The sequence below is a fragment of the Micrasema longulum genome, unplaced genomic scaffold (genome assembly GCF_059751315.1).
Source record: "Micrasema longulum isolate JH-2025_06_02 unplaced genomic scaffold, ASM5975131v1 h1tg002775l, whole genome shotgun sequence".
NCBI classification, from domain to species: Eukaryota; Metazoa; Arthropoda; class Insecta; order Trichoptera; family Brachycentridae; genus Micrasema; species Micrasema longulum.
The window spans coordinates 19,301-91,389 of record NW_028279901.1 but is presented as its reverse complement, the minus strand read 5'-3'; the positions used below and the strand labels follow the sequence as shown (position 1 = coordinate 91,389).

The 72,089-nt window shown below is 34.6% G+C and overlaps 6 protein-coding genes across 6 annotated transcripts; 3 read left to right on the top strand and 3 right to left on the bottom strand.

The window, feature by feature from the left end:
- The first annotated feature begins 1,497 nt into the window (after nt 1–1,497).
- LOC148271599 (uncharacterized) lies at nt 1,498–16,021 on the top strand. Its single transcript, XM_088241188.1, has one exon. The coding sequence runs from the start codon at nt 1,498–1,500 to the stop codon at nt 2,737–2,739; it is 1,242 nt and encodes a 413-aa protein (XP_088097314.1). The 3' UTR covers nt 2,740–16,021.
- Nucleotides 14,143–21,196, bottom strand: LOC148271598 (uncharacterized). The gene is made up of 2 exons (XM_088241184.1): nt 18,779–21,196; nt 14,143–15,895 (listed from the first exon to the last, which is right to left on the bottom strand). Exons 1-2 carry the CDS (start codon nt 20,192–20,194, stop codon nt 14,477–14,479), a joined length of 2,835 nt encoding a protein of 944 aa, XP_088097310.1. The 5' UTR covers nt 20,195–21,196; the 3' UTR covers nt 14,143–14,476.
- A 2,507-nt stretch (nt 21,197–23,703) lies between these two features.
- Nucleotides 23,704–37,182, top strand: LOC148271597 (motile sperm domain-containing protein 1-like). The gene is made up of 4 exons (XM_088241190.1): nt 23,704–23,986; nt 26,617–26,780; nt 27,781–27,929; nt 31,763–37,182. The coding sequence occupies exons 1-4, from the start codon at nt 23,866–23,868 to the stop codon at nt 31,926–31,928; spliced, it is 600 nt and encodes a 199-aa protein (XP_088097316.1). The 5' UTR covers nt 23,704–23,865; the 3' UTR covers nt 31,929–37,182.
- Nucleotides 37,183–40,995: 3,813 nt separating this feature from the next.
- Nucleotides 40,996–45,419, bottom strand: beta4GalNAcTB (beta1,4-N-acetylgalactosaminyltransferase B). Its single transcript, XM_088241187.1, has one exon. It carries the CDS (start codon nt 45,324–45,326, stop codon nt 44,373–44,375), a length of 954 nt encoding a protein of 317 aa, XP_088097313.1. The 5' UTR covers nt 45,327–45,419; the 3' UTR covers nt 40,996–44,372.
- Nucleotides 45,420–52,047: 6,628 nt separating this feature from the next.
- LOC148271595 (ADP-dependent glucokinase) lies at nt 52,048–60,359 on the bottom strand. Its single transcript, XM_088241182.1, has 3 exons — nt 59,848–60,359; nt 55,740–56,164; nt 52,048–55,183 (listed from the first exon to the last, which is right to left on the bottom strand). The coding sequence occupies exons 1-3, from the start codon at nt 60,180–60,182 to the stop codon at nt 54,501–54,503; spliced, it is 1,443 nt and encodes a 480-aa protein (XP_088097308.1). The 5' UTR covers nt 60,183–60,359; the 3' UTR covers nt 52,048–54,500.
- A 3,987-nt stretch (nt 60,360–64,346) lies between these two features.
- Nucleotides 64,347–66,028, top strand: LOC148271594 (uncharacterized). The gene has a single exon (XM_088241183.1). It carries the CDS (start codon nt 64,358–64,360, stop codon nt 64,907–64,909), a length of 552 nt encoding a protein of 183 aa, XP_088097309.1. The 5' UTR covers nt 64,347–64,357; the 3' UTR covers nt 64,910–66,028.
- Nucleotides 66,029–72,089: the final 6,061 nt, after the last annotated feature.

Sequence of the window (72,089 nt, the reverse complement as noted above, 5' to 3'; positions counted from 1 at the left end):
GATAGATTTAAGTTTTCGTTATTTTCTTTTGGGCTTTAAATTAATTTAGTTTTGATTAGAATTACAATATCATGACGGGTAATTAAAATAGGAAAAACACATGGCGAAGTAACTTCTATACCATATATCCGGATATGGCAAGTTTCCGTTCGGCGGATGTTTCCGCAAGTTAGCGGAGAGACAGACAGCTTCCGTCTATTTGTAGTCGAATGAATTTAACGCACGCCTATTGGTCTATTTGTAGTCCAGTGAATTCATTAGTTTGGAAATTACTAATTCATTCGATAGTCGGCGTGAGACTTGCCCATTGGTCTATTTGTAGTCGAATGAATTTAACGCACGCCCATTGGTCTATTTGTAGTCGAGTGAATTCATTCTTCTTCCTCGTATTTTCATGGCCTTTTCACATCTCAACATGGGTGTTCTGGCCAGTGTCGAGTATTTTTGTTTTTTTATATATATACCCATGTGTTAGTAATATAATATGTACAAGTTAGTATGTTAGTATTTAATATAATATATACATATAATAATAAAACATATTTACAGCTTTACACCATTTACAACTTGATATTTACATAGGATTTTAAATACACGTTTATTGGGTGGGGACAGGAGAGTTAGAATAGGGAATGGGATATTAATATCAGAGAGGTCGGATAGGAAATCAGGATAACAATCATTTATGGGGCATCCAAAAAAAATTTGATTTAAATCTTCCTCATCTAGCTGACATTCGCAAATGGCAGAGTCCCGGACATGGATTCTGAACAGGTGAGAACCATTGCAGCAGTGCCCAATGCGCATTCGGCATATGGAGGATGTCTCAAACTTGTTCAGAATCACTTTAGAAAACCAAGGCTTTTCTGTTACATTTAGTTTCAGTTGGAAAAAATGTTATCCCTTGGCTTGGGAGGAGGCTGCCCAATATTCTGAGTGAATTTATTCGACTATATTACTGCATTCGGGATTTCAGTCGACTACATTTACCCATCGAATGTAGTCGACTACTTTCATCCGACTACTTTCATCGGTACTCTGCACGGTTCTATATTTTTATGTTATGTTTGTTCATATGTTCATTCTATGCACAGACGGCACAGACTACAAAATCTGTGGTTCAAATTGGCTGTCAAGTTCCTTCAGAGATAATGTACTTGTACTATATAATCTGTGAGATAATGTAGAACTACAACCGCAATATAACAAGTTATAATAGTTCCTTGTTCCTTGTCAGATCAGCACATCAACACTCAACACCCCTTGCCCTTGGCCGCTTGGCCCCAGATCTCCGATGACGCCCCTGTAACGGTGGTGTCAGTGGTGTTGCGGTGTTTGTAAAGTGTGTGAAAATAAGTTAGAATATACACGGGAGTATAATTTGTGATACACGGACTTTCCCCCTTTCATCTGGATGCATTTTGGATTTAATGCTCAAACGCCCCAAACTGTCATCAGTATTATCTTTTGTATTGAATCGTTTCGTACATTTTGAAAATGCAATTGAAAAAAGAAAACCTCGGAAATGTCTGTCGAGTGTGTTTGATAGATAAAGATAATTTGATTTCAATCCTTAAAATCCCTTCTATCATAAGTATTGATGAGCAAATCGAGCGGTTTTCTGGATTAAAAATATTAAGAATAGATGGACTGCCTTCTTCTATTTGCGACTGCTGTGCTCAAGAATTAGCTACGTGTTACAGATTTCTTGAAAAATGTCACACATCAGAGATTAAACTACAGAAAATACTGAATAATGATTCTCTTGATGTTGTCACTGAGGAAGATGATATTGATAAAACCATTTTTAAAAACATTGAAAATGAACCACCCATAGATATATCCGCTGGCGATACTTCAGCGGATGAGCAAACACTCGTTGTACTAAATAAGTGCACAAAGACTTCTCAAGTTTGTGGAAATCAAAAGTCTGCGCTGCAACAAGTAGCGGGAAGCGTGAAACAACACACATGCGAAGTGTGCGGGAAAAGTTTTTCCACTTCTTCTAACCTCCGCGTCCACCAGCGCGCACACACTGGGCAGCTGCCATATGCGTGCTCGCAGTGCGACCGTCGCTTCGCCCAACAGGGATCTTTGGCTGCACACGCACGCCGCCACTCGGGAGAACGCCCATTCCGCTGTGCCCTTTGTCCATCTAGCTTCACAGAACGCACACACTTGCGACGCCACGCTAGCGTTCACAGTCAAGAAAGACCTTTTGTGTGCGCCGCTTGCGGGAAAGCCGTAAAATCATCCTTCGCTCTAAAACAACATGCCAAACTACACGCTGAAAGTAAAGATCACGTGTGTGAGACATGTGGAACTGCATTTGCTGTGAAGGGAAACCTCGTGGCGCACATTCGAGCTCGCCACTCGGAGCGTGCAGGACGGTGCGGCGTGTGCGCTCGGCTCGTGGCAGACCTGAGCGAGCACATGCCGCAACACACGGGCGAGAAGCCGCACGCGTGCGCAGACTGCGGGCGTCGCTTCTCGCGTCGGCGTGGTCTCCTGGTCCACGCCAGACGCCACACAGGGAGCGATAAGTTCCCCTGTCCCGTAGGAGGGTGCCGACGCGCCTTCCATGCCAAATGGGTGTTGGATTGTCACATTTTAAAACACACTGGAATTACTCCTTTTCTGTGCAAATACTGCTCCAAAGGATTTTTTCGTGTTTGTCATATGACAAAGCACATTAAACTCAACCATCCTTATGAAAATGGTAAAAATTATAGTACCTAACTACTTACATTTACTTAAATAGAAAATATGCAGTCAATAAATTTTATGTGATATTAAATAATTCTGAATGAGTTGGCACCCCTTAAAACACTTATAAAAAGGTTATATTTTGGTGACACAGCCCATAATATTATTAAAAAAATGGATATGGAAAGGATTTGTATTTTAAAGTGCAATGTTTTAAAAAATAAAATATTATAAATAAATTGTGTTTATAGTCGTGTTTTTGAGATATAATACTCTACAACTAGACCAATAAGATATTTGAATCAAGATTTTGAGTTAACTTATTTTGTAAATTATTATTGCATTGACAAAAGTAGGAAATGAGATAATTTTTCTTTAAGATATGGTGCAAAATAATAATCTAGCATTAATTTTGAACAATTTAATTTTTTATTTTTGGCCAAAATAACCTATGAAAACAAAGAAAATAACATAGAAACCATCTCAACAAATTTTAATAGTTTATCAATGTAACAGAAAAAAAATAATAAGGACTTTCAAAGTCTCTTGCCAAATTACAAAGGTTTATAGGTGCAAATTCATCAATTGGAATAATTTCAATCATCGTTTTCTTCATAAGTCGATGGATTTTCTCTTTGAGCGTTATTAACGACTTTTAGATTATTATTATTAGGAATCAAATTTTTCTTGCATAGACTTAAAAGATATTTCTTTTTTTTGTTCAGTTATTCCTGCTCGATGTAAGCATTCTGAAAAATTATTGAATTTAAATTAACCGGTTGGTCCCTCGTGCGATGTCACTATGAATTTCTTTGTAGGAAGGATCATCAAAATTGGTTGTGATAAAAAAACTATGTTCAGATTCTTTTTTGAAATGCATAATTTTGATTGCTTCCCATTTCACTTTGTTTCCATCGGTTGGAGTAATATATTTTTTTCCTAGTGAAACAGAGAGCTGTTTTATATCTAACATGTCATTTGTTGCCATTTCTTTAACTTTATACGGGTTTCCATTTTTTTTGGCCGTGGCTATAATGGGTACCCATTGAGCTGGTATAAAAACTGGCACCCTTTTGGACATTCTCTTTTTTTCTTTTTAATGAGTGAGTGCGTTGCATCTCCTTTATTTTGAGTGTGACCCGTGATCAAATATTGTTGTGTTATGGAGTTAATATTTTATGTTGCTAATATGTACAAATACAAAGTAACTACGTATTTATTTTTATTTTGGCCAGCACAGTTATCTGACCAAAAAACCACAACATTCGTGTGGTGACATTCATTTTTCAGGTAATGATGTATCAGTTGTATGTATCAGTGTATGAGTTGTCTGTAGACAACTACCAATTTCATTTGATCCTCTTTTAGCAGTCATCTCGTTTCAGACATAACAAAATACTTTTTTATGTACAATGTAAAAAATTGTAAAATTAAAGGGTGCGAGTTTTCGGGTGTAAAAGAAGTCTAAAACTTCACAAAGCGATGAAAAAACTGCCTGTAAATTGAAGCATGCGACTATTATATCTGAATTGGGGGTAACAGTATTTGCTCCGTAATTTTTTTTCTCGTCTCGTGCTCTTTCTCTGTTTCATTAAATTGATCATTAAATGAAACTAATTGTTTCGATTTTTGCGTCTCATTAAAATATGAATATGATGTGCACGTTGCACATTGGTCTTTTTTAGGTTGGAAACGTCCAATGTTGAATTCAGTATAAAAGATTGTAGAATACTGCAACAACTAAACAAATGATAGATTATTTTGTTGACACTTTTCTTTGTATGGTCTATATAGTGTTGTCAAATTCAAAGACCCATTAATGAACTCTCTGGTAGTTTGGGCTCTCAGAAAGTGGGATTCCACCCTTGGGATGCTATTGATGTGATCCCTAACATATTGTTTTAATTCAGCATTAATTTTTTTTATGATTGTCATGTCTTCTAGCCAATTCAACAATATATTTACTTTTAAATTAACTCATCTTGAAAAATAAACGAATACTTAAAGTGTATAAAAGTGCTTAAAACGAAATCTCTGTAAACAATATAGCGAGCGCTTCGAAATAAACAATGACTCAAAATTTAATGTGGTAACTAAACTCAAAATTAAGTCATTAATTTGTCTATTCGTAAACTATGATAATTCAAAATGTAATATTCTAAAATTTAAAAAAATCTTGTTTTCTGATTCAAGACTATAGCAACTCAAAATATCATAGTATTGAATTGTCACACAATATGATTTAAGGAAATTCAAGACTATATTTTGTGTTATTAAATTGAGAACAGTTCATTTAGACTTGTGATAGTTTTTGACCAGATAGTTTATCATATTATCAATACTTCTACATTATTAACTTAAAATCTCACTTTTTTGACTCGTCATAGTCTAAAACTAGGGGTGCAATATATGTGTTTTCATCGATCTTCCAGGGTTGCATTTGAATGAAATGCATATTCCAAAAAAATTTGAGTTTTTTTGTAAATTAAAAAAGTTTACAAATATCGATTATTTTCAATGGATACTGAATTAATAAATTTCCTAACAATTTCTTAATTTCTACATTTTTTATTTTATTTTATTTATTGGGGATATCAACAGTAATACATGTAACAAAAATACAACAAATAAAATACACAGAGAATAAAACCAATGACAGATATCCACAGAAATACATTAAATACACGGATAATACATACTAGTGTGTTTGTGTGAGTGTAAGTGAGTGAGAGGGTGGGTGTTATATTGGAATGAGGGTGGACGTGTGTAAATATTGCACAAGTGTCAAGTGTCGAAAATACAAATATATTTAAAATATTAAGAATTAGAGATAAAATATAATAAAATAAGATAAGATAAAATAAGACTTTATTATTGAAACTTAAATATAAGACAAAAAAGTATGTTTTAAGACGCGCATTTTAAATGTTATTTTTTTACAATCAAATGGATCAATAAGGGGAAAGTTCAAATTATATTCACTAAAAAAACGTATAAGTGGAGAGTTCTGGGCATAGTTCGTACGAACTGCTGGCAGATGAAATAGAGAGCTCGACGTGTGACGGGTGCGGTAGCCGGGGACATTTAATGATAACTCCGACAAAAGAGCCGGACTATCAAGGCGTCCACTAAGTATGTCATGAAGCACCCCCATGTCCAACAGTAGACGGCGATCTTCTAAAGTAAGCAAGTGGTGTTGTTTGCAGGAAGACATATAATTAAGATCAGTATACCTGCATCTCCAGTTAAGATGTCTAAGAAATGTCCATTGAATTTTCTCGAACTTTTCTTTATGTGTGACGTATTGTGGAGACCAAACAGAAGAGGCATACTCGAGCAAACTGCGAACATGAGCAAAGTAGACCATTTTAATACACGCGATATCTTTAAATACCTGACATGTACGAAGTACAAAACCAAGGTTTCTATGTGCACAGGTCAGTATGTCATCGAAGTGATTCTCAAATGTAAGTTTGCTATCAAGAATAACACCCAGATCGCGTACGGTATCAACTCTCTGAACAGGTTGGTTTTCTAATATATAATGATATGGGATGGGATGTCGACCTCGCAAAAAAGAAATAAGCAAACACTTGGATACATTGACGTTAATACGATTTTTCAAATAGTATTCTGTCAAACGGTTTAGATCATCTTGAAGTTTAAGACAGTCAAGGGGATTCTTAACTTTGAAGTATATTTTTTTATCATCTGCGTACATCAAAAACCTTGCGTTCATAAATACAACATAAATATCATAGAGATACGCGTTGTAAAACAATGGTCCCAAATGAGATCCCTGGGGTACTCCGGAGGAAATATCAGCAAACTCAGATCGAAAACCACCAAGAACAACAGCTTGGCTTCTATTGCTGAGATAAGATAAGATCCATCTGTGAACGTCTCCTTTTACACCTAAGTTTAAAAGTTTTCTCATAAGAATGATGTGATCCACTCGGTCGAAAGCTTTTTCGAAGTCTGTATAGATTACATCAACCTGCTCGAGTTTGTCCATGCAATGAAAAACATAATCTATAAATTCTATCAAATTGGAGATAGTAGATTTACCTTTCAGAAACCCATGTTGTTGGGGAGGTATTCCTTTTACTATGATTGGATAAATCCGAGAATAGACTATTTTTTCGCACACTTTGCTAAAAGTATTAAGTATGGAAATACCTCTATAAATAGAAATTTTATTTTTCGAACTTTTTTGTGTATTGGTAAGATATGAGCTTCTTTCCATTTCAGGGGAAAATATCCTTGCTTAAGAGATAAATTAATTATTATATTGAGAGGGATACATAATGATTTTGCACATTTTACAATAAAGTATGGAGGTACTCCGTCACTTCCAGCACCTCCATTTACGTCGAGTGTAGACAAGAGCTTGTCTACCTCCCTTTCAGTAGTTTCAATTTTATGTATTAAACTACCGTCATCACACATGTTAACATATTTTTAATGGATTTTTAGTAATGTTTAAAAAAAATTAACCGACATTCGACACATTTTTTGCAAAAATAATTCTTTATTTGAAAAATTATTATTTCATGTTTTGGAATTCAACCACAAACAAGTACCAACCTATATAATTAAATCCAATATTTGAATATTAAAAATGTTTAGTTTTGGAATTCAATCATAAACAAGTACTTAAGTAAATAGGTGCGAAGGTTTTCACGATCACTGTTATCAATATGTTTCTTTTTTGGGTGGTTTCACTCGGTTTACCCTGAAGATGGCTCCTGCAATGGTAGACGAAACTTCGGAACAAATCCAACACACACGGTATCACCCAAAAAAGAAACATATTGAAGTACTTAGGTATATGAATGAAAAGCATTTTTCCTTTTTTTTTTTTTAATAAAAAAGAGAAATACTAGAGTTCTTATTATTTACTCAAATATTTAAATTGTCAGACCATTTCCTAAAAGTCGTAAATAACTTGTGCTGGAAAAATGTGAATCAAGTTGTGGTGAGTTATAACATAATTTTAGAAGGCTCAAGGTAAAACGCAGTCTGACTTTTTTTCATTTTCACGTAATATATCGTAAAATCTGGCTGGCGGTAAAAGAATTAGCGTTGAGCATGAGTTGAGTGTCATAATTTTAGAGGCTCAGATATATCGTGGTCACACTGTTTTTCATTAGCACGTGTTCCCGTATTTTCTCCCTGGATTATGGCACTTGAGCAGTGATTTTTGCACAATTTTGATTTGAGCACAACGAGGCCTCTTAGCCAATCACATAAGGAGATAGAACGAAAAACTTACTTATTTTACGAATACATGAATTGCTCAAAAAAAAGGAATAATAAATAACGTGTGTCCTTATTTACGAAATAACGTTTGCTGAACCAGCTTATAGCAGGCAAGCCAACGTTCGGGAATATAAATAACTTTTAGTTTTGGAATCCAATCATAAGCAAGTACCAAGGTACCTTATTATCAATGAAAAGTCTTTTTCCTTTTATCTGAATAGTTTTTGCGCGTTATCACGACACAATCCGGCATTATTCTTTTCATTTACTTTGGTTTCAAATTTAATGATAAGCTTGAGTCAAAACACGGCTGGCTGTTTAAGAATGACTACATTTGCGTTGGGCATGAGTTGAGTGTCATAATTTTAGAAGGCTCAGGGTAAAACGTGGTCTGAGTTTTCTTCATTAACACGTATTCCCGTATTATCTCCATGGATTATGGCACTAGAGTAGTGATTTTTGCACGTTGATTTGAGCACGAGGCCTCTTAGCCAATCACATGAGGAGATAGAACGAAAAACTAACCCTTATTACGAATATATAAATAGCTCAAAAAAAATAATAATAAATAACGCGTGTCCTTATTTACGAAATAACGTTTGCTGAACCAGCTTATAACAGGGAAGCCAAAGTTCAGGAATAAAAATAATTTTTAGTTTTGAAATTCAACCATAAACAAGTGCCTAATTAAACTCAATATTTGAATATTAATAGCTTTTAGTTTTGGAATTCAATCATAAACAAGTGCCTGAGTACCTTATTTTCAATGAAAAGTCTTTTTCCTTTAGTTCGAATAGTTTTTGCACACTTTCACGACACAATCAAGCATTTTTCTTTTCATTTTAAGACAAATATAAAATTTAATTTTAACTTCAATATACAAACAAGAAACACAAGAGCGTCAAATAATTTAACTTGCGAACAACCTAGAACTAACAGAAAAAAACAGTTTTGTATATACAGCAATAAAGTTCTATAATTCACTTTCTAATGACCTAAAAAATATACAAAACATAATACGTACTTAAAAAACACCCGAACAAAACGGTTCTTACAGCCCGTGTTAGTGATATGTATATATGGCGGCCTCCGTGGTGTAGTGGTCAAGACGCTTGATTCACGCACGGAAGGTTCCGGGTTCGATTCCCGGTGAGAACACAAAAATTAAAATGTGATCTTTCTCAAGCCTGGGTGCTCTGTGATGTAATTAGGCCTCCTGGCCTGTTGTGGTGCAAAAAAAAAAATGTTAATGTAATGTTAAATTATCGGCTTTTTACTAAAACTATTCCTAGTTGTGGTGCTAAAAAAAATCGGCCTGGTAGAAAAGTCCTGGGATTAAAAATAACAGTTTAAATAAAAAAAAATAAAAAAAGGAATTCTCTCTATATTTTTATGTATATGGCAATGTGTTGATCATCAATATATGACTTTCGGATTCTAAAATACCATTCTTGACATAACAAGATTCCAGCAAGTTTTGTCAAAACTTATCTCTTCAAATTTGACATAACAATATTCCAGCAACTTTTGATAAAAACTTATTGCGTCAAACTTTCCTTTTCAACCTTCCATCAATCTTAAATCAAGTTTGTACCAAGTTTCACTGCTGTCTGGGATGTAAAATGAATTTTCTTTATCATCAACTATGCCGCTTTAAAGATAAAAAAATTCACGGGCTTCTTCAGTATAAAATCGACAAGACATATCAAAATTAACTTAAGAATCAACATTTAAAATACATTTGCTAGATCAACCGTTCTGTTTTTAAGGGAAAAAAAATTAAAAGGTTTTTAACTTCTGAACTAGGTTTGGTAAATTACAATATATTTCGGTGCAACCGTGCCAATAATGCCAGAGGAGGAGGAGTCATGATTTGTGTAAAAAATAAAGTTCAACTATTTTATTCTAAAAAACATTCAACATTTCATCCGAACAACTATATTTATGCGTGCGGATGGGTACAAAAAAATATATATTTGGAGTTGTATACTTTCCACCATTGTCTTCCGTTGAAACATTTAAATCCCATAGTGCGCTGCTCGAAGAGATTTTGACTGAAAATTTTGACACCGTAATTATTTGTGGAGATTATAATTTACCCAAAACTGTTTTTGCTAATGATGACATGGAGTTATGTCTATACGCCTTTTATCAGTGCAAGCGGCTACAATTGTCGACCTTTATGCATACATGAATATGTTTCAACACAATCATGTTACAAGTTATAATAACGCTTGTTTAGATTTAGTTTTCATTGGTTTGCATGATGTAGCTGTGTCTAGATCTACTGAACCTTTAGTCCCAGTTGACAACTATCACCCACCGTTACTCCTGGATATTTCCTTACCATCTGCACCTAACATCTTTGTTACTAATGAAACTAAATACTTCAAATTCACTGAAGGTGATTATGCTGGTATGAGTAATTCTCTCGCCCTTATTGACTGGGTATCTATACTTAATAACAAAACTCTCGATGCAGCAATAAATACCTTCAACAAACCACTTAGTCAAAGCTTTAAATCATTTTATTTCAACAGGTATATTCTTTCCCCCAAAATACCCTAAATGGTTTAGTCCTAAATTAAAATCTTTAATCTTTGAGAAAAAAAAGCTCACAAATTGTTTAAGCAAACTGGTGCTGAACAATACCTTCTCTCCTTTTCCCATTTTCACTATCTGGCTAAAATCGAATCACAGACATGTTATGAATCTTACATTAACACTGCAGACGGCCTCCGTGGTGTACTGGTCAAGATGCGTGACTTACACACGGAAGGTTCCGGGTTCGATTCCCGGTGAGAACACAAAATAAATAATTGTGATTTTTCTCAAGCTTGGGTGTTCTGCGATGTAATCCACTACTGTAATTGGGCCTCCTGGCCTGTTGTGGTGCAAAAAAAAATATTAATGCTCTAATTTTTCTCTTTTTCTCAGAAACTAACACTAACCTTAGTAAAAATCCCTAGAAATTCTGGCAATTTGTTTCTCAGAAACGGAAAGAAAATGGACTTCCTTCCAGCATGGTCTTTGGAAATCAGTCTGTTAACAATGAACAAGACATACTAAATCTTCTTGCCTCCCACTTTTCATCCGTATACTCTTCTAATTGTCCACTGAATTATGTCAAAACATTTGACTACCATAATACAGTTGACCTTAGTTGCTGCCATATATCGACCAACGATGTATTTATTGCTCTCCAATCTCTCAAAGGTAAAACCAATACTGGTCCTGATTGTATTCTCGAAATATTAATTAAGAATTGCAGACTTGTTATCTCACTACCCCTATCTATCATTTTCAATCTATCACTTCAATCTGTAGAGTTTCCAGTAGCTTGGAAATCATCGTTTATTACACGTATCTACAAATCTGGAAACAAATCGGACGTCACTGTAGACCAATCTCAATCCTATCTCACATACCTAAACTATTCAAAGCTATTATTAACGCATAAAATTACTCCTACTTTCAAAAAATACCTCGGTTGATCAGCAACATGGTTTTCGGTCTGGTAAATCAACCACGACCAATCTCTTGTCTTTTACCGACACTATTTTTAGGGGTCTGGAGAAAAATAAACAATTTGATGTTATTCATACCGATTTTTCTAAAGCTTTTGACAAGGTCGATCACCAAATACTGTTGACCAAACTGTCTTCGTTTGGAATTCATAATCCATTGTTATCTTTCTTTAAGTCTACTATAAACCATCGAGTCTTTCTACTTTTTTAATAATAATTTTCTATGTATAAATGTGTCCATAAAAATGTCAATTGGGCGTATATATAAATAAATAAATAAAGGTTTTTAAAAAATTACAAATTTAAAGAATGATTCAGTTTTTCTTGCCCAAGAAATTTTTCATCATCATCATTCCCTTTTCGCACCTAATGGTGCATAGGGCACTGCATTGGTACACCAATCACTGCGTATCTTGATCATTTTTGTTACATGAAGGTAAGATGATCAGTCTTACGCTTCAGGTACCAGTCCAGGGACTAAGAAATATTCAAGTGTAAAAACAACTTTTTAAATAAATATTTCATGCCTTGTTTTTTTTTTGCACTACACAACAGGCCTGGTGGCCCAATTGCAGTGGTGAATTACATCACAGAACACCCAGGCTTGAGAAAAATCATATTTTCATTTTTGTGTTCTCACCGGGAATCGAACCCGGAACCTTCCGTGCGTGAGTCAAGCGTCCTGACCACTACACCACGGAGGCCGCCTACTTACTTTAAAGGTACTTATAAAATCGACATGTCTAAGGTTAGTCTTAGCGACGTAAAATTGAGGATCGAAATTTTAAATGCAATTTCAGGATAAACCGGTCTATTTTTAAGCCATATTTTTTCTCAAGCTTCTTCGGTATGAAATCGAATTTTAAACGATAAGTCGTAGCAGCGAGATATTTAAAATCAACATGTAAATTGCAATATGTAGATAACCCATTATATTTTGGATTCTTCGGTATAAAATCGAAATCTTCAACGGTACTTGCCGTAACAAATTGAAATTTAGAATCAACATTCAAAATGGCTTTTTTTTCACAAATATTTACGCAATAGTCTTAAAGTTTAAGTCCTCGGGCTTTTTGGTGAAAAAGAACTTTTCAATAGTAAGTTTTTTGCATTTGTGGAATTTACAATTTTTCAAGATCAAACATGCTACTATCTAACTGAATTTTTCTCAGCCTTCTTTGGTATAAAATAAAACACACTAACGGTAAATTGTTGTGTCAACGAGTTTAATTTCTAAATTGACCACTATTTTATGATTTTTTTTATAAAAAAGACTGTATTAAAAAATGGAAATCAAGTTGTGGTAGAGGGGGGTGTGAACCTCGGACTTTTGATCTGTGAGTCCACGACACGAGACCACAACCTAAATCAATATGATATTATATAGCATACAAAATTTAAATAACACGACAATATTTTTTTTAGAACTGATAAAAATTTATTTTAACTCAATTCCGAGCAAAGCCAGGCAAAAATTATAGTAGTATATTATAATATATATATATAATATTTATTGAACAAGGAAAATGACACAGGATAAAACAGGAATCAATCTCTTATCAACTTAACTATTGGAATATCATCAGACGATGATGAATCTTTATTAGCATATGTGAGGAATGCCTCCTAAACCCAATTCAAATCAGTATGTCTGACAGTCCGGTTTCCGGGTGATGGTTAAAGTATGTAAAGAAGAATACCAGTTTTAAGAACTTTTCTTTATTTACCCAGCCCATTTATATTGTTGGGACTCGACTGAACCGAAGGATGAAAATTATCTCTCTAGAGCTGCTGTTGCTGCATATTATTTCCCCGCTCCGGGTGAATTCTCATTCTGAACCACGACACGCAACAAACAGATCTTTATGATCCCCGGGGAATCTCAGTAAAGTTAAACACAGAAGAATGCGAAATGTCTTGTAAAAACAAAGACACCTACTAAATTATTCATACCACTAATAGCGCTTTCACACTTATAGATTACGCAGACAGGGTATAGTCTAAGCTTATAACCGAGTTGCACAGTTTAAACCCGCGCTATGGCAGCCCTGCAAGACATCGGACCCTCCCCTATATTACGATGTATTATATCCTTCCAACCCTGAGGCAATTTAATTTAAAGACAATTTGAGTCTCTCACGAGTATAAAAATTTCACATTCTGTCATGTTATATTCTTAATTATTATATAATTATGTTCCACATTGTAACATGTATAATTATGTATTGATCCAGCACTCATATAGAATTATGTAAAATCTCTAGTGGAATGTGGATACCAAGTATGGAATCCCTTCTGTAGCAAAGTAGGTAGAAGATACTTGAATAAACAAACATATGAGATCCTGAATGTAAACACTAATGCTGTTTTTTTTATACATATGCGGTATCAAACAAATTCCACGATATTTCATTTACCTTTGCTCTAGAGGAGTATCTTCAGACTGACAAGTGTACAGATATAGGATCTGAACTTATCCAAAACTGAAAAAAATGGGTACAATAGGTGTAAACAATTTATAAGTACATACATAATTTTTCATGCAGTCAAATTAAGAATATAAAAACCATTTGGGAAGTAATGCGTATTACATTGTATCAAAAACATATTATAATATACATATATAGAATTGATAATATGCGTAATATTAGTTTGTAAAATTTATTACTAATTTTACAGGTGAATAACGATACAATTATAATGGTAAAACCCAGATGAGCAGATCATGATAAAACTGCATTACTCAATCAACAACCACACTTTATTAAGTGCGAGAGAAACGTACACATAAAATTACATTAATTTACCTGATAAAGATTGTTTTCAACTTAAACTGTCATGTAGCTACATAGTTTGTAATAAACAAAAAAAATCAAAAGAAATCGCAATATCATTCTAAATGGGACAAAATTTATCGTTTTTCTAAGTGGAATTGGCACAACACAATTAAAAGAACAATATCACCGAGTTTCTTACGTTAACTATCTTTTATTGGCTAAACTTTCATCAGGATGAAGAGTGTTAATGTGTCGAGAAAGATCACTAGTTCGAAAGAAACCCTTAGAACAATAACGACATATGTGCGGAGTTTCCGCAGAATGCACTTTTAGGATGTGGAAGTCTAGCATGTTTTGTTTAGGGAAAGCTTTTCCGCAGTCTTGGACCGAACACTTATACTTCTGAGCGTTGGTGTGCATGGCCAAGTGAAAAGTCAGGCTGTTCTTCTGGCGGAAGGAGCGCGCGCAGACGGGACAGCAGTAAGGGGCCAAAGCCGAGTGCTGGCGCATGTGCTCCTCCAGGTCGGACGTTTCCTTGCGGCACACGGCGCAGCGGCCCGCACGCTCTGAGTGCATTTTCCTCGTGTGGCTCGCCAGGTTGCTCTTCATGGAGAACTTCTTGCCGCAGCACTCGCACACGAACGCCTTGTCGGCGTGCGTCAGCATATGCTGGCGCAGCGCGTAAGGCGATTTGGCGCGGCGACCGCACTGGCCGCAGCGGTGGGGGCGCTCCCCCGAGTGCACCAGAGCGTGGTGCTTGAGGGACGAGGCGTGAGCGAAGGTGGCGCCGCAGCGCTCGCACGCGAAGGGCCGCTCGCGCGTGTGCACCACGCGGTGGCGCCATAGCGACGAACGCGACGAGAAGCGGCGCGCGCACGCCCCGCACGCGAAGGGTTTCTCGCCCGTGTGGCAGCGGCGGTGCTCGATGAGCGTGCCCGACTGCGCGAACCGCCGTGGGCACTGCGGGCATGCGAAGGGCCGCTCCCCCGAGTGTGTGCGATGGTGCACCACCAGATCACACTTCCTCTTGAAGACCTTGGCGCAAGCGCGACACGGATACTCCGCGCAGTTCTCTCTCTCTACCGAGGGATGGTTTCTAGCGATGTGTTTCTTTAGACGAGCTGACGTTTGAGATATGTGTTGACACGTTCCGCATGCGAACTGTGAACGATCGCTGGCGGTTTTTTTTCTTTTACCATTCTTTCCACTTCTAGAAATAAAATTAGTTTTCTTTTTTGATTTGATATACAAACTGATGTCGGGATCTGGGTCTTCCCCCGCATCGCTCGATCTATCTGATTTTCCGGACTGTAAATTAACCTCTTCTTTTATTTCCACTTTAAAATCGTCGATTATGCTAGTCGTTGATGTGTCCAGAGCATTTATTGCCTTGCGTAAAGACTCGTCGGACGTTCGACACATTTTTACAAACCTCCAAACCTTAGGAAGTTCGACAGAGCAAGATTGACAAATGATTTTAGGAAAATCGTCAAATTCAGACACTAAAACTCCTGTAGAATAGGTCAACATCTCGCAGAATTTAATACTCTGCTGATCTTCAAAAATCGAAGTCCTATCTTCAGTATTACCCAGGCATGCCCTACAAACAGAGTTCATGCTAATATTTTTCAATAGTCACTATTTTCGCATTTAGATGTTTAAACAAATCCTTCGTCTGATCTCTGATCGTCCGCTTTGTTTATGTTACGACTTTCGACTTACAACTTGGATTTGACGTTATTTTTATTTGACAGTTCATATTACATATTTATATACTTAGTCTATGACATTGATAGTAATACTTTGTGGTAGTACTGAAGATAAAAAAATTCCCATTATTTTACGGTAATTTTCATAAATGACGGTAATCTACTGAGGAATACGGGGACCATTTATTTATATTTTTTCCTTAGTTTATTTATCTGAACGCACGGTTTTAGCTTTATTCGAACAAATGCCTATGTAAGTTGTAGTGTAAACTGGAAGGTGGAAAAAAAAAATAACTGCTGTTTTAAAACGATTACCCTTCCGAAACATTTAAAACACTTTCACAAAAATAAATTAAATCGTTTAAAAAAAAACTGAATCTGAAGTAAATACAAAAGTACATTTCGCTTAGCGCGAACAATTCAACGCCACGCCGCACTCCGTACCGCGCTTCGCCCTAACTTCAAATCTTTATCCATAATACCTACCTATTCGTATTGTTATCTCCCAAGGAAGAAGTACATACACATATACGCATGAAATCTCCCCGGCTCATCTTCACTCCGCCCCTCACCTGCGTAGTCTCATGACTTTGTGTATCCATTTTCTGTTTATTGAAATATTAAAAATTTTAAACAGCAGGAAGAAGTCGATACCATAATACAAATAACACCAAAAACAAACACGGAAAAGCATATTAAACTGAAACAGTGTCGTAACCAGTTGTAATATTTAAGACATTTTAAAAGAAAGGGAAAACTTTACCATTTTAAATAAACTGTGAGTTTTTTCACCATTTAAAAACAACTGCATTTCAAAGAAACTGTTTAAAAATATTACTAGAGTTATATTTTTTACGTTTTTTTTACATTGTTTCAATAAAATTTGTGTATTGTGCTCTTGTCCGATCACAACTGTGTCCGATCACTATGTATCGCCCTGTGTACAACTGCAACTCTTTTAACTTGGAAAGAGTTCAGCGGTACGCTACATACAGTTCAAAAAGGGTAAACCTGTAGATGAAATTTGCTACCAAACTTTGATGTCTCGAGTTGAGGTTAACATTGCTCTCCACCAGAAGGACAATTGATGACCTCACTCTAATGCACAAAGTGATGTGCACCCTAATAGATTGCCCAAAATTACTGCCCCTGATAAACTTTCGTGTACCCACAAGGACCACCAGACTCTGACACATGTTCCAGTGTGAGTACAATATGTCAAACTTTACCCACCATTCTCCCCTCTCCTAGTGAGCATCCACAGAACAGCTAGGTAATAATTATCCTGAGCGTTGGACTTGCTCCACACCACTCCTGCTGCTATCAAATTACCTATCCTATCCATCGAATGACCATCTCCTCAATTCTCCCCTATTTAATGTGTTTCTCCATTCATCTTCACTTTATTTCCTTTTAAGAATGTGGGATCGTCTTTGACTAATGGTTGAAAAAATGCGCTAGAAATTTGGAATCAGAGGCAGAGCGGGTTTGAACCTCGGACCTCTGATCTGAGAGTCTGCAACACTACAATCCTACTCTAACTATAATTGTGAAAAAATACAAATGATTGTTAATCCCACACTACTAGACTGTCTGATCTTTTCTATAATCCTAACATTAAAACTAATCATTGTAAACCTTCTACCATCCCCCCATACATGAGAAACATTTAACAAGAATTTTAATAGTCTAGATATATTTACCTCTCCATATAAGAAGTAAAGAAGAGAACTGACAAACCTGATTCAGAATAACAGAGAATAGACGTTTTTTTTTGCTCATTCATCCTCCGACACTTCTCATCACTTTCCTTCACACTATCTCCTTTTTTGTTCCAATTTATTTTATTTTAATTTGTATCAAGAACTTTGTTTCAATTACTTATTATTTTATTTTCTATATTGTTAACCATCGCTTTATATCATTAAAATTAGGTGAAATTACATTGTAATTGGATGGCAAGTTCTATTTATTTGATTTTTAAAAATAATCCCTAAGTATAAACATTTAACTTGTACATCTGTTTGTATTTGAAATAAATAAAATTAGCGAAGAATTATTAAACTTGAGTTTTATTCGCAGCTTTGAATGACAATACAATCAATGAATAAATTATTGCATACCTCATTTTATTTGTTAAAATTTAGCAGTACAATGTACAAAATACATCTTTATTGTGCATATTATTTTGTACTAAACATAGTATTATTAAATCCCATTGGGCCAATTCTGAAGTCGCATTTCTTTATTTGATTTAGTTTTGAGTGAAATATAGAGGAAGGCCAGCTATAATTAATGATCCACATTTGTCTGTACACTCGATCCATCATCTGGAGTCCTCTTTCTGCGCCTAAAAATGCATCGATATATCGATAGTAGCGCCTCTTGGTCAATTTTTTTTTGCATGAAGGTAAAATGATCAGTCTTACGCTTCGGAAACATACATATTGAACACCAAAATAGTAAAAGCAAATTGTGTAATGAGTACGTCATCATAAAATTATTATTTATCAACTGGTTTATTTATACGGGTAGTTAAATATCTACACAATACATATTTACACAGAAACCATAAATATAATGCCGACATATATTTGATTTTATGAAATAATATTTGCAGATTTGCGATTTTAGGCTTAAACCGAAGATATATTTACAAGTACAGCGAAAGCAAAATTTCGGATGACATTCTCTGTCGAGAGCCAACAATCAACAAGGTGCCACACGCATCAGCCGATAAAATTATTCACGGCAATAGACTTCACTCCAAAACATGATGTTCTGATTTTTAAGGAACAAAGGAAAAGTTGGGATGATGAATTTTGGAGTGTCTTTTTAAATCTCCGATTCTCAGAAATCCCTTTGCGCAAATTTTGCATATAAAGGGGGTCTCGCTGGTATGATATTTTAATCGGTGAAAATCCAGAAGATACTTTAGGGAGAAGGATTTAAGGCAATTTTCATGCTCACAGCGGAACTTATCGGCATTGGTGTGCTTGTGCATGTGCACAGAGAGACTGCGGCGCAGCGTGAAGCGCTTAGCGCACAAAGGGCACGCGTACAGCGCCTCCCCGGTGTGACGGCGCCGGTGCTCCTCGAGGTCGGCGCAATGGCGGCCGCAGTCCTCGCACGTGCCAGACGCGCGGCCGTGCTGGCGCCGCGCGTGCGAGGCGAGGTTGCCCACGGTGGAGAAGGCCGCACCGCACTGCTCGCACATCACGGGCTTGGCCACGCGGTGCAGACTCAGGTGCTTGTTGAGCGTGTTGCGCGACTTCACGGCCTTGCCGCACTCCTCGCAGCGATAGCGCTTCTCCTCGCTGTGCACGAGGCGGTGCTGGCGCAGCATGGAGCGGTCCTTGAAGGCCTTGCTGCAGCGCGCGTCGGGGCAGCGGAAGGGCCGCTCGCCTGTGTGCGTGCGGCGGTGGCGGATCAGCGAGCCCAGCTGTGTGAATCGGCGCCCGCAGAACGAGCACGCGTGCGGCGCCTCGCCCGTGTGTGTGCGCACGTGCATGGTGAGGTCCCGCTGCGTGAAGAAGCGGCTCTTGCAGTGCTCGCACGGGAAGGGGCGCGGCCGCTGCTCGTCGGGGGCGCGCGCGGAGTGGCGCCGCCCCGTGTGCACCTTGAGGGTTCCCATCTGGGAGAAGCGCGCCCCGCAGTGCACGCACTGGTAGGGCCGCTCCCCGGTGTGCGAGCGCAGGTGGATGACCATGGCGGATCGACTGGCTACGATGAGTCCGCACGTGGCGCACTGCAGCTCCGTGTTTTCCTTTTTAATTTTTACCTTTTTATGTTTCTTTACTTTCATTTTTTTCTTTAGTGATTTTAATTTTGGTAATTTTAGCTTGGGTAATTTCATGACTGATTTTTCTAATTCTTCTATCGCATCCTGCTCGATACCGTAGTCTCTGTCCCCGCAACTTCGATCCGAAAGGTTCCCAGAAAGATCTGGCTCGATCTTAACCTCCACATCCGACTTGGATTCGCGCAAAAGCCTGTCGGAGTTTTGACATTTGAGGACGAAACAGTAAGCGGTGGACAGTTCTGTTCGACAATCGTTACATATATCCGAAGGATACCCATCTAGCTCGGTAATGTCAATATTGGCACAGTACTTTATTTGATCGGCATATTTGCTGGAAGCATCGTCATACTCGTAGAGCGAGATCATAATTTCTCCCGGTTTCAAACACACGCGGCAAATATTCTCTTTCATTTTCCTGTTTAATGCATAACGCTGAAGATAACAATTCAATTACAACTATCGAAAATACTGGTTGATTAAAGTACTGACTCGACTGACACTTCAGTGTGTTCCTACAATATATTTTATATTTTTATATTTTTATATTTTATATTTTAAATAAATATTTTGTCTCGAATTCCGACTTGACCACATTCTGACATTTGACATGCGGGAGCACTGCTGCAGGAGATCCTAGATCAGTTTACTTTAGGTGTATATTCGATAATATCAATATTAATGTTCAATATTATATACTTAATATAATATTGCAATTGATTTATTCATGCTCTCCTCGATTCTTTCCTTTGACATTTGGCACAAAGTTCTTGATTTTGATGAGCTTATTCTTATTTTGACATTTTGAATTGCATAGATTACCGGAGACCAGGGTTGCCAGACTGGATCAAGCGAGAAGAGGTAGATTCAGAAAAATAAATCGGTAGATTTCGGTAGTTTTGAGGGATGAGGAGGGGGAGGGGGAAAAATAAATATGACAGATGTTCAAAATTAAAGCGCCGTTTCGCCTAAGGCCGTTGCTTTAAAAATTTGAAAACGCTTAATAAATGAACAATTGAAAACCCTAAGAATTAATTATGTAAATTACCAAAATATATCGACTCCAAATTTTCTTTTATTACTTTGAGGTTATGTTGATATTTCCATTTCAACAATACTGTATTTTGTGTAACCATACAAACTTTTCAAGGGTTAAAGGCATACATATTCATGAAATCACACTAAGTCACCTATGAAGGTAATTTTCTATGCACAATGATACATTAGTTGAATGATTTTCCATAAAATATATTTAATGATATATGATAATACCCGTTCTGTGGAAATTCAAGTATTGTGTATTGTAAGCCTGGTCGGTATAAATAGTTTTTTTTTGCAGGTAGAATAAGCGTCTTGCAGCATAGAGGCCCTGACATTGATGAGTATTCTTTATTTATATATGTCCTGGTCATTTTTACAATCATCAGTCAAACTTTGTTGTCATACAAAATTGCCAAACAAATAAATGATTAATGTTTTAAAGTTCTTAAAATGAAAAAACTTTTAACTGCTGAAAACATTGCTTAAAACAATGATTCAAATATTTTTTTCCCAAATAAATAAATAAATTTAAATAAATAATTAACTGAATAAAAACCATTTTTTACATGAAAGGTGATCCCCTTTTATTTCTCCTCATAAGATAAACAAAGAGATATTTGAATTTTTCAATAATGTCATGAAATTCTATGATCATTATTTATCATACCACAATATTATACATTTGAAAATAACCGGGAATCACCATTCACCAATACTAACCAATTTATTTAATTAATATATTATTCATTATATACCTTTGTACAACAGATAAGGAGTTTCTTTAACAATCCAGATATATGGCAACCTAAGTGAGAAAACAAACAATAAATTATTATCAAATGTATTCGTTTTATTTATATTGAAATTTTGTTCTATGAAAAAAATTTCAATACAAATAAAACGAAAACATGTTAAAATAATTTATTGTTTGATTGCTCACTTAGGTTGCCATCTGTTGATTGTTAAAAAAACTCCTTTTCTATTGTACATAAGTATATGTCGAATTATATACATGTATGAAATGAATTGGTTAGTATTAGTGAATGGTGATTCTCGGCTATTTTAAAAAATATAATATTGTGGTATGATAAATTATGACCGTAGAATTTCATGACATTGTCGAAAAATTCATATATATCTTTGTTTATCTTATGAAGAGAAATGAAAGGGGATCACCTTTCATATAAAATGATAGAAATGGTTTTTATTCAGTTAATTATGTATTTACATTTTTTTTATTTTTTTTTTTTTATTCTTTTTTTTGTTGTTGTTTTTTTAGAATAAACATAATAATAAAACAGGGTATTAAAAAAATAAAGCATAAGTACATATCAATGAAATACATATTAGTAGAAAAATAGTAAACAAAAAATCCCACAAAGGCATGGCCTGTTCGTGGGTATACAAAAAAATGTTAATGAATTTTTGCTCCTATGGTAAATAATGGACAGTTATAATATTTTTGTTTAACATAAGAAAGAAAAAATAAAATATTCTGTAAAAGATAATATGGTATTTTTTATATTTTTATAGTAATTAAAAAAAGAAATAAAAAATATTTAAAAAACACAAAAATTGTCCTTATTATTGAAGGGCAACAAAATAAATCATAGAAAAAAAGAGTTCATATCTTTAGTTTGAATCCAGGATAGTACATGTTTTTTAAAAGAAGGAAAATTTTGAAAGTTTGGAGTCAATGAAATATTATCAGTAAAAAAAGAATTAAAAATTTTTGGGCCTATAAAATATGTGTTTATATAAACTCTGTGCGAGCCTCGTTTTACAACGTGGTATTTCTAACACACGATTCCGTCTTTGAATTGATCTATTTGAATTACTTGTAAATAATTTTTGGTTCTTAAATATATATTTTAAACATTAAGAACAATATATTTGTCTTAAATCAAAAAGTTAAGCTCCTTGGAACAATTGGAAAGAGGGAAAAGTGCGATTTTTGTGAAGCATTATTTTTAATATAAATTTTTGAATAGTTTCTAATGGTTAAATATGATTGTTGTAAGTTCCCCCCCATCCAATTATTCCATAGGAAAGCGGTGACTGTACAAGTGCATCATATACCCTTTTAATCGTATTTAGCTGGGCGTAAATACTTAGTCGTTTGAACACATATTTTAAATATCTTAGTTTATTAACAATTACTTCAAGATGATTAGTCCATTTAAGTTGACAGTCAATCCATTGACATATATTCAAAGACCTTTAAAAAATATTAATTATTTCTTTGTTTGGCAATTTTGTTTGACAAAAAAGTTTGACTGATGATTGCAAAAATGACCAGGACATAGATATATATAGAATACCCATCAATGTCAGGGTCTCTATGCTGCAAGACGCTTCTATCTGCAAAAAAAACTATTTGTACCGACCAGGCTTACAATACACAATACTTGAATTTCCACAGAACGGGTATTATCATACATCATTGAATATATTTAATGGAAATACATTCAACCGATGTATCTTTGTGCATAAAAAAAATTGCATTCATATGTGACTTAGTGTGATTTCATTAATGTGTATGCCTTTAACCCTTGAAGAGTTTGTATGGTTACACAAAATACAGTATTGTTGAAATAGAAATATCAACATAACCTCAAAGTAATAAAAGAAAATCCGGCGTCGATATATTTTAGTAATTTACATAATTAATTCTTAGGGTTTTCAATTGTTCATTTATCAAGCCTTTTCGACTTTTTAAAGCAACGGGCTTAGGCGAAACGGCGGTTTAATTTTAAACAACTGTCAAATTTATTTTCCCTCCACCTCGCCTCTGTGCCCCCCGAATCTACCGAAATCTACCGATTTATTTTTCTAAATGTACCTCTTTTCGCTTGATCCAGTCTGGCAACCCTGTGTGACACAGACAATAAATTTGTGTGACAGGTGACAGCCACAGATTACAGCCACAGACTATTATAAAATCGAGTGGTTCAAAACAATATGCCTTCATAATATTTATTTGATTTTCATATTATTTGTATGATTCTGAATTTTCACTCTCTTTGATATCGACGGTGTTCGAAATGAAGAAGCTTCCTGTTTTTGTGTTTCCAATTTCTTTGGAGTTTTATTTGGCGGCAAGGCATACGTACAAGCAACTACTTACTCTTTATAATCCTTGTGATTTTGCTGTAAAGTTTCAAGGTATCATTTCGTAAATCATTATTCATCATTATTAGTTCTTTTTATTGTTACGGGTACTTTTGTTCTCAAAATGTAGTTTTTTCCTTTGTTCAGTTTTGACAATAAATAAATAGTACCTAACCTAGGGGTTCAGATCTTCCAAGAAATATGAAGGAATAATCTAACCTAATCGCTTTTCGCAGTGGTTTTGGTACAAGGAAGGCCCCCTTTTCCATTCAAATGCTGACGCAAAAATGTCTCGACTAACAAAGAAATATCTATATGTGTTTTATCGACTATGAGAAGGCATCCGATAATAACAAATTATCGTATGCCTTCTCATAGTCGATAAGTTGTTATTCCTTCTTAACAAAATTGGGTTAGATGGGAAAGATATTATTTATTTTACTGTGTAAACAAACAGTGTGTACACAAATATTGTATTTTTTTGTATATTAGTGAAGGACACTCATGCACACACCAAAATAATTGTTTGCACTTAATATCATAATTTAAATTATGCTAAATATAACGAATGTAAAAGATAAGAAATGAAAATTACGTTTTTAATAATAAAGTTAAATATCTGCTTCTCTAAATATTTCTATCATTTTTACGTAAATTTACATACATTGTCATAAAAATTATCAGCCTCAGTAAATCTATTGTTATATTGGTCGAATATTCTAGGTATTGTAGATTGTTTCAAATAGTTTGCTTGGAAGATTAGCTATAGCCTCTATTGGAATCAAACTGCTCACGTCCATATAAATTACATTAACACTGATCGCACATGTATGCTGAAAGGTGTAAGACAGGGTTGCATACTTTCGCCAATGTTTATAATTTATACTCCAAATTCGTATTTAGAGAAGCCTCGCAAGATGTTATAATTATTATTATAGTAGGATAATTTTTATAGTGCCATTTTTGTGAAAATCACCTCAAGGGCGTTGACATAGGAATTAAAATAAACGGCAAAGTAAATAATAATATAAGATACGCTGATAATACTGCCATTATAGCTGATACTGCTAATCATCTACAGCAAGTTGTTGACAAAGTAAATAATGCAGGATAAATTCAGAATCAAAATTAAAGCCTTTAAAACTAAAGCTATGGTGGCCAGCGAACCAAGAGGCATTAACGTTCGTCTCACTATAGACAGGAGTGGAATAGAACAGGTTACCTGTTTTAAATATTGAGGATGCTGGCTAAATAACGAGTGGAATCCAAATTCAGAAATAAAGACTAGAATTGAGATTTCCGGATCAACCTTTTATAAAATGCAGAAACACTTGCGCAACTGGAACGGAGACCGAGCTCAAGATAGAGAGCAATAAAATTTTATATTTTGCCAGTGTCGCTGTATGGATTGGAGAATTGGACTCTTAAAGTCTCAACTGAAAAATGCTTTAAATCTCATGGACTGGTTTTGTCTTTAATGAAACAGTTTTAAGCATCGTGATGCTTAAAATGTTCGTGAACAAAGAAGAGAGGGAGTTACTGCCCACTTCAAAAAAAGAAAAGCCTCATACTTTAGTTACATATTCCGCAATGAGAAGTGTGCCCTTCTCCAACTTATTATGAGAGGAAAGATGGAGGGCAGGCGGGGTATGGGACGGAAAAAAGCACCATGGCTCGGAAATCTTAGACCGCGGTTCGGTGTGCCGGATGCTGCAGCCCTAATTAGTTTAATTGATGATGGTCACCAACCTCTGGTAGACGCGGCAAAAAAGAAGAAGAAGAATCGAACCTACTGTAGTAATCATCAATAATGGGATTCCCTTCACAAAAACACTTAAAGATCTCAATATATGGACCAACATTTAACATGGCAAAAACAGATCATCGAGTCAGGATAAAGTTTTACCATACCCTCCATTTACTGAAAAGGTTTCAGAATTTTCTTCCAACCACAGCAGAAAATATCATTTTATTTTCTCTATGCTAATATTTTTTATCTTGATGCCAATTCTGAACTCGGTGATCGTCTGAAGCGTTTGCAGAACCAAAGCATTAGCTTTATTTTAACCTCAAAAAATATTACTATGTGTCAATATTGCGCAGCAAAATATCTTGCTGAGAATTCCATAAACCTTTCTGATCATGGTCCATCACTTTGTTCTCCTCGAGAGAGGCAACCTTCCGTTCCTCGACATAGCACATAATTATTCAGCAATTCCTTTTTTGTTTAAGACTTCGGAACGATCTACCTCTTCATATAAAAAATGCACCTTCTTTGGCCACTTTTAAGAAACGCCTGAAACATTACTATATATCCCTAGAATCCTAATAACCCTTCTCTTTTTTTTATTCATTTATTCCTTTTCTTTCCTGTATCCTCTTCCTGTCTCCATCCAAACTCATTACCGGATCCCGCATTCTCCATCATGTAACGTGTTTAACATAAGTATTTTGATTAATGAGTGTATATGTGCAAGCTCTATCTACTCACTAAAAAATTGCTGTAATTTGAAAATAAAAATATTTGATAAAATTAAATTAGTCATTTTGACCATATTTGCTTTTGACCAGTCTGCTTTTCGACCGGCTGGAAGATTTTGCTTTAAACAACGAGCCCACCAAAGTGCGTAATTGTTTTGTACTTGACATTTTAAATAAAAGAAAACACTGTCATGTTTGTGTAGTGATGTGCACCTCGCCGCACAAGTTCACAGTGACAGATCCCGAGGGGGTTATTGCCCCCCTGAGTTGCGTAGACGTAGTCCTGCGATACTCCCAGCCCTCCTCTATCCACTGCAACTCTTCTGACAAGTTCCGCATCACTATGCACGACAGGATTACCAATCAGGTGACTATCTATTCATTGATGAGTCATTTCAACTATCAAAAATGTCTTTGAATATGTCCAAATGTTTGTAGACAGGCTGAATTTCCTCCCTAGGGGGTTATTAAGATCGAAATTTTTTGCAATGGTGAATGAAAACATTTCACAAAAGTCAACAGATGGCAGAGTTGAAGAAATGTGGAGGTTTAAACATAGGCAGAATGTTGAATGTTGTAAAGTATTTGAAGTAGCCACTTGAACCATCCGATGACAGGTCATAAGCGCTGTAAATGCCTAGACTTCCGCATTCTCTCTTTTGCAATAAATTTACATTTCAACTTTAATATTTTTATTATTTAATCTTTCATCTAAATTACAACTACACTCGTTACATATATTCTTTTTCATTTGTTTTTGCACAAATTGTTTTAATCATTAAATTCCTAAATTTTATGAAATCTTGATAATTTTATTTAAATAGGAGTGAAAAGTTTGTCCAAATATTTGTAGACAAGGACTGGATTTCACCAGCCAATGCCGGGTATAAGCTCTGTAAATGCCTAAACTTCCGTATTCCTTTCTCTAAAATGTTCTTCTTCTCTGTTGTAATAATACTTGTTCGATAAATCGGTGTTGTGCCAGCAATATTGGTTGTCTTAATTTTACACGAGTTCAAAAATTCAGATAAACAAATATTATTTATTTATTTACGGACTTATTCATTCAATTCAACAATTGCAAACACATTTCCTTTTATGAAAATTAACAAAATCTACATTTTTCTTCAAAATATTTTTGCATTTTTATATTTCAAAGAAGGCATTGCCATGTCATTTTTGTGAATAAATTCAATGGAATATTTTTGACAAGTGACGCTATACTCCTTTGTGTACATCCATACTCCTTAACGCATACATTATTTGAGACATACTCGCTTAGAGATTGAAAATAATATCGGCATCAGCACGACTTGTGATTTTCTCATTTTTAATACTCTCCATAATAAAATATAATAATACAACAGCTGCTGGGAAAGCGCATTGTGGTAGCCAAGTTCCTTGCCGGGGAGCCCGAGGGAGGTGAAGGGCAAGATGAGCGCAGCGAGGCCTTCCAGCCCCTCGCCGGGCGTTCCTCGGCTCTCACCACCTGCCCCCCCGGTTGTACACAACACAGGTTGGTACTAGCGCTTACAAACGAGGAACTAGAATCCCAACCGTCAATGTGTTCTGTAGCTGCAAGACCTATTGGGATATTTATTTATTGTACAGTGCCACATTTTTCCAAGGTATTTGACAAAGTAGATCATAAAATTCTCATATATAAATTACATGCCTTAGGAATAAGAAATCCATTACTCTCATTTATTAAATCATATCTTACTGGTAGGAAACAAAATGTTCAGATTAATAACTATTTATCAACCAGTGTTGATGTTACATCGGGTGCACCTCAGGGTGCTCATTTAGCACCCATGCTTTTCAATTAGTTTATTATTGATGTTGCTAAATCATTCTTGCTTTTGGCTCTTTACGGACGACAACAAGATTCTCAAAATAATTCAAACTTTACAAGACTGTTTTCTTCTTCAATCAGACATTAACTCTTTTAACCAATGGTGTAAAGTCAATAAATTGGAACTAAATATTAAAAAATGCAAAATAATGTCATTTCATAGAACAAAACAACTGATTTTCTTCGAGTACCTAATAGAAAACTGCAAAATTGATGTAGTTAAGTCCATCAGAGATTTACGACTTAATTTGGACTATAAACTGACGTACAACGACACATAAATTGACGAGTGACATAAATCTCTGAAATTACTTGGTTTCATTAACAGAATATCCTCTGATTTTACTAATGTCCGTACAATCAAAACTTTTTATTGCTCAACTGTTCACCCTCTTCTAGTATATGCCTCCATGGTCTGGTCTCCATTCTATGTCAGTCGCATAAATCACATTGATTCACTCCAACATCGCTTGCTTCGAAAAGTAGCGTGGATGCTTGGACTAGAGAGAAGTAATTATTCTTATGCTGATATAGAGTCAATGTTAAATATTTCTAGTCTACAAAAATGTAGAACTAATATTGATTCCATATGGAATATAATAATATATATATGTTCGGCATACTAAATGGTATAATCGATGTTCCATCATAACTGGGACAGGTAAAATTCAATACTCCGACTCGTAGGATGAGAAAAAATGAAGTACTGTTCATTGATCAGCATAGAAAATACTATGGCCTTAATTCTCCAATGACCCGTCTTTGTCGTATTGTTAACTCAAGACAAGATCTGGAGTTTTTTGGTTTAAGTTTACAACGATTTAAACGAGCACTAAATAAATAGTCCAGATCTTGTCTTGATGTTCCTTATGTTTGTCAATGCTTCTTTTCTTTTTAAAAAAAATGTTTTAAACTATTCTTTTATTGTAATATTTAAACCCTATAAATTTTATACATGGACAATGTCCGTTAATAAATAAAATAAATTAAAAAAATAAAAATAAATCAAATAAATGAAATAAAATTAATAAAATAAATAAAACAAATAAAATAAATAAAATAAATAAAGTAAATAAAATAAATAAAATAAATAAAATAAATAAACTAAATAAAATAAATAAAATAAATAAAATAAATAAAATAAATAAAATAAATAAAATAAATAAAATAAATAAAATAAATAAAATAAATAAAATAAATAAAATAAATAAATAAAATAAAATAAAATAAATATGATAAATAAGATTAATAAGATAAATAAAATAAATAAATCAAATAAATAGCTATTGTTCTGATATTCTTGTATTATGTCCATGTTTATTGCCTTTTTTTTTCATGTTTAAGTTCTTTGTCTACAATGATATCAGTGACTAACTTATGAATAAATTTTAAAGATTCTAGTTGAAAAAGTTCATTAACATATAATTGTTTAGTTTTTTTAAAGAGCTCTATAGTCGGTGTTAGATAAAGGAGGTCATATATTAGCTTTATTTAATTCACATAAACACCCGGAGCGCTTTTACAAGTATGGTGCATAGATAAAATATATAAAGTAAGAAAAAAATATAACATTTGGTACATTCAAATACATATTCCTACATATAACTAGTTAGAAAATAAAAATGACATGATATACATAAATATTGTAAAAAACTTTAAACAAATCAATATATCCAGTAAGAAAAAACTTTCTTTTTACGATACGCTAACAAAAAATAAAAATTCTAGATGTTGCTATAAATACCAGTGTTACTAAAAAATAAAAATACTACTTTCGTTTAATTCCACTTTTGTTTATAATTTTCACCTATTAATTTTAATTTTTATTTATTTATTTTTTAATAATTAAAACACAGTTCCACCAAGAAATGTCACTAGAAAAACTCAATCCATTTAAAGAGTCAATATAATTTTTATTTAGATTTCTAAAAAAAGATATGCAGCGATTTGTGTACCAATGCAGTGCCCTTTGCCTCATTAGGTTTGGGATTAGGCAGGGGAGTGACAAATTTAAGAGTTTATATAAAAAATAACTTCTTTAAAAGTAGAAGCTTTAAAATGTAGGCATTTACACAGCTTCCACCTCTAAAATCCTAGCAAACATATTAACAGTAAAATGAAAGCCGGGATATGAAATAATGTTTTTGCTTAGTTATCTGTTAAAGTAACACATAATTATTTTTAAAAAATCACTAAATTTCCTCATCATCAAACCCTTATCCGCATCTGACAGTGCATAGAGTACTGCGTTGGAAAAGTAAACGGAACATGTATCGATCATCTGTAACGGGAAGGCAGGGCGTCAGTTGCCAGTCCAGGGACAATTGAATATTTTAGTTTTTCAAAACCTCCTCACTGCGCAAAAAAAAGGGTGTTCTGGCCAGTGTCGAGTTTTTTGTTTTTTTGTTTATTTGCATATTTATACATGTGTTGGTAGTATAACCCCCACAATACATCACATACAAATAATATAATCACTAGATCCTCAACACATAAACAACTTAAACAAATACAAACTAATACCACTTTCAGACAAAGGGATTTTGAGTATTATTCAATTAAAATCTATAACCTACTTCCACTATCTATTAAAGGAATTAGTAATGAGAAAATGTTTAAAAGGCTATAAAAAAATGGATAGTGGAGCTAGGTAGAAGTAAAATGGATTGTCTCATTCGCCCATACCAATGCTGAATCAACTGCTCCACAACTGTATGGCTTATGTTAGGTTTTTGTTGTTTTCATTGTGTGTTTTGTAATATAAATAATATAGATGTATATAAATACCTTGTTTTTAAAACTGTCAGAATATTTGTTAATTATGTTTGTTTTTTAAATGAGTCTTCTTTGTTTATTCTCAAATGTAATAAAAAAAAAACTAAATTGTTAAGTGTCCTCGGCACGGGAAACCCCAGTGAGGTCACATTATTTTTATTATTAATTTATAGTTTGTAAGCGAAAAATATGAATAAATAAAAAAATAAAATAAATATACAGGTTAGTAAGTTAGTAAGTTAGTATTGAATATTTTGAGAACTTTACATTTAATACAACATATTTACATCTTAACACCATTTCTAACTAGATAAATATCGTATAAATACGTAAATCATAATAGCAATCATTTATGGGCCATCCAAAAAAACATGTCTTGAATCTTCCTCATGTCGGCCTCATTGTGTAACGGTAGCGCATTTGCCTACCATGCAAGAGGTCTCGGGTTCGACTCCCGACATGGTTGATATGAAATATTTATTTAAAGGGTGTTTTCACACTAGAATATTTCATAGTCCCTGAACTGGTACTTAAAGCGTAAGACTGATCATCTTACCTTCATGTAATAAAAATTATCAAGGTACGCTGCGATTTGTGTACGAACATAGTGCCCTATGCACCATAAAGTGCGGAATAGGAATGATGATATCTTCTTCATCAAGCTGACATTCGCAAATGGCAGTCCAGAGATTTTTGTTTCAAGTATTATATGTCTATAGGTCTGAACCGAGCGGAGTGGTAATAGCGGTGTGTGCGGTGTGCGTGTGCGCCCTACTGCTCCCGCCGCATGTCCAAGAGCGCCTCCAGCTGTCTCCCAATGTCCAGCTCGTCTGCTCCTTCATCCTCGGTCTCTTTACGATGCTCCTTATCCGCCCCGCCCCGTGACTGTGGCCCTTCACGGCGCTCTCCGTAGAATAAAAGTCCGTGTCCTCGTGTGTGTGGACAGTACCCCTGCATACGCAATATCTTCCAAGTTAAAATATTCCTACGCATGTATTCCTCTTTATTTTTATGGCTATTTCTCCTTTACTTTTTGAGTTGTTGCCATTATAATTGCATCTGTTATGCAGAAAGCAGCCAGCCATAGAAAAGTGAAGCTGAGATAATAGCACTTTTGCGAAAAGAGTGAATAATCAAATCTACACAATAGAATTTAATTATGTATATGACAAGATTTAATGATTTTCTAAGTCTGGCTGACCGCACAACGTAAGATGTGCATTTTGCAGAAAATAACCAGCCCTAGTAAAACTCTGATATGTATTATGTCATTATATATTGATCATATTATTTTATGTTTATATTAGGGTACTTAATTCTAAAGAATCCCCAATTTAATTTTTTTGATAACTTTAATCATGTGTTAAGGAAATTTGGTGATTTTTTAAAGTGCCGACTAAACAACTTAATCTATGCATTTTGCAGAAAACAGCCAGATCTAATATTTGATGAAACCTCATTTAAACTCCGTATGAGGTGACATTCATTTTCACGGCATTTTGACACCATGAAATTTTCAGAAAGTGATTATTACAGTTTTTTGTATGAAAGTGGCCTTGCTGTTTTAGCAGAACATAGAATGTACCTTCTGAGCTCGAAAACACTAATATCTCATTTTTTCAAAATTGTAGACTGACTGCTTTCTGCATAACAACATTCAATTAAGGTGCTGAGAGCCATAGGAGCTTAAGCGACATTTGACATCAATTTTACCTGAGTATGTAGTTGGATATAAAAAAATCCCATGGTTTAAGCCACGTTAATTCAAGCGCCAATATTAAAGCTGGAAACTAAATTAACAAAAAAAGTCTGTACGGCTAATTTAAATATTCGCAAAAAAATGCCATAGAAACGTATTCAATATATGTTAAGAAAAAATCGTAACATCAACATCAAAGTCATAAATGTTTGGAAGCCATTTTGCCAAGAATTATTTAAATGTCGATTAAGTACCTCAAGCTCCTCTCAACTCTTCAATTATAACTAAGTAATCTCTAATCGGTCTTAAGTTATCTAAATTATCAATTTCTACAATAAACAAATAAAATATCTAATTTGTTTTCTGACTTGTGTAATACGGGCTTAAAGCGAATCTGTCTGGAAACAAACCATCCTCGAAGAATCCGTGTCGATCTGTCAGGACTAAGAAACGAAGAAATGGTTTAGGGGAGGGAAAAGGGAGGGGGTATAAGGAAGAAAAGGTTAAATCTTGACATTTCGGTACAAGAACCGGATTGCGGCAACCAGTTTTGGAAACCATTATTTGTTTAGTACGAGTCATTATTTAGATAATATTGCAACTACTGTTCTTTTTTGCACCACTAGATTCAAATACCCATTCTTCTGTTTTATCTATAAATAAAAAAAACACATACTATCAAATGTATAAAAATTTGCAAAATGTAAAGTAGGCTAAGCGAATGTTCCTGTTATGACATTGAGTATTTGTGTTACAAATAAAAATACAATATATTATCAATGTGTACATAATTATTTTATATAAAAAAAAATGCATTTTTGGGTTTGCTATTAAATTTTAAAAAGTAATATTTTTATATGTTAGACCATAATACAACATTATACTTTTATATTTTTTTTTTCATTTAAAAAAAGGGAAATACTTTATTTATTATTATTTACTCAAACATTTAAATTTTAAGACCATTTCCCATAAGTCGTAAATAACTTGTTCTGGAAAAATGAAAATCGAGTTGTGTATAGTGGGATTTGAACCTCAGACCTTTGGTCCGTGAGTCCACAATACTCCCACGGGACCACAGCCCGGTTTCTTAATACTAAAAGTAAGACAATTTGTAGATATATTTTTGCCTTATTAGCGTAACATGCTTAGTTTTTTAATGAGAGCTAGTAAAATGCATATTTATTTATATATTTATGCTGTAACATAGGTATAAATTCCATACCAGATTTTTTTCAAGGCCCAGTTAAATGCAGACAAGTTTGGGCATAATTTATTTTAATTGAATAATGTTATTGGATCTAGTTATACCTCAGAGTAATAATTCACCGGAGAAGCCCTCTAGCTCTATTGCGTAGAACAAAAGCATTCCAAATTGTTGATTTGGTTTTTAAGTCAAACGTGTAACGGACGTTTTCGGTTTGCGCTTGCAATTCTCGCCCTGAGCATCTACAGTCCGTTGTGTTGCTGTAAAACTGCAACTAACTTTGTGTTGTGTTATTACTCTGAGAGTTGTACATATAATGGACTATGATTTTTATTGTCCAAATTATACAGCAGTGTAACAGTAACAGTATTTTGTATTTCATCTGAATTAATTTCTACAACAGAAACACTACGCGGGAGACTGTTTTAATATAATTAATACACACATATTATTTTACGGTCGTGATCTACAGTCAGGTACTGTAAGGGTTCTTGTTCATGGCGTGCGCGGTCTGCTCCCGCACCGCACACCCGATGATAGGCTTCACTGTTCATGCCACTTTAATGCGTGTGATCGATATTTCAATTTCCAGAATACCTAGTACAAGTTTAGATTTCTTCTAAATATTGAATGTATGCAGTTAAACTATTGTATACAAATAAAATAAATTAATTATACAGCCAGTGAAAAAAAATGTGAATATTTTATGTTAATGATATGTTCCTCCATTTTAATTTTATGAAATTTTATTAATTATAAATATTTTGTCTATACCTGTCAAATTGCTAAGTACTGTTTTGTTTTTATTTTTTATTATAATTTTATAATGATGTATAAATAATTCATTTGAGTTGATTTATTATTCTGTGTGTATATAATTTATATGTTCATTATATTACACTGTTGACTCTTATTTCATTTCACTTAATTTAGAAATAATGGTATTTAGTCTCCCTCACTATGAAGATGTTATGCATAGAATTAAGGATAGTCGAGAATAGCGTAGAATCATATTTGAATACATCGGACTGTGTCTAATAATTCCCCCACTATGCCCCACTTTTGCCGCGCGCGTTCGTGATGTCACCACGTAATGTTGCACGATGGGAAAAAATATAATTATAACACAAATGTAAGGTAAAAAAAAAAGCAATCTGTTAATTTCTCTAAAATTTTATTGTGCACGCGGTATTGATTGACACAACAGAGTAAATAAGTAAAGGGTCATTTAATAAGACTCTAAACTTAAAATATAAAACAAATTTAAATAATATTTTATGTTTTAAAGAGAATGTCGGTCAAATGTCCACCACAGAGTTGTTTAATCCGAGATCCAATTTTCATTAGTTCTCTCATTAGATGAGCAAAGTAGGGTAAACAATTTTACTACCCTGGGTTGCCAGGAACGAAATGTTAATTTTGTTTCTTCGACAATCTGACAGGTGGAAAAATAATTCAATTTTTTAGTAATACATTTGCTACATACCCATTCATTTGCTAATTACTCATGAAATGTGATTCCATCCTGTTCCTTTAAGATCCTAGCAGATTTTAGGACACTTTAAAGGACACAACACGGCATAGTTGAATTCAAATCAGGAGTTGCGTACTGAGCGACGTCTACAAAGAAACTAATGGGTCAAAACGGAAACTTCCTCATTTATGAGTAGTTTAGTCGCCTTCTGTTTGATGTGCGTATGCGGTTTCTGGACTATTCTTAATTCTGTTATTGTAAGCTTTAAGCTCTTCAATTTTTTCAAAATTATAGTGAAAAGTTCATCGGATGCACAGATGCATTTTTTTCCCCTATGCATCCCATTGTCGTAATGCTTAGAAACTCGTACCTCCGATCTAGGGAGCAACACCACCATAGGACCACAAGCTGACTAAGACTCCTTGTTTATGACTGCTAGTATTTTATAATATACGAGTATAATGAGTCAATGACCATCTCATACAAATTAAGTTTCTGCTGTTTTAACATTTTAAAAATTTAATTTTAAAATATGTATTTCCTGTTATCTATTTAACGGTCTGGAGAAGCTGAAAGCATATAATATATGCTTTATATATAGCTCACTGAATATCTATGGTATCCCTAGTCAAATTTGTAATTATAACAAAATATAGTGTGCAATATGTCAACAATATTGATGTGGTTTTACATTTTATGTATACATAAATCTGCTAGTAGAATAAAAACCCAATTATTTTAAATAATGTGATATTTAAAATACTCGTAAACAATACATGTATGTACATACTTTTAAAAATATATTTATCTAATTGCACAATGAGCTTTTTTGGGTTATTATGCCATGTGTCATTCGTACTCCTTGTTGGCCTTTACAGAAGGCATCTTCGGGGTCGATGACTGATGATGGACGCTGTAATGCGGTTCCAAACGTCGAAAAAGAGTGCGATGACACACGGCGTAATAACTTATTGCTTATTGTGCCCTTGAGGTGATCAGCGCCCTTGAGGTGATTTTCACAAAAATGGCACTATATAAATCATCCAAATATATATATATCAGAACGGCCTTCCTGTTTTGGCCTCTATATTTTGTACTTTCTTGTGAACCCGCAGCATTCTTCCTATGTGAAATAAATTATAATTCGGGGGTTAAGGGTCATAAAGGCGAAACTACAAAAACACAGTTTTGAGATAAATGATAAAACAGTTTTCAAAAAATAATACTGTCTTTTAAGGGTAACAAATAAAGAAAATAAAAAATACAGTTAATAGAGCATAAAATGTTTTAGAGACAAAAATATGAAACTACGCTTTCGTCTATATGACCCTAACTTGCGCTTACATTAGTAAATTAACAAAATGATGTAAAAGGTGTTTTATTCTTCTGACTTTAAACAAAACGCTTCATTTGTAGTTTCACACAAATTTATCTAGGTAACTACTTATCGGATGAGTTTCATCTTTTTGTCACTAACAGGATATTTTGTTTGGATATCAGATTAGTACTTAACACAAAACAGCATTTTTTGTAGTTTCGCCCTTATGACCCTAAGCCCCCGAATTGTAAGTGACCTTAATTCTATTATTTTCCTTGAGGTTAAATAAAAATTATGGTCATCAAACTTTAGAAAATATTTTATGTTGTTTTAACTTTTCACATATTCTGACACTGGTATAATATAATCTAATGTTAGAACCTATGATGTAACTATTCTTACAAAGAATATTTTTTTATTCAATAAATTTATTGTGATAAATATGTTTTAATTTCCTTGGATATTCAGTAATTACTTTATTTGTGTTTTTTTTAATAGAAAAATCCCATCTAGGCACGTGAAAGGGTGCCTTACAGAGCGCTGTTGGAATTCTAAACCTCTTATTATTATGGTTACTAACTATTTTGATTAAATCATTTTACTAACATAGAACTTATCACGGGGAGTTATACTATACAGGATAGAAAACCAGTGGATGTATTATACATACCTTCTACTTCTGTATATTTTATATAAATAGTACTTAATTTGGTTTGAGGTCACCACCGGAGTTCGTCAAGGTTGCGTCCTTGCACCATTCCTTTTTATAATCCTAATGGACTTCATCTTAAGGAAGTCAATTCCACTAGATCGAGGAATTTCCATCTCCTCCTGAAAACTCTGCGACCTAGAGTATGCCGATGATGCGGTTATAATCGACGATGAATCGTCAGGGGTCTTCAGACCACTGTAGATAGCCTAAATAGGTACTCCGCATGCATGGGTTTAAAAATCAATATTACAAAAATCCATGTACTGTGTAACACTTCATGCCTTTGTGCCCTAAATCCCCCGACTCTGTCAAACCAAGTCATCGAAAGGGTCGAGATTTTCAAATACCTGGGAGTATATGTCACGGAAAATGGCAGCTTTCAAAAAGAACTGGAAGTGTGGCTAGGAATAGCAGGCGCCACATTCAATAGTATGAAGGCTGTTTGGAGATCGGATATTTACTCAGTGAAAACCAAATGCCTCCTATATAACACCTGTTCTCTACGGATGCGAATCGTGGCACCTCACTAAGGCCCAAAGCAGCAAAATTCTGAGTTTTGAGAATAGGTGTCTCCGAAGAATATTGGGTGTGCAGTGGTTTGACTTTGTGAGGAATGAAGTAATAAGAGAACGGACGCAGCAAACTTCGTTGACAACTGTCATCAAGCGGAGGCGATACGGTTGGTTTGGCCATGTGCTGCGGATGCCACCTGAGAGCCTTAAGCACGCTTGCCTACTTTACAAGGCATCAGGTCGACGTCCTAGATGTTCACTGCTGACTGTTCGTCGGCATTTAGTGTCAGAGCTACGCGGGACGCGAACCTGACTTGGGAGGATGCACAAGAGCTGGCAGCCGACAGAGATGCTTGGAGGATCTTTGTGGACAACATATCCTCCAACTAGGGAGCGGACATGGAATAATGAATGACTTAATTCATTTAGTAAACACTTGCCCAATTTACGACTCTGCTCTATGTTCATGTTTTGTAAATTTATTAATATAATTTTCAAGCTGCTAGAATTCCACTCATCCGTCTCCTCTGTAGCTGCACGACGATTGGTAATCTAGCTTCCATATGTAAATGTTATCAACTATAAAATATTTAAATTTCGTAAATGGGGTCTAGAATTCCAACCGTCCATGCGCTCTGCAGCTGCAAGACGTGCTGGGATATTTATTTACTGTGCATGCCCTTGAGACGATTTTCACAAAAATGGCGCTATATAGATTATCCAACTGTATATATACAAGGTGTTCATTAAACCTTGTCACATCCGAAACCACGATGATCAGTATGAGCAAGAAGACATATTGGCACATTAAAATAATTTTTTAGAACGAATAAGATTTAAAAAATAAAATATCAAAAAAGCAAATGGTTGCTTTCTTCTGCAGGGGAGAAACGAGGAGGGGGGAGTTTAATACTGCGCCGCGCTCTCCTCACTAATACCCTGCAGAAGTAAGCAACCATTTGTTTTTTTTTTTTTTATTTAAAAAAAATTTTTTTGTTCTAAATATTTTTTAAATATGCTAATATGTCTTCTTGCCCATACTGATCGTGGTTTCGGATGTGACAGGGTTTAAAGAACACCCTGTATATATACAATATATACTTGAATCCATCAACCTATTAATACTTACGACTACGTTCTTCTTCCTTTCTGATGCGGGATCTGGAGCGTGCGGCCGCGGTCTCAATTTGGAACTAACACTGTATTCCTTCACTTTAATACTGGGAAATTAGAAAAAGGTGATTGTGCTGACCATGTGTATTTGATTGATCACAAACTGACAAAACTGCAGTGAGGGGTACAATGAAAGTTTATTTGTTTTGTTATTTTCGCGGTTTGATTGTAAAGAAATATTAAATTTTCGCTTAATTAGTTTAAAAAAAAAAAAATTGATATTGATATGCGAAACTGAAGAAAGACTCAAGTCTTTATGAACAGTTTCGGGAAAGGGGTGGATGCTTTCATTGTAAATACTTATGACGTGCACTAAACCCTAAAAAATTACGACACTTTACTGATGCCCAAACGCTTGGTGATACCCGACGTGTATTTAATCATTCTTTGACCACCAGCCAGGTGTGACGTTTAGAATCAAAACCAAAATGCCTGCTTGTGTCATTCATGACAAGCTTTTAAGCGTGTAAAAACCTTTCGGATAAAGATTGTTCAACTTTTCACTGTTAAATATTTGTTTATGAGTGAGTAACAAAGCTTAATATAAAAGGCGCCGTGGGGCAGTTGGTTAGACGGCCAACTGTGAAACTGACATCGCGATTTTGATTCCCGCCAGTTGCAAGAAAAAAAATCCAAGATTTTTTCTCAATTAGTCTGGGTGTTGTGGTATATTTTTCATTACCACCTTCCATATTCCCTCTTTTCCACCTACTGACAAGCCTCAAAATAGAGGCTTAGCGGGTTATTCCTTCAAAAAAAAAAAAATTTTAATGAAAATATTTTTGGAAACGTCAAACTATGCCTATCGGCGCAATTGCGAAGCTCTTCTCGCTTACAGGGGTGCATTGATAGGAATACATTTAAAAAATGAGATTTAATATTATTTTTTGCGTTCCCCAAAATCCAGCAAAAATAAATAAATAGGTTGAAATCATAAGGAATTCAAATTCCTTAACGAACGAATCTGATTAGGATCCACTAAAAACTAATGTTGATTGTAAACAATAAAATACAAACTTTTTTGTATCCAAAAAATGAGTATCCTCCAATTTTTTGGCTAGTATATGCATGCTCATGGCTCCTTGGTTAGTATGCTCCTCGCATACTCATGAATGCAGCTCTGTTATATAAATAAACGAACTCAGTAATTATGGGTACGCTTCTGTGTCACTACCTTTTTTAATAATTTACTCACTTATACATTGATATATATGTATACACTAGATGCAGCACTAAGCGCCCGTCTTGCGTTCCATTAAACGTAAGTTCCGGAACTTAACTTGTAGTCAGTAAATTTAAAGCGGCATAAAAAGGCGCGACATACAGCTTTCAATTTACAGTAAACTTCCATAGACAGTCAGTCTTTTTTACTCTACTACGCATTTTGCACGGCAACGACAACGCTCATTTCAAACTGCCGTTTTATGAAGCATCATCTCTATTTAATTATACCTCAGTGTCTCTATCGAGTAATTATTGCTCGATGCTTGAATCGAATAGTCATAAATAAGATGTTAGAAAATGGTTTATGGATCTGACCAATTAATAAGAAAGGGTAGGTTGGTGAGATTTATTTGGGATCTTGTTTTTGATTCAGTGAAAAGCTTGTACTTCTTGAATTTGACATAAATATCTTTGCACATTATTGGAAAATATTTAGTTGGTCTGTATAAATAAATAAGAAACAATAATTGAGATTGTAGTCACTTTATTGATTCTGATAAAAGCATAATCTCTAAATTGTCCAGTTAGTATAAAGTCTTATTACTTTATTGTTTTTAGACATAACTATTATCTACAGTGGATGTCGAGAGGCAAATTTTATACTTATATATATATATATTATACTAAGGATTGTTTATTTTTTAGCATACAAATTATTTTTCCCGAAGCATACTAATATTGTTTCCAGTAACAGCATCTGGTCAATAAATCAGATCTATTTATCTCGATTATTCAATCTCCAGTAAATTCATCAAACACCATTCTTTTATTTAACATTTTTCTACTGTTCACAAATTAGGATGATTCTGCATTTCCTCATGCGTAAAATAAAATTACCAGCTCTATTTTTTAAATGCCTACAAGGGTACTTATATTCATAAAAAAACAAACAGACCAGATTAATTTATTTGACTAATAGAGATGACTTGAGAAAAAATATTTAAAAGAATAAGTAAATGTTGTGAATAATAGGGTAGTTTCACAATTCTTACTTTAAATAAAATAATGTAGTAAGTGATTAAAGTTGAATTCAAATTGCATTATCAGAGTATTTAAAAAAATACTTAATAGGCAGACTTACATTGTGAAATAACGGTATAAAGATGCAAAAAAATATGTTGTTACTCTCTCTTCAATCCGTGCCTCATATCTGAGGATGGTGATTACGTTTGACTCCAGGCTTGGCTCGTCTGTGGACAGTCTCCCTCCATCTGGAACGGTCTTGTGCTCTTCTATAGGCATTCGTCAGTGATGATTCTGATAATTAAGTGACTGTGCCGCTCCATCTTGTCGGTTGACGTCCACGCGACCTTGTCCCTTCGACACTTCCCAGGAGAATAGTTTTCTCCAAGCTATCAGAGTTCCCCCTGAAAATATGCCCAAAGAACTGCAGGATTCTTTTCTCGCACATGGATGTTATTCTTTCTCTTATGTCCAGTTCCTGGAGTATAGATGCATGTCTGGCTGTCCACGGAATCAGCAGCATTCGCCGCCAACACCACATTTCGAAAGCTTTGATTTTTTTCTTTTCAGATTCCCTCAGTGTCCAACACTCCACACCGTACGTGAACATTGAAAAAACCAAGGCCTTCACCAGTCTCTTTTTGGTGTTAATGGTTATACTGCGATTCTTCCAAATCTTCACCAGTCGACTCATGGCATTTTTGGCAATACCTATACGTCGCTGTATTTCACCTTCACACCCACCACCATCGCTGATGAGACTATATGTTGCTACAATTTAGAATAAAAAGGCTTGACCAAATAAATATTTGTAACAAATAGATTAACATCATTATATACCAAATTACAATATAAAATGGATCGAAATTATTGCATGTTGATTGCAAATTGACAAAAAAGATTTTGTCTGAATCTGAAAAATGTTTGTGCACCAGCATTACTTTCAGTTTAAAGAAATTTAGAAGTTAGCTAAATATCTTATCATCTCCTTCTTTTTCATCACCACATCACCAATTGCCTCCAGGAGACACTATCGCCAGCCAGCATTTTCGCCTCTTCACACGTCAATTCAGCGCCCCTTAATTCCGCCGAATAAAGTCGAAAGATCGTCATCGACGGCCTTCCAGGACGGCGTGAGCCCGCAGGTTTAAAGACTTGGGTTTAGGTTCTCCTGAGGCATGCGCAGCATGTGTCCAAGCCAGATCCACCGCCGCATCCTCAAGACGCTCGTTATAGGAAGTTGCTGCGTCCGTTCTCGTACTTCAATGTTAGTTATAAAATCGAACAACTTTATACCTAATATTCTTCTCACGCACTTACTCTCAAAACTCAGAAGTTTGGTGTTTTGAGCTTTGGTAAGGTGCCAAGAATTGCACCCATATAAGAGTACTGGCATTGCACAAGAGTTGAATAATCGGCATTTCGTTTTGACCGAGTATAGACTAGAGTTCCATACAACACGCATCATGTTAAAAGTTGCTTCAGGAATTCCTAGGCAGGTTGCGAGCTCTTTGTGCTGTGCATGCTTCCATCCTCAGTTATGTGTACTCCCAAGTATTTAAATCTGTCAACTTTCTCGATTCTCTGTTCATTATTACAGAGAGGCTGATCAGGGTCAGGACAGGCCAATGTCCTTAATACTTGTTTATTTAAGATAAATATCTAACGTTAATATGCAAGATGAATATTCTTATTTTATCATATTTGGTGTTTCTTTTCTTGAAAGAAATAAATCGGACTAATTATATATGTAAATACATAATAAGAGTGATGTTATTTTATTCAATTCCACACTAAGTATTACGATAGTATTAGTTGTTTAGAGCTAAAGACCCGGTGGCAAGAATAAGAAATGCAAAACAAAAATACTCAGAATAACATTTCAAATATTGTAAGCCCACATCTTTCAGACAATAAATTCTGGCAGGTCAAAAAATTGTTAACCGTGCATTAAAAAATATAATTTGTAAATAATTATGTGTAAAAATATTATTTTAATAGTCTATTTAAAAAGATAATAATCATTGGGTATATTTTGTCAGAATAGTATTTTAGAATGATTTATACTTCATGGCATACATCTTTGGTTGAAAATCTGAATCAAGAACCAAAACAGTTTTTTTTTTACCAGATCACACATAAACATAAACTTAAGTAGTTAACACTTATAACACAATACTACATAGCTATAGCTTGTATTACATAGCTGTAGTATTATTACATAGCTATAACTATAATATATATATAATGCAGACAAAATATACAATATAATATATATTATACGACATTTTAATTTATGAGATTCATTTGACTATTTTTTTATCATTTTTTTACTATTATTAAATCATACTCATTATTATCTTGGACGGCTTCACTTATAAAAAAAATCAAAAAGTATTTTTAAATTTAACGAAATTAATAAATCATATTTGTGTTTAGTTTACCAAACAATTATATTGCTTGTCAAATGATTGAATTAATAAAACTTGATTACACCTACTATCCTAATAATTTATGATATACATCAGATTCACAATGGAGTGAGATTCATCGCTAGCGTATTGTTCAAAATGTCACTAGTGAAATAATTAAGAGAAAAAGTGAATGGAAAATGATGTCAACATTGTATAAGTAAAAATTATCTATGGCACTACTATTCATTGCACTTAACTTATTAAATTACATATTAATTATAATATTTGTGTATTATTCGTAATTCAATTGTTATTTTTAATTCAACACGTTAAAGGGCACTTGTGTTCTAACATCTAAAGTCAAATCACTATTTTAGCGACATTATTAATCAACGGAGATTCCATTACTTTCTAAAATATAACTCGATATCTACCATTTGTACTTGACTAAGTATGCATTATTTTATAACTATGGAAGTGCAATATGGAAGTTAAGCCACCCGACACGCAACGGCGACGTCTTCCCTGATACCACATTCGTAGAAAATTTTAATTATCCCAAAACTAAATTTGTAAGAAGAAAAATACAAGACTAGCGTTTAGGATAATACGAACTTTTGGACTGCAAAATATTCAGAGTTGCACAACAATATGGGTAAACAGGGGGTGCAGTTTAGTTGACTTTTCCACATAAGTTAAGGAGTTGAGACCGTCGATAGCGTACCTGCGCGAGGCTTGAGCCAGCAGCGTCCTCCTTTCAGGGCTCGGCGGCTGAGTGCGATGCCTCATCATGGAGTAGGCGCTCACAGAAGGCTCCAGGCGCACGGGGTGGAGGCCTATCTCCAGCAGGCGCTGGTACAGATCGTCGTCCTCCCCTCCCCACCCGAAGTACAGGTTGCTCATGCCGTTGGCCGCCACAAACTGCGAGGCCAGCAGCGCCACGGCGCCTCCGAACAGCTCCGCATACGGCAGGTTGAAGCGATACTTGTCGATGCTGGCCGACATATGGCGGGGGGCCCTAGTGCATGCGTACAGGTTGCCATAGCGCAGCGGAAGAAGGTCCACGTCGTGCAGCACGAGACACGGGAAGCCGTGCTGGATGGCCACCACGGCTCCGATGTTCAGCAGCTTGGCTCGGTTGAAAGCCTTTCCGTCATCCTGCTCCACTACGTATACTCGGTAATGCAAGTTCTGCTTTCGTAGAAACGTGTGAATGTAGGTTAGAAAATCTTTCAATTGCTTGTCTCTATCTCGATACGGTACTATGATGGCGGTACTGAAGGACGGCTTGCAGTCCAGTGGCACGAACTCCCCGCCGAGTTTTAAGTTCATAGATTCCAGCGTTAATTCGTTCGACAGTTCTAAATATACTTTTGAATGGTCGTTTAAAATTGACGCATAGTCGCAAGTGGCTACATGATGAAATGTTAGATTCTTGGACATTTCCTGCGCGAAATCTTGCCATACATTTTCCTGTTTGATATACTCGTAGTGCGACGCGAATCTCCTCGTATGAAAACATAAAACTGCCAGGAGAAGGAAAAACGAATAAACGAGGTATTTTGAGATTTTAACGTATATAAACATGATTTCAGGAATTGATCGCTACATATTCAACGAACAACCGAAAATGACCGGCTAGGCCGGAAAGACACTATTTCTACGGCGCCGTCACTCCGTCAAGATGTCAAAAATGACAGCTAGGTCAGTGTTGGCAGTTTAGCGACTTTGTCGCTAGATTAAGCGACATTTTGACATTTGTATTATTTAGCAGCTGCATTCAGAATCGACTGCAATCGTTCCATTTTATATTTAGGGAGGCCAGCATATATTCCATTGCAGTAATCGACTAGTGATATCACAAATGCGTTCACTAAGAGACGGGCTGCCTCATTAGGTAGATGTTTTCGAATACACTTAATTTGCCTTAGCTGGTAAAAACATGCGCTGACTGTTTTGCTGATTTGTCTTTCAAGCGAAAGTTCAGCGTCAATATGAACGCCTAAAAGCTTGACATTATGAATAATAGAAGGTCCAGTGTTTAAAGAGGAATCTGTTAACATATGTTGCCTTCTTGGTGTTGCAACCCAAAGGTTATCTGTCTTTGATGGATTAAGGATAAGTCGATTTTCAGCCATCCAGTCACCTATTTTACCTATACACTGAGTGATGGCTAATTGTAAATTGTCTTTATCCACCGGCTTGCAGAAAAAGTATATTTGGGTATCATCAGCATAACAATGAGCCCATAACCCGCAAGATTTTATTATTTTTTCAACGTCTTTTGTATAAAGTAGATACAACAATGGCCCTAAAACTGATCCTTGTGGTACTCCTGTTGTTACAGAGTGAACTGGAGATTTCGCATTTTGAAATGCAACCTCATACTCTCGTTCGTGAAGATATGACTGGAACTGGAAATAGTACATAAGTATATAATGAATTACATATTCATGAAAAAAATTATTGAGTATTGGTGAATGGTGATTCCCGGCTATTTTCAAATATATAATATTGTGGTATGATAATAGAATTTCATGACATTATTGAAAAATGCATATATATATTTGTTTATTTTATGAGGAGAAATGTAAGGGAATCACCTTTCATATAAAAATGATAGAAATGGTTTTTCTATTTCAATTTAGTTGAATCGTTGTTTTAAGCAATTTTTCAGTACTTTAGCAGTTAGCAGATTTTACATTTAAAGGACTTTAAAATATTAAATATTTATTTGTTTGACTGATGATTGAAAAAATGACCAGGAGATAGAGAGACAGAAAAGACCCATCAATGTCAGGACCCCTATTCTGCAAGACGCTTCTACCTGCAAAAAAACTATTTATTCCGAGTCATTAACAGGCTTACAATACACAATAATTGTATTTCCACAGAACGGCAACCCGTTGAGCCATTGAATATATTTTATGAAAATACATTCAACCGATGTATCTTTGTGCATAAAAAGAATTCATGTATAGGTAACTTAGTGTGATTTAATTAATATTTATGCCTTAAACCCCTGAAGAGTTTGTATGGTTACAAAAAATACAGTATTGTTGAAATAGAAATTAAAATATCAATATAACCTCAAAGTAATAAAACAAGATTTACTTGTATTCTGGGCCAGTTTTGCAAGCTGGAATCAGTGTATTTTGGTGATTCACATATTACAGTCCTTTTGGTTTTCATTGTTCATTTATCAAGCGTTTTCGAATATTTAAAGCAATGGCCTTAGGCGAAACGGCTTAATTTTGAACAAATGTCAAATTTATTTTTGCCCCCCTCCCCTCCCCTCGCCACTACCGAATCTACTATTTATTTTTCTGAATCTACCTATTTTCGCTTGATCGAGTCTGGCAACTCTGGTCAAAACAATATGACTTTTTTCTTTGCATTTTTGCGGCTTATTTTTACGACAGACGTTTCATGCGGCCTCGCGATTTTCATTTTTGCCATCAATTTTCATAAATAATCCGTGCATTTGTATTCCACTATTGTATGTGATTTACAACCGCGAAAGGCGCGAATTTTGTGATTTTTTTAAAAAACAAATTGTCAGTGAGTAAAAGTTGGTGTGATTTCTGTTATTCGCACAATAATTCCTAGCATACAACTTTACATTCGTTGTTTTTATTTCATAATAAAAAACATGTCATTAATAGAAAACCTAGATTTTGGTGACGTGACGACGGATATCGAATTCAAAAACAAATCAGTAGAAATAAACAGTTGGATTACCAAAATACATAAACATATTCAATTATCAGAAGAGAGCCAAAATAATATAATGGACATGAGTCCCGAAGATAGAATAAACTTGAAACTGTTTACAGTTTATGCAATAAACTCCTTGTGTTGGATACAGCTGCGGTTCCGCGGGGTGGATCCCAACGGTCACCCCGTCAAGCAGCAGCTCCTGAGGATCCGTCAACTGATGCAAAAGAAAGACGAAGCTGTCGAAAGGAAAAATAGACCAGTTCTGGATAAAGATGCGGCCAAAAGATTTATACGTAGCGGACTATGGGACCCCAAAAATAAAGAATTGTTAAATGGCCCTGCCAATAAAAAGATTAAATTTTCTGATGCATAGTTGCTGTATTTTGAGTATAATATTAAACAAATATAATTTCATTTTACAATTTATTTTTTTAATTTACTCTATTCTTGTTGATTATTTTTCGATTCTTAATTTCAATTTATTTGTACCATAATAGACCGAAAGGCCCAAAATCGCATTTAACCATTGTGATCTTACTGAGAATTAAATTTCTGTGTTGTTACGCGACAGGACTACTTACAGAAAGTCATTTTTACACATTGAGTCAGTTGTTTGGATGTTTTCTGGTATTTTTCCTGCGATGAATCTGCCTCCAGACTGGAGAAGGGCTGTTGTTATGCCTCTATACAAGGGAAAATATTCAAGGGTGAAATGCGGAAATTACAGAGCAATCAGCCTTCTGAGCGCTGTTGGAAAAATGTATGGAAGAATACTAATTGAGAGAGTAAGAAAAGTTACTAAGGATAAAGTGTGGGATATACAGAGCGGTTCTATGAATGGAAGAGGATGTACGGATCAAATATTTGCTTTTTGAAACATGACAGGAAAAAATATTGCTAAAAACCAAAAGCTTTTCTGCACATTTGTCGATCTGCAAAAAGCGTTTGATAGAGTTGACAGAGAAAAATTATGAAAGGTGTTATCGGAGTATGGAGTGAATGAAAATCTGACACGGGCTATTGCTTCTCTGTATAAAGACAGCACAGCATGTGTTAGGGTAAATGGATCATACACATCGTGGTTTGACATTCATAAAGGAGTCAAACAGGGTTGTATGATGTCACCATGGCTGTTCAACATATATATTGATAACTTTTTTTTTTTTTTTTTTACAATGTATAAAAGAGGTAAAACAGAGTACTCAAAAAATAAAGAATATGAAATACATATTAACGGTAAGAATAGTAAACAAAAAAATCCCACAAAGGCATGGCCTGTTCGTGGGTGGTTATACAAGAAATGTTTATGAAATTTTTGCTCCTATAATAAATAGACAGGAATGATTATTTGTATAATGAATATGCAGGTATAATATTTTTGTATAATAAATATACAGGTATAATATTTTTGTAAAATAAATATACAGGTATAATATTTTTGTACAATAAATTTACAGGTATAATATTTTTGTAAAATAAATATACAGGTATAATATTTTTGTATAATAAATAGACAGGTATAATATTTTTGTATAATATAAGACAGAGAAAAGAAAATATTCTATAAAAGATTAAAAGGTACTTTTTCATTTTATATTATCATAGAAAAAAAGAGTTAATATCTTTAGTTTGAATCCAGGAAGCTTGTTTCTTAAAAGAAAGAAAATTTCAAAAGTTTGAGATTAATGAAAGAATTAAAACTGAATGAAAGAACTGAAAGGTTTAAGAATGGGAGGAAAAATGGGTGATTTAACTGTCAATTGTCTTTTGTATGGTGGTGATGCAGCACTCCTATTCTTGGTTACAAAAATCTATGATGTATGCAAGGGAAGGGATTTGTCGATGAATGTCAATAAATTTGATGTGATGGTTTTTGAAAGAAATGAAAGTATGACTAAATGTGAAATCACTGTGAAAGGGGTTATACTAAAACAGGTAGAGAATTAGTGTTTCTGAGAAGTATATTTACTAGGGATGGAATGACTGAGAAAGATATTGAAGGGAGGGCAAGTGCCGGGAACAGAGTGAACGGTCCACTTAAATCAACCTTGGCTAATAAATGTTTGCCGCGAGAGGCAAAATTAGCAGTTACATGGAGAGCTTTTTTTTATGTTTTGGAATTCAAACACAAACAAGTACTTGGGTACCTACTTAAATTAAATATTTGTACATCAATCTATTACTTTTAGATTTGGAATTCAATCATAAACAAGTAGCTACTTACCAATGAAAAGTTACAACATCTTTTTTATGTTTATCCGAACGGTTTTTACTAAAGAATTTTTAGTAAATTTTTGTAAGTATACTTAATTATGTTTAATCTTGAGTTGAAATTAAGAGGAAATGCGGTCGGCCTTTTTTTCATACAGACGTATTCACATATTTTCTCTATGAATTATGGCAGTAGAGAAATGTTTTTTTTACAATAACAAGAACAAACTATCACGCCGTTTCTCCATAAAGGTAGACAGAGAGGATAGAATGTCACATCACTCTATCTTTGCATTCAGATCTCGATTCCTCTACATTCATAGATTTTCTCATGCACGCGCGCCGATTATTCCGACTTTTACCGTGTCCTTTTTCAAGTATTTGTTGGATTTGGTCATGCCATGTCTTTCACGGTCTTCCTCTATTTCTGCATCCATGAACATTTGCATTGTATATATTTTTAGCCGTTCTTTCGTTGTTCATTCGCTCTGCATGTCCAAACCAGCGCTGAGCTCTTTTTTACACATAATAGATATTTACAATTGGCGTGTCCCTGTATTGTTTGTTTTTTAAAAAAAGGTTTATTATGTCAACTAGAACCATCCAAACCCATAAAAAAGCACAGTTTCATCTGTTGTCTACGGGCACACGGCGCAAGGTATATAAATTTAACTTTTTTTTCTTTTGAAAAACGCAAAACATATCAATACAGAAAATTTATTCTGATACTCTGTCAAAAAAATAACAAAATCGGTTTAGTTTTGAGATGCGGAAAACGGGTTGGCGAAACGTCAATTTTGTCTATTCTAACAAAAGGTCTGACATGCAGTTATCTTTTTCGCACAGTGTTAGGAGGCAACTGCAAGACAGTGATAGGAAAAAAATGTTCAAACGCCTATTTATCAAAATTCTCTGTCATCATAATTTATGTAAACCGAAACACTAAAATAATAATGTATACGTGTATATCTAATCTTGACTAAATGCAATAATTGATATAAAAAAAACAAACAAAACAAATCATCACGCAGTTTTTACGTACGGGTAAGCAGAGGATAGAACGCCACATCACTCTTTCTTTGCATACAGATCTCGCTTCCTGTTAATTCATACATCTTCTTATAAATGAGGAAGCGAGGATTCGACTTTTAACATGTCCATCTTCATGTATTTCTTGGTTTGGTCATGCCATGTCTTTGTCGGTCTTCTTCTATTTCTGCATCCATCAATATTCGCATTGTAAATAGTTTAAGCAGTTCTTTTGCTGTCCATTCGCTCTCCATCTCCAAACTAACGCAGAGCTCCTTTCTTGATTTTGTTGTTAATGCTTATCTCAGCCTTACATAATGTACGGATTTCAACATTTGTGAATCTATCGCACATATTTTTGCCACACATTCACCTAAGAGATTGTGTTTCGACAGCATTCGATTTTGTTCATTTAATCTATATATGAGTAAGAACTCAAACGTAGCAATAGCAAAGCATTGCCGGGTTCCGCTCGTGCAACATAAAATCACCGCTGCAATGTCACGATTTGATTTCTTATTTCCTTCTTTCCTTCCCATTTTCACCCCTTTACTTGCGCATATACCACAGCCATTATAATTTATATGTTATATGTAGATAAAAACCAATATATTATGCATAAAAAGTGTAAAATAAAACTCGATAAAATGGTCTTACAATTAATTTCTCGTTTACTAAACTAAACAATATTTCCCTTTCAATGGTTTTTTCAACAAAGGATCTTGTTATTATTTTAGAGAGTAAACTATCGAGAACAAATGTATAATATCGAAAACAAATCTCTCAATCCTTTATCAATAAAATGACGATGGATTTCAAAAGTATTATTATCATAAAACACTTTACTGCTTACCAGTTCGACCCCATCTAGAATACACCTCTCCAATCAGGACTTATATTGACCGTATCGAGTTTGTTCAGCACCATTTTCTAAGAAAAGTGGAAAATGGAAAGATGGCTGCAATTATATTTTTAAGACTACTAAATTGATTAATTTTTTAATTCGACCTATCATTATTTTTTTCATTAAGAATCTGCATGCGTCTATGCCCAGTATTGTAAGCATTAAATGTATTTATCGTACATTACTTACTGGGCATGCCCATAGACAGATTTTGAGTCAGATAATAAACAACGCTATAAATAATTATTATGTTTATGGTGTTAAAAATTTAAAAATTATATAAAAAATTTTTGCTCAGAATTCTGTTCAGATTTTTAACCAATTTTTTGTTTTACTTTAAAGACTTTTAGTAGTTCACACAGAGGCTTAGTAAAACAACACTTTCTGTGGTCTCTTACCCGTATCCTCCCCAAGCTTCCTAAACAAAAGTAAGTAATAAACAAATTTTCATATACTTTTTATTTCAATCAACCATAAGTTAAAAAAGTGAATACAATAAATAAGAAATATTTACATATTTATCATTAATGACTTTAAAAATTTTATGATTTTATTATCAGTCAAAACCTTAAATTCTATAAAAGTATATTGGAATGCAAAGAAAAGAATGTTATTAAAGTATAAATAGCTATCACCAGAATTGTATAGTATTGTATAAATGCCAATTACATACATACATGTCATAAAAAGTTATAACGATGTAATGAAGGATGACTTAGTCTAAAACAAGTTTATAAAGCAGTTTATTAGTTTTTCATAACAATATTGTGCTGTACCCTAATTGTGGTTGCAAGTTTTGCGTGATTATTTCATTTTGTATTGATAGCGAATGGAAAGCAATGAAATATTTATCAAAATAAAAATTAACGCAAGTACAGGTAAACCTCCTATAACACGGTCTCCCACAACACGGTTTCGCTCTAAAACTATTAAAATTTTGCAGGAACCCTCCTACAACACGGTTTCTCTCAACACGGTTATATATGTGATGTTTGTTTAAAAGATTATCATAAAATGAAATTGTTGGCATATTAAAAACTTGCAAAATGGATCGGAGATGACGGTTTTGAAGATTCGGGACATTCAAGATTTAGTGATGAAAGATGAAATTGCCAAAGCATATTTGCTGGAGATGGTTTCAGACATTCAAATCGATTTTGAGAAGAGAAACTAGATTATTGTGAAATAAAATAACTTACTTTAAAGAAATTAGAAGGCTAAGTGTAGCGAAAAATCCATTTTTTTTTTAAATGCAGGCCCATTCGCTGAAAGAAGCCAAAAATCCAAAAGGGAGCTGGAAAATTATCTGCTTCCGTAGCAGAAAATTTACAACAACCTTTCAAGGAACAGCGAGCAAACCAAAATCACCGACTTTTTAAAGATGGCAGAAAGTGCAAATGATGATAAAAAAAGCTCAGAGAGTGAAGATGATATTATCATTCAACCGAAAAAATGTTTACGTTTATTTGTATCTAGCAGCGACGAGGGAGAAAATCATTAAATCGCAATTTAATAAAAAAAAAAATTACTGTTTGACACATAAATATGATAATTTTTTATTGACAAAAAAACTATTTTGTTTTTTTTACCCAATCCCCATTTTGTACTGGCTCTGACTTCATATAACAGAGTTTCACATTATTTACACAGCATTTTAAAGGAACCTATATACCGTGTTGTAGGAGGATTATCTGTACTGTACATTTTTTACAATTGTGATAATACGAGTACAAAAACAAATTAAATAGAAATCTCTTTGTTTTTCAATAAGTAAAGTTTGACTAATGCGATTAAGTATTTATGTTTCCTATTAGAATCGTATTATTTTGATAAAATGCCATTTTCTAGTATTAACATATTTACCATCAAAGTAGACATTGAAATTATTGGTACACAATACATTATAAAATACACTAAAATAAGACAAAATGTAAATTCAATGAAAGTAGTAAATTTTGTGATAAAAACATTTTTTCAGAAAAAATTATTTGATTTTGGTAGAATAAAAAAATTCAAAGCGTTACCAAATAACTTTTCATTGTGACCATTTTTTTATTGATTACAATAATTCCCAGTTGAAAAAAATTGAATTTTAAAAATATCTGAATAACCTACGCATGCGGCAGCAAACTCGCTAAGTAGAAGTGCCGATATATTAATTACCAAAACACACCACTGTACATAATTACAATCAGTCCGTGTAGATGTTTAAAAGCTACTTTAAGAGTATATTATTCAGTAAGTTAAATAATTTCTGGGTAATAAAAAAAATGCGCAACAATATACGTGATTAATAATTGGAGCAATTAAAGGGTACCTAATATGGCAAAATGTACCTTTGTCCGATCACATCCGAGTTCACTCGATAGGGTGTGTTTCAATGCACATAATTCAATAACAAACCAGTCTGAGGTTCTACATGTTCGTACGAGGGTTGACTAATATGCTCCACCCTGGACATATTTTAAAGTGGACAGCAAATTATTTTTTTACCTTATTTTCTTTTAGTGCATAGCAGTCTCCTCGGACTCGTATGCACTTCTTACATCGATGCTACAATATTTCTTTAGTGCATAGTAGTCTCCTCGGACTCGTATGCACTTCTTACATCGATGCTACAATATTTCTTTAGCTTCCTGGTAGAACATTTGTTCGACTTCTGCCGACCACTCATCTACACACTACCAGCACACAAGGCGTCAGTGTCAATGACTGCTATTTGCGAAGCTGGGTTTACTATTAGAGCATCGCTGGAAGAAGTGCGTATGAGTCCGAGGAGACTACGCCGAAAAATATGCTACGAAAATTTGTTCTCATCCGCCTCGAAATAGATCAGGGGTGGAGTGTATCAATCAACCCTCATAAACAGATAACATAAGTGGGTTGTAGTAGATTGATCAGATTTGCAAAACCAGTCCGGCGGCTGAGATGTTGTCTCCGGCTCCAGCAGTCTGGCGAGCGTCGGTACACACCAACACAGGGGCGACGCACAGCAGTAGCACGGGGGAGGAGCCCTCCTCCCAGCAAGACACGGGGCGCGCGGGATCCAGCGCGACGCGATCCGCAGCACCGCCGCTGGCCGAGGTTGCGAAGCTGTCGTCCATGACCAGCCGCACCCGCTCTGGCTCGATGCGGCTGGTGCCGCACACGTGCCGGTGTGCCGTGAGGGAGGCCTTGGCGGCGGCCGCCATCGTCCGCTTCCACGCGGACCCCTTCACCGTCATTATGGCCTGGTAAGCCAGCGTATGAACGTGGATCCTCGTTAATTTCCTACTTTCCGGAATGTTTAAGCTATTTTTTCTGAGCATTTTGAATACATTTCTCATTTGGTCCAGCGCTGTCGCCACTCTCGGATTAGAGTCCGCGACAACACTAATATTCCCATATTTCAGAGTGTGGTATAAGTTTACTAACTCCTGTTCGTTCATTCCCAGCGAATCGGAGTAAGGAATGATTTCTTTAGTCAAGTCTGTCATTAGCTTAACTTCAACGTAGCTAGCCATTTCAAAGTGAACCAATGTAGACAACGTCTGAGATATCATCTGTTGTTTAATTTTCTCTAGGCGAGCTTCACGAACACCTAAAATTAAAATTTACCGTATCTATATAGTGTTTTAAATAAATGATTACAATTTAGTTGTTGATATTGATCATAATTTTTTTTTTTTTTAAAGTAAAATGTATTCTGCATCCGGGCGGCTAAAGAATACAGTTCGGTGTAGAAAGGAACCAGAATCCTGGACGAGCATTTTCGACTCGATGATTACTCTCAGCCAAACGATCTGAAATCAAGTGAATTTAAGTCCACTTCGTTGTGTAGTGTTTGGGGCATTCGCCTACTATTCGATCGCAGGTTTGATTCCTGGCAGGGTGGATGTGAAATATTGGTTTTAGAGGTGATTCTACAGTGCAGTATTTTAATATTTCTAAACTGGCGCCTGAAGCGTAAAACTGATCACCTTACCTTCCATGTAACGATATAATGCAGTGCCCTATTTTATGATTTTCTACATCAATTTCTTTTGAAAAATATTTGTAATTATCAAAGTACTAATTGGGACAAAAAGATTTTATATTTAGGACATTTTGCTGTTCATATTCCAAATAATTTATAAAAGGTTTCTTTGGATACCTACCAGGAGGGAATGGATAGCTGTCCATCATTTGCAATCCACTGACAACGAGTAGATTCGGTTTGAAAGAAGTCAGCAGCTCTCCGAACGGCTCCAACGAGCTAACCATGGGATTATTCTCATCGTTGTGCAAAATATATCTGTTGGCCCTCGGAGCTGTAAACGGGCCCCAAGTGGCGTCAGCCTTGTACTCCAGGATGAGGTGGACATCGTCCTTGGCGAGCGGAGCCCCCGCGCTGACCAGCCCGGGGGGCAGAGCCTCGCGCAAGCGGGCACTGGAGCGCGCGGCTAGCAGCACGCGACAGCCCTCCAACAGGAAGCGGGAAGCCATGACGGGAGCGTTGCCCCCCACGGCCCAGCGAGCCTCCGGATCCTTCTCGGCGATGGACACTATCTCGTCAAACAGCGAACCATTGGACATGTACCGTCTGAAATTATTTACAAAATCATCACCATTTCCCCATCTCTGTTCTAATATGTTAATGTTAACAGCTCCCCATGGAGTTGAATCCAGTCCTTGTCTACAAAAATTTGGACAAACTCCAAATATTGTTGATAAATCCACCTGGTCCATGAAGAAGTATAGAAATTGAAAAAATAACATTTTCAGGCGTTGCCTAGTATGTAGGTGAAATAATTCAATTAGACGAATCTCATCCGCATAAATAAAGGTTTCAGCTCTTTAACTTCACAAACATCAACAGATGAAAGAATTGAAGGAATATAGATGTTCAAATATGGGCAGAATGGTGAATGTTACACAGTGTGTAAAGTGGCCACTTAAACCAGCCAATGACAGGTCGTAAGCCCTGTAGATGACTAAACTTCTATATTGCATTCTCTTAAATGTTCTTCATCTCTGTTGTAATATGTCAACACATGTAAGTTAATTTTAATAGATTGAATTTTTCTAGTGACATTTTTTGGTGGAACTACATTTTAATGATAATAATAAAAATATGTATATAGTTTTATTTCATTTTTATTTCGTCATGGCGATGTCGGTCACGACGAAACCAGTCACTGGTAAAAAATATAAATTAATTAAAACTATTTACGTATTTTTATAATTATAATTAAGTTCATTTTATTCATCGATATTTTCTGTATCTGATTTAGTATAATGAAGCAAAAACAATGGTTCCTAAAGCGCAAATTAAATTTCCAATGTAATCAACAGCAAAGGCATGTTTTTGTAAAATGTATGCATTAACCTTTTATATTAAGAAATATTATTACTATAATACACTATTTTTACTATCTTTTTATTATTTTGTATTTTAAGATTGAAATAATATAAGACCAAAAATTTCTTAGTGGTCAAGACGCTTGACTCACACACGGGAGGTTCAACACAAAACACAAACACAAAAATTAAATGTGATTTTTCTCAAGCCTGGGTGTTCTGTGATGTAATTCACCACTGTAGTTGGGCCTCCTGGCCTATTGTGGTGCAAAAAAAAGCAAGGCAAGAAATATTTATTTAATAAGTTGTTTTTACACTTGAATATTTCTTAGTCCCTGGACTGGTACCTGAAGCGAAAGAGTGATCATCTTACCTTCATGTAACAAAAATGATTAAGATACGCAGCGATTGGTGTACCAATGAAGTGCCCTATGCACCATTAGGTGCGGAAAGGGAATGATGATGATGAAAAATTTCTTGGGCAAGAAAAACTGCATCATTCTTTATAAACATATTTTAGCACATAACCATTGAATGGCCATCCCCTTGATTTTCCTATTTTTAATGTGTTTTTAATTTTTATTCATCTTTACTTTATTTCCTTTTTCTTTTTTAATAGTTATTATCATATTTAGTGAAATAATTATGATTATATTTTATGTCAATTGCTATAATACTTTATGTACTTTTTAACTATATATTATAAGAGCCCTCTGGGCGTTTATAAAAATAATAAATACATAAGACACTGGGACATATTTATTATCTTTACTTGCAATGAAAATTTTATATTCTTATCATGTTTGAAAAAGGGGTAATCACAAAGAAAGAATTATGTACATTAGATAAACGAGAAGAAATACAACGGGTAAATAAATACAGAGGTGACCCGGTAAGTATGTTTATAATGCTGGATATAAACTTAAAGGCTTGTTTAAAAAACATAATATTACGTTTATCATCATTTGAATATTGCACTTTGGAATGCAAACCTATTCTTATTCTTAGAGGTGGGGGTCAGTTCTATACATGGTCCTGGCGTCACTGCGACCTGTAAAAATCTATTGTGACGGATCCCCGTGAATAGTTCTCGCCCTCCAAGCCCAGGTCTTTAAAGAGCCTGGCTACTGTGTGAAAGGCGAGTGTTCTCATTTTGCTAAATTTCCCTTTCCAAACCCAAATCTGTAAAGTATCGGGCTATTAGGAAGGGGGCAAGCTCTTTAACATCCTTAGGTGTAATCAGTAGTTCTCCGAGGATGAGGCTTATTTTAAGATGTAAAGCATCACATTCACATATAATATGTGTAGATGTTTCCTCATCTGCACTGCAGAACCTACATCTAGAAGTTTGGGAAAGGTTCGTTCTAGAAAGGTGTTTGTTCATTTCTCTCTTTCTCTGGTGATAACCCTCACTTGGTTTCGGCTGAGCTTTACTAGGTCGAAAGAAAACCTTTACCAGTCCTGTTTTATCAGTTCCTTCGTGTGGTGCTGACCAGGTTCTATTTGCCATAGTTATATTATTTATTGATGGCTGTAGCCAATTTGTACAAATTGTATAACATAGTTAAAAATAAATATAAGTTATATATGTTAAGTTTATAAATCTCACATACATATTATTATGTATACATAGGCACACTATGTATAGTGTAAATAAATTGAATTTTACGTATTTATAAACCGATTCATTTTTGGTTCATTGGTTATTGTTGTTATGTCAGCAGTACCTATTATGTTTGTCATTATTTGGTGTTATGACACTCTGGAATGCAAAGTGCAATATCCAAATGGTCTAAAAATACTTTAAATTTTTCCTGCTTTTAAAAATCAACTGTGCTTTGGTATCATTAGAGATGCCACGAATAGTGATTTGGCCGAATACCGAATATTTGGTGGCCGAATGTTCGGCAAAAGATACATGAATTTCGCTGACAGGTTACGACCTGTCTCATTGCTGTGCATGCGGGGGTGACGGGGCGGGCGTATTTATTTCATTAGCGAGTAAAAAAAATCATGTTGCGACACGTGTTATTTGTTCATTATTACATCACATTGTGTTACTAATAGTCCTTATTAGTTATTAGTAATAATTATTAGCAATTAGTAATTATTTGTTCATTGTACATCATGAAACCATTTAATAAAAAATCACCTATTTGGGAATATGATGAGATTTGTAGTGTAGATAGTAAACTGGCTGTGTGTTTGCTGTGTAACAACAAGATCTCGCGAGGTATTATTATTTATGAGAAAAAGTGCAATCGTTTGCTACCAACTAATACTGAAAAAATGGTTTTCATTCATCACAACATACCACTGATATATTTTAAGTATTAAACTAATCATTTGTGATTAAAATAGATACATTTTTTAGTAATATGCCCCTTTTTTAATAACTTGGTATCCGGTATTTGGCCGAATACCAAAATTTAAAAAAGTAGCCGAATATTCGTGACATCTCTAATTATCAAAACGTTGGTTTGTTTTTTATAAAGAGCTTTGAAAGGCGCTGATTAGCCTTTAGAAAGATGCTACGAATCTAATTTCTTTAAAATTCCTCATATTAAAAATTCAAATATTTTTCTAAATAAAACAACTGCTCTATTATTAAATAAGATCAACATTTTCAGTTGGGTAAAGATAACATATTTACATATTATTTATATTATTTTCTTCTCTAACGCATCTTGCTCCATTAGAGGTAGAAACGTTAAACATAAAATTATTACATGTATTGTTGTTATATAAAAGTGTAAAAAAAGTATATTTATCAGAAATTAAGGACATAAGATAAAGATAAACATGAGTGCAAGACTGGCCTTATTGACTTTATTAAGAAATTCGCTCAGAATATGTGCGAAGGCAATGAGAGTTATGCACTTGGTTATGTAAATTGTTAGAGATTTATAAAGCTTGTTTACTAACTCTGCAGCGGCACCATGACGAAAGTAATAAGCGAAGCTTTTCACGAGTTCTGGGAAAGTAGAAATGTCGTCAAAATGTTCCGGCTGCCCTTCCATTTCCTCGAACTTCAGCAGCGGCACGGCATTGGCGAAGATATCGTAGCAAGCTCCGTATCCGACGGCCACTTTCGGGATCGCAGCACCTTCTCCCACTAAATATTTATTTTCTATCCTTAAAAAACTGTCGGATATCGATGTTATTTTCAACAGATCACTATCTTTGTTTTTGAAATAGACCGCCCAAAGAACGAAAAATATCGAAAGCAACGATCCAACCTTCAACGTTGAGCCGAACATTTTGATTTAACAGCTCAGCCGAGCTCAACTAAACGAATAAACGAAACACAGAAGTCGTTTATGCTAAATGCATTTATAAAACCTTTCGCGGCCACGTCAATTACCATAATCTGAAATTTCAACGGAATGTAATAATGATAAGTAATAAACTGAAGGAACGCAAGTGACAGTTCGTTATTCCTAATCGCCGACACCAGCTGGCGCCAGCGTCCATAGAATGAACAAGTTTATAATTAACGTATTACAACAGAGAAGAAGAACATTTTAGAGAAGGTAATATAGAAGTCTAGGCATCTACAGGGCTTATGACCTGTCATTGGCTGGTTTAAGGGGCCACTTTACACACTGTGGAACATTCACCATTCTGCCCATATTTGAACATCTATTATTTCATAATTATTCATAAGATCATAATTATTTTTGTGGGTTGAAAAATCACTACCTAGTAATTTATTTATTTTTATTTATTTATACTTTTTATTATAAATACAATTTTATGTTCACTTTGCCCATCTAACAAGGGTACATACCCCGTTCCAAGCTAGGCAATCACATTTTAATACATGATAGTCACTAATGACGAGGTTCTCAGCAGAATCGAAGAAGAGAGGCACCTAATCAAAACCATCTCAGAGAAGCGAGTCCAATGGATCGGCCACATTATACGACATAGGGTCTCCTTCATGACATCATAGAAGGAATGGCTGATGGGACAAATTACAGAGGGCGCCCCCGACGGGAATATTTGGAGCAAGTGTGGGAGGATTTAAACGGTGCCTCATATGTCGAGCTGAAGAGGCCTGCAGAGAATAGAGACCGTGGCAATGAAGGACGAGATGCAGGACTTTGCTGCAAACCAATCCCCAGGATTGAGACTGCGAAGAACATGATAATATAGTTTATAAGTTAATAGAAAGAACAGGCTAATAAAATATAAACTTACTTGTTTATACATTTTAATACATATATATACACACATACACATATACATACATATACATACATACACACAAATACAAACATATATACACATATATACCCTTACATACACACACATGTACACCCACCCATGCGCATACACATATGTACATACATTCATAAAACATAAACAATTTATTTAATATAATGCGAAACTTTATGATTCGAAAAAATCACATACATATACTTTTACTCTGTAAACAGATAGAAGAATTTGCGAATGCTACACATTGTACAAAGTTATAATTATAGTAAATTATAATTAAAATGCAATTCCACCAAGAAAACTCAATCTATTGTATAAAGAAGTTAGGTACTTAAAACGCAGCTAATGAATGACAGGCCATGTGCCCTGTAAATTATATGATTTATTGTTTCAGAATTTACTTTGTGGGAAAACATTTTGAATTTATTTAAAATAAAACCCTGTAAATGTTTATGTTTTCATTTTAATGCGGTTTTGTCGAAATCAAGATGTTTTCTTTTCAGTTTTATCAACGAAACGTCGCGAAATGTTATAAGTATAAATTAATGGAAGCAGGTAGGTAAATACCAATTGCAAACACGATCGATGATCAGTTTTACGCTCAAGTGCCACCTTCACCTTCCAGAACAAAAATTTCAACCGCAAATGGAACCCGGAATTTCATGCATGGTATTCAAATGCCATAACCACTGCACCACAAGACAGATAGGTATCTAGTAAATTTAAAATAAGCGAATAATCTACATCATAAATAAATAATGAAAAATACATTAAGAGACCATTGCAGAGGAGACTGCTGCGAGATATTGAATAGATTTATATAGGTACTACGAGCTAAACCCGGCAATACTTTGGTATTGCTAAATTTAAGTAAATCATACGCGTATATGGATTAAATGAACACAATCGAAAGTTTGATATCAGTTATTGTATTTAGTCCAAATTAGATATGCACGTATACATTATTATTCTTGTGTTTCGGTTTACATAAATTGTGACAGAATTTTGATAAATACGTACTCGAACATTGTTTTCCTGTCTCTGTCTTGCATATGCCTCACCGATGCTGTGCGAAAAAGACGATTGCATGTCAGACCTTTTCTTAGAATAGACAAAATCGACGCTTCACTGTCCCGTCTTCCACACCTTAAAACTGAACCGATTTTGTTATTTTTTTAGACAGAGTATCAGAAAAAAAATCTGTATCGATACGTTTTACGTTTTCCAAAAATAGTTATATTTGTATACCGCGCGCCCAAAGACAGCAGAGAAAACTTTATTGTATAAATGTATCCATACGTCGTCCTCGTCGTGTCATGGTCAGCGCGTTTGCTTACCATGCATGAGGTCTCGGGTTCGATTCCCGACATGGTTGACATGAAATATTTATTCAAAATGGTGTTTTTACACTAGACTATTTCATAGTCCCTGGATTGGTACCTGAAGCGTAAGACTGATCATCTTACCTTCATGTAACAAAAATGATGCACCATTGGGTGCAGAAGGGAATTATTAATTATTATCAAATGCATTAATGTAGGTATTTAATGGGCACGAAAAAGATTAAACGTTTAAAGCATCCTCCGGCGGCCTCCGTGGTGTAGTGGTTAAGACACTCGACTCACACACATAAGGTTCTGGGTTCGATTCCCGGTGAGAACACAAAAAAATAATAGTATGATTTCTCTCAAGCCTGGGTGTACTGTGTTGTAAATCACCACTGTAATGGGCCTCAGGGCCTGTCGTGGTGTAAAAAAAAGCGTAAAAAATCGTAACGTAAAAATCGTCGTTTGTAATACATTTAGTACGACGCCGACGGGGCATTAGAAAAAACCGCATAACTAGGAATCCTCAGGGTCATAGTAATCTCTGTTAATTTTATAATATTTTTTACATTAAAAAATAAGTTGGTAAAAATACAGTTTATTATTCATGGAAATACATATAAAATATTTCCGTATTAAAACTAAACATTGTAATGAAAAATCACTTACAATAAATATTTCACGTTAACCTCATTCACGGCAACCAAACGCGCTAACCAATACATCACAAGTTGGACACAAAATACGTTTTTTTAAACTGAATAAAATATAATTTATACAGAAAAGAAACATTCTGTATAAAAGCTTTACATCTGTGTGAGTACTGTGATGGCCTCAACTTAGGCTGCGTTACCTATACCTATTTACAAGAAAAGTATGTAGGAAGGTAGGACGGTAGGAAGGTAGGACGGTAGGATGGTAGGACGGTAGGACGGTAGGACGTAGGACCTGTAAACGTAGGTAAAATTTCCTGAAATATGCAATAAGATAAGAAGGGTAAATTATTTTACAAATTGAAGATACGGAAGCTTTGCAGGTGGAGCATATTGAATTCACAAAATCTCTCAAGGCCTCTCTGTCTGCGGCCAACTCCCAATATATTTTAAGTTCATAATAATTAACCACATAGATAGTGGTTGAAATTTTATATTATGGGGATTTTTCGTCTGCAGCCGAGTAAAACAAGAGTAATCGCTCGAACGAATGGACTTATCAAGTTGAAATTGCAAATGCAGATTGCTTCATATGCATAGGTACTGGGTGCAGGACGGAGAACCCACCTTGTGCCGCTCGTGCCCACACGCGGCCTCGTCCCTGGGCCCCAGTCCCCAGACCCCAGACCCCAGACCCGGCTCCCGGCTCGTCGCCGACTCGGGGGAGGGAACAGTCCGATCGGCGGCCGCGTGGGAGGCCCTGCGGTCTCCTCCTCCGCAGTCTCCGGTCCCCGGTCCTCGGCACTCGGCACTCGGCGCCTCAGTCAGCCGGCAGCCGCAGAACGGCTCGGTCCGTCCGTGACACTCGACACTCTCGGCTTCTCGCCCGCAGAGCGAGAAAATTTACGATTTAGAAATCAAAACGATTCGATAAAACTCAAAAAATGAATTACGATGTGATGCACATTAACGGTGATCCATAATACGGACTGTATCTTATCGTTCGTCTCATAAGCGATCGTAAACCGAAAAGTTAATTCGATTTACAGTAAAACGTTTAGTGGAAAATCTGTGAAAAATATAAAAATCGGTTTCGCTGTCCTCTGCCGGATGTTTCTTCTTTTGCGATAGCGGTAATGTCGACTCATAAATAACTCGCGTTTGGGAGAATACTAGATTCGCAAAATGCACCATCTCATCGAAAGTAAATAATTATTCGAATTGTAAACAATTATGAAATCAAATGTGGTGCTTCAAAATTCGGGGAAAGGTCGACTTTTTCCCGACGCTAACAACAACCGAGGGGAGGAAAGCAAGGAGCAGGGGGGCGGGTACGGGCTCCGGCCGCGAGAGGCGCGGAGGGCCAAGGCAGGGGGCCCCAAAGGCGGAGGGCCCAAGGCCGCGGGGCCGGCGCCCCTGAGCAAGTACCGGCGCAGGACCGCCAACGCGCGCGAGAGGAGCAGGATGCGGGAGATCAACGGGGCGTTCGAGGCGCTGCGGCGCTGCGTGGGGGGCGCGGAGCCGGCGGCCGGAGCCAGCGAGCGCATGAGCAAGATCTGCACGCTGCGCGCGGCGGCGCGGTATATCGCCGCGCTGGCCGCCGCGCTGCGGGAGCCCGCGCCGGGCCCCAGCCTGTCCTGGGCGGCCGAGCTGGGGCTGGGCCCCGACCTCACGGCGGGTCCCCTGTCCCCCGACCTGTCCCTGTCCCCCGACCGGCCCCTGTCTCCCGCCTTCCCCGACAGATCCCTGTCCCCGTTCGACCCTTTCTTCTCTGAATTCAGCTGACCCCAGCTTTCCCAGTAATACTTTCCGGTGATATCCATATTTTATATATAAGTATTTCGTCCCTCGTCGACTCGTCTAGCGTACTAGTGAGGGACGTGAGGGTGTATCATTTCTATTACGTCAATCATTATCCGCTCACACGCGGAAAGTGCGGAAAGTGCGGTACCCGAACACCTACCCGCATTTATTTGAGATTTCCGCGTTCTGCGAGGACTATCAGACAATTAATTCAGATACATTTCTTGAACCTTGTACACGTACTTAATACTTGAACGGTCGCGAGGTGGATTCAGGTACCTGCCCAAACATCCTTGTCGTAAGTTTCAAAATGTCGCACGTATCGCCTACTTAACTTTACTATGTATTCATATTTAATTATCATAGCTAGGTGGGTACATAAAATCTTTATTAAATTATTTATGTAAATTGTGTAGACGAGTGAGTTCTCTATGTAGGAGTAAAATAATTGTAGAAATTATTACAAACCTTGGACCGGGCCGTTGCGCGCTCAATTTAAGTGTTTAATTTATTTTCTAGTGTTAAGTCGTCCCGATTCTAAAACCGAAATGATTAGCGTGAATGTCAATGTGTAACATATTCCACATATATATTTTTACATGACGTTTTATTTTTTTAGGACACTCATGGAATAAAGATCAATTATCCTAATGTTAATTGTATTAAAACAAGTCAGTAATCATACGGTTGTAATAAAATAATTTATTTGTATGTATATAAATACAATATTTATTCTGGACAAAGTCCTAAAAAATAATTTCGAAACGCTTCTATATTTTCATATACTTAATTTAATATATAGGTAAAGCGATACATAATATGGTACAATAAAACATATATAAAGAAGAAAAAAAACTTAATGTTAAGACATAATGTATGTATTAAACAATTTATAAATTATATGTATTGAATATCGTCATTATAAGGGTACACAAAAAAAATATTTACTGATTCAAAATTTAAATAAAACAAATGTCTTTATTTGTGTGTCGTCTAATAAAAATACGATTTAAAAATAAATTATTGATATTTAAAAATCAATTTTATGTAAAATGTATTTTACGTTTTGACTGACTTTTTTCTATTTTATTCATATTTTTGTTTGCCAGGAATAAAAAGTGTTAAACTTCCTATTAAATACTTTAGTAAACCATGAATGTACTGTTACAGATATAAATATTATTAAAAACAGTGAAAAATATGTAATGTGACTAAATTACTAATATTGTGATTGTTATACCATATTATATTTTATTTCCCACGATTGATGGCATAAAGAGCGTATCAATTAGAGATTAAATAATTAGAATAGTTTTATTTCGAACCTGTTGTTTTATACGTTAATACTTAAATTTAAATCAATTATTGAGCTTCAACATTCGCTGTTGCTTATCTATAAATATTTAGTGAATTCTTAAAATGGCGTGCCATAACTGCATAATGCAAACATACCTAATAATAATAATTATTATATTCATTGGGTATTTTCAATATCATTTTTTACCAATACGCTAGGAATCATATTATTTGATGAGCTTAAAATATGTTTCCTTATAATGGAACTTCGAGTTTAGTTTTATTTTTTTTATTTGACTAGTAAAATACAGCTATAAGCATCTTAGAATGTTAAAATAAATCGTAAATCTAAAAAAAACGTTTAGTGTCTATAAACAAATTATTTACACACACACTGTATTTCCAATTTGATTCCAACTTGATTCTCATTTTCTAATAGTGAGATATTTTCGACTCGTTGAAAATTGCCCTCAAAAATAAATATTTGGTAAATCATAAGAACGCAAAGACTCCTTATTTAAAAAAAGATATATATTATATTCAATTAAACCATATCCCCTTTTTGTATAGATAATAATGCACATTGAAAAAAACATGTTTGTTAAATATTGTCAAACTCTTACAATCGAAAAGAGGAAATTAGACAATAATTTTATAATGTTTTTCACACGAAAATGAATAATTTTAACAAATAATCTATATAAGTTGCAAGTTGCAACGCAGTGCTCAAATCAATTGTTAAATGTGTATTTTTGTGGATGTTTTGTGATTGTTTATGATCCCAAAATAAGTTGGTTACCTCCAGGGAGAGCGGGTTTTGTATTCAAATTGTGTCCATGTAGGTACTTACCGTAAATATTTTTTTATCAGTTCTTAATGGTTAATAAGTCAATATTAATATTAAATAGGTACCTACACAGACATGGTATAATTTGTACATTATTCGCCAACATTAGGTACACATTTAGGTAGGTAGTTGACAAGTTTTAATGCGTGCTTACTGATAAAGATATTAAATGCGGCATCGGCATTATTGATTTAATACAACCGAAGCTTAATATTTTGAGGACATACCCATGTGTGACTAAATATTTAAAGAAGTTGGAATTAGATTTAATACTCGAAGGATTTTATCAGTGTCCATAATTATTGCCCGAATATATGTTTTGTGATGTTCAGCGTAATAACAAAATTCATCGCTATCCTACGAGGGGAGGTGAAGATTTCAGACTCCCCAAAACAAGACTCCAGGCAACTCAAAACAATCTGTATCATAAAGGACTTACGATGTTTAATGAGTTGCCAAAATATGTTAGGTATGCTGGGTCCATCGCGTCGTTTCGTGGGTTGGCGATGATTTTTGTTAAAAACAAACATCCACATAGAATAGAATATAGTAGATAGAATAGAATGTCATCCGAAAGCGTCTGGATTATATAACAATGTTTTGTTTTTGAAATTATTTTTGTATCTGTATTGTTTCGGTAGTCAGATGGCAGAAGGGACCATCTGTAATTTTCAAAAATATTTAGGAGAGCTGAAATACGTTTCAATTTCAAGACTTTAATCCACAAACTAAAATATTTAAGTGTTGCTTTTTAATAGTAAATTACCATTCTAAATGACGCTGATTTTTAATTTTTTTTTCTGCTTGTATTTACTGAAATATTCTTTCAAACTTTTGAAAACTAAAACATAGACAAAAATACAGATAGTCCCTTCTACCATCTGACTACCGGTTTATTAGTTAAGGTATAACTCTGTGTTTAAATTAATTTTTTTTTCGTACAACTACCTTAGTAAATACATTACATAAATAGTTCAACTAAGACAAATGAATGTACATAAATATTCTCATAAAGTTTTCAGCTGTACAATTTCGTTAAAAAAAACTTAATAAAACAATAATGTCAGAAAGAGAGGCATCAGATCTGTGCTCGTACTTACTTCTCGAAATGTACATATTATACTTATTTATTTTATTGTTATAGTTTGAATATATTGCGACAATCAATTAATAAATTTACTCATGATATTCATCAAAATTCGCGGTTCTTTCAAAAAAAGTGCAGTGTTCTATAAAATCGTATTGTCTCTAGAACGAGCATATATTGTGCCTATGTGATATAAATGATAGACATCACAGTATTATTGTTTTGGAATAATATCAGTTCAGTCTGTATCTACAATCCACACATTCATTATTCTCTTCTCTAAAAAACCCGTCCCCGTTGAGATAATTAGAACTACCTAATACGTTTACCGACGATCGTAATCTATTATATTTTGTTATTAAGTATGAGGCTTGTGTATGTACATAATATGGTGTTTATTACTTTGTATTTCATATTTTTGTCATTTGTGTATATTTATTTGTAAATTTTATATGTAATATGCAACAAAATATCTCAATATTGCTGTTACCTTCCTTGAAATTCATAAAATAAAATGTTTTTAAAAAATCTTTGTTTTTTATATTTTAATTTAATGACACACTCGCAAAATTATTACAAACATCGAATTACTTTTACAAAAATAAATAAATGGAATTAATATAAAATTAAGGAAAGCTTTTAAATAATTGACTGCATGAATTTTACTGCCTAAGTACAGTTTGTTAAAAAAATCTAATAAAATGCGAATTACATTATTTAGTGAACGGATATATTTTCAAATGATTAATTTGGCCCAAATAAAAAAAAAACGATTTCGTTTCGAGCACCTTCAGTGGAAGGAAAATTCAATCTGGACAATCAATTTAGTGAAATTGATGGTCCAGTTATAAGCATGGCTGAATAATGACTGTTACAATGTTAAAGTAATAATTCAAACCCGCCAATAACAAATTTATACAGGTCATCAGCCCTGTAAATGCCTAGAGTTTTGTATTCCTTCTCACTGTGGTTGTCTATTTCTGATACGACATTTTTTGTCAGCTGAAAAAATGATAAAAGTAATGCTCCCGACCAGAATTTACGAAATTTTAATTCTATATTTAATTCGTATTATTTTTATCAATCCGAAAAAGTTTAAGCAGACAACATTATTACAAAACTTTAAGAATTATTATTCATATTTAAAGCATTTAATTTGTTATCAAACATTTTACTAACGTAATGAAATATTTGTATATAACCACTTATGGACTTTTCTATGTCTACCGGTTTCTAGACGTACCCGTCTCTTCATCGGGACACCAATTAAACCAACATGCAACACGCACCATGCACCTTCATTTTGATATTGTCTACTTTTTCGGGTAATCAATGCGTCTCGATACTGGCTTGAAATTTTTTTTTTTTTTTAAATCGATATGTGGGGCGAATATGATAATTTGAAAAAAAAAACTACCCTTAATTGTTCTGGGTATTGTGGCGTATTTTCATAACTTATTTCCATATCCTCTCCTTCTCACCTGCTTACAAGTCTCTAAAATTAAAGCTTAGTGGTTATTCTTTTTTTTTTAAACTGTGTTGGTATTTCATATATGCCCCGATACGATACGATGGGAAGTTAACAGAGTTATCTTAAACGGTTTTAACAATAAATCGATTTTTTACGATACTGTGAATATTTGTATATTTTTTTATTATCTTTGTTAGTAACCTGTAAATCAAAGATTAAAAAAAAATATGAGTATTAATTTTGACGTACAGAAAATTGACCTTTACTTTACAGACCTCGGGCTCGTAGCTCGTAACCGTAAATGTTGAAATAATCATCGTATATCTACGCAAAATAATAATGAGAAACTCAAACTTCTCCACAGAACACAATACAATAATACATACCTATCTACATAATATTGTGTGTAGCGGGGGCGTGCGGTGAGGTTTTTTCGTAAAATTTTATTGCTAATACTTTAACTACTTCTAACTACTATTTATTTAATTTATTTATTTTTCAAAAAAAAAATATTTATTTATTTTTTAAATTTTAATTGCTTTCTCTTTACTTTTTTTCTAGTTTTTGTATATTTTAGTGAACATATTTTCCCTTTTTTTTAAATTTTTTATTTTTAACATAAAAAAAACATTTTTTCTCTTAAACTTAGATTTTGTATTTTTTGTTCAATGTAATTATGATTAAAGATATATCTACCTGTCCTTTTTTTTAAAATAAAGTTGTGGCGGATGAAAATAGTGTTCGTGGCGGAGTTGGGTCAAATTAGACCCAGTTTTAAATGTCACTTTTTGGGCATTTTCGTGAATTTTATAATGTTATTCTTTCATCACAATATTATCTGAATCATGAAAAGACGTGTGGTAAAAAGGTTTCTCTTCAAATTTTCATGATTTGGTTAAGGAAAATGATGTATAAAAAATACTTTTCACATAATCGATCATTTAAAATGGGTGTAATCGTCCATCTCCGGTAGGTTAAGATGGAGCATTTTTCATAATATTAGGACATTACGTACAGCGCTGAGTAAATTAGTAAGTAAGAACATCGACGCATGGACAAGAAAGACATTGTTATTTGTTGTTTTTTTTTCAATGTATTGTTTTTATATGTCTGTTGGTTTCATCAATCAAATAAATAAAAACTAAAATATTATTTTTTAAGCAACAATAACGGGTTATAGAACTTTTGATTGGTAATACCGTCTCTTGTCAAACTAATTACAGTTTTTTAAAGCATTATTTGTGATTTGTAACAATACTCAAATTAATTATAGAACGCATAACACTCAAAGAATGCTTGCAAATAATGTAAATTAACTTTAAAAATCAATGTTCAGTTCGCAGAACGTATTATCTTCGTGACACCATAAATTTACTGCTTGACAACTTTGGCGACATTATTTCTAGAAATAATGGTCCTGTCAATTGCGGTCCACGAGCCTGTGATTTGACTCCAATGGATTATTTTCAATGGGACTGCGTTAAGTCTATGTTCTATTGAAACAATCAACAACTCCTGAAGCGTAGCATATTTGAGCAAATATATTCATTTTCACCTTTATTTGAAATTATTTCATCAACAAGTGGAAAGCATTTATAACCTCCCTCACTCTAATTTTTAATAATTTCTATATACATTTTTGCAAATAGTTTACGGAGGCCGAACTGAAAAATGAAAGCTTGTAAAATTTAATCCCATATTATTTTTGCAATTTCCAATTATAATGATTGTTTATTGAATCAATTTTCATTATAATTATATAAATAGGGAATATGAAGTACAACTCATGTAGATTTTATGCAAAAAACCTCTCTTTCAAATTGAATACTAGGTAGGTGCAATAATACATAAGCAATATGTGCCGAAAAATCATAGTAAATAATTACTTAGTTATTTCAATTTTACATCGTTCTAGACTTTTTTATTTATTTAAAATTATTAATTCGAACAAAAAAGTTCAATATTATTTCTTTACGTATTAATTTAATGGTTAAGGCATTTAAATACATATAAAACAAAATACGAAACGCTTGTAAAAAGAAAGAAAATGTATACAAATATCTTAAAACAGTGTCAAATATAGATATGACAAATAATAATAATTTAAACCTGAAACATGTTTATTAAATTATTATCTCAGAAAACTTCAAGTTAACTTATTTAAAAAAGTGTTTCTTATTTATAGAAAACCTATTATTTTAAATACAACGTTTTTAAAAATGATATTTTTAATGCATCATAACAGGAAATTCAAAAGCCAAATACAAACTTAATATAATAATATAAGCGGGTGGTATATCCACATAAGTGTATAACTCAAAACAAATAAAATTGTACAAAATTACCACTGAAAAGTCACAAAACGAGAAGAAAAATTGCGTTATTTTTTATTCTTAAAAAATATGTGAATACCTACGAGTAGGTAGGTAAAATGGTTTTCGACACATACTTTATTTTCAGC

Excerpts from the sequence above, each read along its gene's own strand:
- LOC148271595 (XM_088241182.1), bottom strand. The coding sequence starts at position 60,182 with ATGTTCGGCTCAACGTTGAAGGTTGGATCGTTGCTTTCGATATTTTTC. Across the intron at positions 56,165-59,847 it reads CGTCATGGTGCCGCTGCAGA|ACGGTACATGTCCAATGGTT; the intron begins GTTAGTAAACAA and ends AAATAATTTCAG. Across the intron at positions 55,184-55,739 it reads CAGCTATCCATTCCCTCCTG|GTGTTCGTGAAGCTCGCCTA; the intron begins GTAGGTATCCAA and ends TTTTAATTTTAG.
- LOC148271594 (XM_088241183.1), top strand. The coding sequence starts at position 64,358 with ATGAAATCAAATGTGGTGCTTCAAAATTCGGGGAAAGGTCGACTTTTT.
- LOC148271598 (XM_088241184.1), bottom strand. The coding sequence starts at position 20,194 with ATGAAAGAGAATATTTGCCGCGTGTGTTTGAAACCGGGAGAAATTATG. Across the intron at positions 15,896-18,778 it reads ATCATCCCAACTTTTCCTTT|ATTAGCATGAACTCTGTTTG; the intron begins GTTCCTTAAAAA and ends CTATTGAAAAAT.
- beta4GalNAcTB (XM_088241187.1), bottom strand. The coding sequence starts at position 45,326 with ATGTTTATATACGTTAAAATCTCAAAATACCTCGTTTATTCGTTTTTC.
- LOC148271599 (XM_088241188.1), top strand. The coding sequence starts at position 1,498 with ATGCAATTGAAAAAAGAAAACCTCGGAAATGTCTGTCGAGTGTGTTTG.
- LOC148271597 (XM_088241190.1), top strand. The coding sequence starts at position 23,866 with ATGAAGAAGCTTCCTGTTTTTGTGTTTCCAATTTCTTTGGAGTTTTAT. Across the intron at positions 23,987-26,616 it reads TTTTGCTGTAAAGTTTCAAG|TGATGTGCACCTCGCCGCAC; the intron begins GTATCATTTCGT and ends ATGTTTGTGTAG. Across the intron at positions 26,781-27,780 it reads ACGACAGGATTACCAATCAG|CTGCTGGGAAAGCGCATTGT; the intron begins GTGACTATCTAT and ends ATAATACAACAG.